We start from the raw sequence: 72,089 nt of genomic DNA, 5'->3' as shown, positions 1-72,089 counted from the left end.
ATGGGCCAAGTACTGATAATTCTGAAAACTCATGTTCTGATATTTCTGGAAACTCAAATTCTGAAGGATCCAACTCAGAGAGCATAATTTCAGGGGGAGCATCAGAAAATGTTGATGGAGATAACATGGATCATGGGGGAGCATCCAGTTCTAGAGATAACCTTCCATCTGCAAGGAAGTGGACTAAAGCACATACACCTGACTTAATTATTGAAAATCCCGATGCAGGTGTCAGAACTAGAACAGCTACATCAAATGAATGTCTCTATCATTCTTTTCTATCTCAGACTGAACCAAAGAAAGTGGAAGAAGCTCTTCAAGATGCTGATTGGGTACAAGCAATGCAGGAAGAGTTAAATGAATTTGAAAGAAATAAAGTCTTGACCCTAGTGCCAAGACCAAAGAATAGGTTTGTTGTTGGTACATAGTTGGTGTTCAGAAATAAAACTGATAGTGATGGCATAATTACAAGGAATAAAGCAAGGCTGGTCGCAAAAGGATACTCTCAACAGGAGGGAATTGATTATGATGAAACATTTGAACCAGTTGCTAGATTGGAAACCATAAGGATATTTTTGGCTTATGCTGCTCACAAGAAGTTTAAAGTCTTTCAAATGGATGTGAAAAGTGCTTTTCTTAATGGAGAATTGGAAGAGGAAATATATGTTGAACAACCTCCAGGCTTTGTAGATTCTAAATTTCCAAATCATGTCTACGGGATTGATAAAACACTTTATGGCCTTATGCAAGCTCCAAGAGCATGGTATGAGACATTAGCTCAGCTTCTTCTGGAAAGTGGATTTAACAGAGGGACTATTGACAAAACACTGTTCTACATCAACCATGGAAATGACTTACTTTTGGTGTAAATATATGTTGATGATATCATTTTTGGTTCTACAAATGGCAGACTTTGTAAGAAGTTTGCCAAGCTGATGTAGTCAAGATATCAAATGAGTATGATAGGAGAACTTAACTATTTTCTGGGCCTTTAAGTCAAGCAGAATGAAGAAGGAACTTTTATTTATCAATCTAAGTACACCAGAAATTTGTTGAAGAAATTTGGAATGCAAGATTGTTCAAGTACATCCACTCATATGGCCACTGCAACAAAGTTGGATAAGGATACTGGTAAATCAGTAGATATTACTGATTACAGAGGTATGATTGGTTCACTACTCTATCTAACTGCAAGTAGACCTGATATCATGTATGCTACCTCTCTTTGTGCAAGATTACAAGCAGATCCAAGAGAACCTCACTTAACAACTGTGAAAAGAATTTTCAAGTACCTTAAGGGTACAGCTGATCTGGGATTTTGGTATCCTAGAGAATCAGACTTTAAGCTAATAGGTTACTCAGATGCAAATTTTGCAGGATGCAAAATTGACAGGAAAAGCACAAGTGGAAGCTGCAATTTCTTGGAGGCAGATTGGTTTCTTGGTTTAGCAAGAAACAGAAGTCAATTTCCACATCAATTGCAGAAGCAGAATACATTACTGCAGGAAGTTGTTGTGCACAGATTCTTTGGATGAAGAATCAGTGTCTGGATTATGGGTTAGAATTTTCTAAAATCCCTATTTACTGTGATAATCAAAGTGCTATTGCTATGACAGGTAATCCAGTTCAACACTCAATGACAAAGCACATCAACATTAGGTACCACTTCATAAGGGAACATGTGGATGAAGGTACAGTGGAATTGCATTTTATTCCAACAGATCAACAATTAGCAGATATCTTCATAAAACCACTGTGTGGAGCTACTTTTACAAGATTGGTAAATGAACTTGGAATGGTTTCAGGTTCTTTCTCTAAATCTGCCTAGTTTATGTTCTGATACATCAGACTTTATGATCAGTATTTACAGATAATACTATCTTTGTGTATTTTGTGCTTAAATTGAAATTTGCTTAAGTGCTTATTGTTGTCTGATGTGAATTTCTAAACTCTGATAGTGATATGAATGTTTCTGTGACTATTCAATCCAATGAGGAAAACTGTGCTAGATGCTGACCTAGTAGTCTTTAATATACTAAAGATCCCATGTTTGAAGTAATTGTTTATGTGGAAATCTTTTAACACCAGCAAATTCTGATATTGAGCTTAGTTAAGTCTACTTTGTGTATCTTATTACTAAGTCAAAATCTAGAATATTGCTTCTTATCTGTTAAGTTCTGATGTTAGTAAATCTGATGGATGTATTAAGTGCTGATAAGCCTCACTTATCAAAAGAAAAAGAAAAGAAATAAAAATCAGCTACTCCTTTGAGATCTAGAGTAAAAATGTGGAAGGGAAGACTCAAGTGTATTGCTAGTATTAAGTAATATGCATTAGAAAAGCAAAATAAAATTTTCTTGGTGACTTTTCACATTCTCTAATTACTGGAGAAATACTCTGATAAAAGCATAAATTCTGATAAGCAGTTGCGACTCACTTACATTGAGAAGCCACTGTAAAAAGGAATTTCAAAAGATGCATAAAATGAGCACAAACAGTTGAGGTGGACTCATGCATGAACTCATTCTAAAGTAGACTTCAAAATAATGACAGATTTTGAGCAAAATTCTTAGTTATGCCTTATTTCTAAGATGTACTGAAGTGAATCAGATTTTACTCTTTATCTGATATTTAGCTTAATGCACACACATACACTCCATATGAATGATGAAAATTACTGTGGTGATAAATGTTGTTTTAGATGAGCAGTTTATGTGTCAGATTGCATAAATTCTGAGGACAAGTTCTGATGGAAGTTCTGATGATTAAGTTCTGATGAAACCATATCAGTATTTGTGTGAAGAATTACAGGAATAAACATTCACTTTTTGAGTTAAGGAGCCATATTCTGATGACTTTTAAATCCTGATAATAATCAAGTTCTGATGCTGACGTGACAGTATTTATTTACTTGGTTTATTTTTGGTCATTACTTGAACAATAATATTTTTACGGAATATTGGTTTATGTGAGATAAAACAGTCATAATCATTATGGGTTAGTGGTTAGTGTGTATGTCTTGAAAAACTGCATGCGCATAGTAATTGTTATTATATCATGTGCCCATTAACTCTGGCTTTAGATCTTTTACTGACTGTTATTATTACTCATCAGTCTAGGGAGTCGAGGGGTCATTATTTTTACTTATAATTTTTAACCAGTCCTCGCGTCCCTTGGTATTCTATTGGCTATTTAAACCGATCATTCCTTTCAGCCAATACATCTTTCATTTTCTCAAAAAATCACTCTCTTTTTATTCTCATCAACAAATATGGTTCGTTTCAACTTGTTCCTGAAGTATGAAACCTTTAACATAGAGTTGAGTTGTGATGAATGGCAACATGAGTGGCATGTCACAGCCATTCCTGACGAGCTTTGGAACTCAGTTCCATAAGAGGTTCACACAGAACTCTTGTTCTTATCAATGGAGTATCATCTCCATCTTGATAGGTTGGAAGAGGAAATGAGAGAAGCTCTCCGTCAGCAAGAACGAATCATTGGTCTTGCAGTGCTCTTCGTCAGTAGCAGAAGAAGTAGTCGTTAGGTCTTCTTAGACTAGGACTAAGGTTGTTGATGTTAAGAATCGTAGAATAGGACTATCTTGTAATTTTTGCATGTAATTGCTAAATTTCATCAAATGTAATCATCTGATATATCAATGAAATTTTCTTTAATTGCAAGATTTGTTCTTTGTTTCTTAAATTATGTGACTGTGCATGTTGAATTGCAATTTATTAATCTTTACTTCATCGATTTTTAATTTTACCTTCTGATGAATGTTTTGATTAACTTCTGTTGATTTGAGGAAACAACTGAGGAACAGGTTCCAACATCAGAACCTGTTGTTGTAGAAGCTGAGAAGGTTTCTTCTCAGAAAGATACTATAACTGGGAGTTCTAGGCCCCTCAAAAGGCTTAGAAAGTTAAATTCTGATGATAAAGCTCCTACAGTGTCTCCACCTTTAAAAAAATTAAAGAAACAGAGAGCTCACAGGGACATAGTTGAGTCAGATTCAGAAGATGTGGAAACAGCTAAGGAAGGAGATCAGGAATCTCTGATCTCAACAGAACCAATTGTTATATAATCACTTCCTTCTGCACAACCAGCAACTGCTCAAGACAGGATACCTACACCTCCTATGTCACCTATAGTTGATCCAATACATACTGAAGAACCAGGTACAAGTGCTGAAATTGATATTCATAATTTGATTGTGCCTGAGGTTTTGTACTTGGAAGCTCTACCAATTCAACTCACTCCACCAACAACATCAATTTTGGATGTTGATCAGAACCTGGATGCAAATCAGAATTTAAAGGATGATGTTGAAGCCTCTATAGCCTCACAAGCTGCTATTTTATCAGAGGATGTTGATCCTGCAGGATCTACAAGTTCTGATGCTGCCAATGAAGAAACTACTGGTGAAGCTGCTACTAATTTAGATGCTGATGCAGCTGGTCCATCAGGACATGCACCTCAACAAACAGTTAATAAAGCTGATTTAGTCAAGAAGTTTGTTATAGGGGAAACACCAGTACCTTGGAGTGAAACTCCTAGAAGAAAGGAGTGGACTAAAGAATGCAACTCAGTTAGTTTTGTTCCTTCTGAAAAGATTCTTGCTGAGCATCTGGCAAAAGCTGATGAAATGCTATTAAATGATGATTTCAAGGCACAGCTGAGAGTTACTGCATTGAGTACTAGGCACCTTTAAGGTCACACTCAACAACTCATGCCAAGGTGAACAAATTTCAAAAAACCTTGATCCAGCAAGATATGAATGTGAAACTTGAAAATAACATATTTTTCAAGCCAGCCTTTAACAAAATTGCCTACATTGAGAAAACTCAGGAGAAGCAACAAACTCAAATTGATGAAATTCTGAAAAATCAAGCTTTTCATCAAAGTCAACTCAATGAGATCCAATCCTCATTGGAATTGCTTGTCTCTCTTCTTTTACCTGCTGATGCCAAAAAGGAGGAGAAAGTGATCAAGTCTAAATGCAAATATATTCAGACACTGAAGGGAAAGGATGATGGAACTGATGACCAGGGAAACTCTAACAAGGGTAGAGGTTAAGGTCAAGGCAAAGGATTTTCATCAAGTAAAGCTAGAATTACAAGTCAAGGAACAAGTTCTGATACTGGGAGAAGAATAAGTTCTAATACTGGTAAAAGGATAAGTTCTGGTGAACATTTGGAACTTGATGAAGAAATTTCAAAGCAGTAATTTCTTAAAGAAAACCCAGGAATGGACTTTGAGAGTCTGAAGTAAGAAGAAGATAGACTCAAAGCAGAAGGTGTAAAGACAAAATCTAAAGCTTCTGTTATTGAAAAGAAATTTCCAAAGCCTAAGGGTAGTATGATAAAGGAAAGAACAAATTCTGAGGCGACCAAAGACAAATCACAAGTGGAAATTGATCCAAGGTCCAAGGGCAAAGAAAAAGTTGATGAACCTCTAAAGGTTTATATGCCAGTCATGGATGAAGAAATAATTGATGAAGAAGATACTAGTCTTGCTATGTTACAAAAGAAGATTTCTCAAACAACCTCTGACATGGCTCATATTGTTCAGAGTCAAGACTTAGTAAGTTCTGATATGACAGTGAAGCAAGCAACCTCTGACATAGCTCAAGTTAGCTTGATATCAGAAGATAAGGAAAAGGAAACCTCTGACATTGCTCATATTTGGAATTATTTATGTGATTTTCAAATATTATTATTATTATTATTTGGAATTATTTATGTGATTTTATGTAAATTTTGGTGAATTATCTGATAATTAGAATTGATGTTTGGGTATTTATACGTGATATTATTTGAGTATTTGAATTTTTATATGTCCAGAATAAATTATAGATAATTATGATATTTTCCTGGTAATTTTTGGATTGTTATATAATTTTATAATAATTTATGTATTTATTAATTATTTTTTGTTTAATTACAAAACTGTTTTATAAAGCCGGGAATCTTCCAACTTCAACCGTTTTTACAACCCGAAACTCTTCCGAAAACTCCTTCCTAACCTAATTTGGAAATTTCGGACATTTTTCGTCCTTTGACTTTTTCGATCCGGTTTGACCCGTGCGCGGCCCGGCGCAAGATTTTCGATACGATAGTTATTTCGATAAATCAACAAAACTCGTATTCTCGAGAGACGGGATATTTTTACATTATTTTCGTATATGGTATTTTATGAAAAGCTCGGTTTTGATGATTATCCAATTCTGGTATTAAATTATATCGTTTTTATAATTACTTAGCGGCTAAGTAATCTATTTTTGGATCATTTTGTAGTTACTTAGCGGCTAAACAACTAATTTAACGATCCAGAATGATCTAATATTGCATAAATATAAATAGCCTATTTCTTATTTCATTTATTTCGTTTATTCATTTGCAACCAGTTAAAATACCGTAAATACAGAGGAAACCCTAGAAATCGATATATTCCTAAGAATCAAATACACGAACGAAGGCGTTATCGAACTCCGATTCGGGCGTGCAGCATATCAAAACGAAACTCTTGAAATCCTCTTCCTGAATCAATCATCAGTTTTTGCCCAGAAATCAAGGTTATTTTCTTATTTAATTATTTTAATTCGAATTATTTAGTGAATAAAATATGAATTTTTACAGACGTGATTATCTGAGTGTTTTGATGATTCCATGTTGTAAAGCATATTTTTCTGGTCAATTTCATATATTATACTTCAAAATTAGAGTTCAGTATCATATAGGAATTAAGGTTTGATTTTCAGAAAATTATTTGCATATATTTTCTTGGTGTTCTTGAAGAATTCTGAAAATCAAAGTCAATTTTGAAGGTGTTATTGAACACCAAATCACAAGTATTTGTAGCCGTTTTGAAGCCCTCAATCTTCTCTATCTATATATGTCATCAAATCGTTTCAACAGTTGGTAAATTTTAAAATCGATTTTTAGGGTTTTTATTCGAGAATTAGGGCTTTTTGATTGGGTGATTATTTGCTTGTTTGTATTATTCGGATAAATTATATGTTTAATTAGCTTCATTTTGGCACTTGAATCATGATTTTTGGTTTAGAAATGACTGAGTTCGAGTTTTGCTGGAAAACTCGAGAAAACCCGTCGGCTTTAATGGCTTTTTGGCCGGAGTTGATAACTGGTGGGTTGTAGTTCGGCGATAATAGCATTTCTGGGATCCTGGGATAATTTAGAACATGTTAGGATTTAAAACCAACTCGTTTGGTTCATGTTTGGCTGAGATCGGAGCTTCGCCGGTTATCCGGCCGATCACTGGAAACTGGGGAACACCGTTGGTGTTCTTTGTTCAACTAGACCCGTTGCCTGACCCGGCAACCCGTTTTTCTCACCCAGGTTTCAACCCGGTTTTAATTCTATAAAACCCAGTTGCAAATTCTAAAATTTGTTTCTGCATTCTTTTAATTAAAATTATTTTAAAATTATTTTTTTTTATTTTTAAAAATTTATTTTAAATTCTAAAAATCATTATTTTAATTCTAAAAAAATTATTTTTAATTCAAAAATAAATCCAAATTATTTAATTAATTAATTTTAGTTGATAATTAATTATTTAATTAGTCAATTAATTTAAATATTAATTGATTAATTAATTTAATTAGTTATTAATTAATTTTAATTGATTATTTAATTAGATTTAATTATTTATTTTTGATTTAAACATTCCAAAAAATAGTTTCGAGCTTTAAAATATTATTTTAAATTATTTTCCAGGCTCGATAATTTTTATAAAATTATTTCGGGTGTTCGAGCCCTATTATTTAAATTATACAATGATTCGGAGACCCGTTTTAATTCTGATAAATGTTCAAAAATTCATATTAAATCAACCGTTCATCCGTTTAATAAGAAACGAACGCCTCTAGACTCAGAAAAATTCGTCAAAAGGTTTCTTGTTTTACGAATTATTCTGAGTCGATTTTGATCGATATATCATATTTTTGACCCGATTTACGTTCTAAGCACACCGAGTCGACCCTTTTGACGAACCGAGTCTTATGTGGTATGAATTATGTGATACATGAGTTATGTGCTTATGTGAAATGTGAATTATGTGTGTACATGAGTCAAGAGTCTTGTGTTTGACTGTTTTATTTATGTGTGGGCTATCGTATGGGTAGACGATAGGATTTTGACGTGCAGTTCGACGAGTAATTATCGATTAGACGATTAAAGCTATATCTTTTAATTATAGATGCAGATCGTTCGAGCGATCAGGACCAAATGAAGTGGATAAAGGCTAGAGTTGAATAATATGAAATATTAAGGTTGCAGCACTGCATGAGCAGCAGGCCAAAGGATTAGTAGAATAAAGACGGTGATGCTTTGAGACAAAATGTCAGAATTGATGTGTCTTTGCGAGTGTGACTAACTGCTAAAATCCAAAGGCAAGTATCCCTATCATCACTTATTGTTCAAGTGATATTTATTTTGAATCTTATCATGCAAGTATTGCTTTTCCTATTCTCAATTTAGAATCGATAAATGTTTTACATATCGCTGAATTAAATAATTCTGTTTATGCAAGTATTCTTCCGTTATTCTATGTTCAGAGTAGCTAAGTGATTTTACTTATCCAGTCATCGGATTTATAAATGTTTTGGATTTTGAGGAAAGTGATTTGGTTGTGAATATTCCTACCCAATAATTGGGGGAATAAAATTATTTCGGGTGTCGATTATTATGACCCCATTTCAATAAAAGGTTTTAAGATTGGATCATAATTGCGTAAGTGACCGAGACGGACGGTCCAGCGGAGGGCTATTTCTAAGTGCCATATGGAATATTATGACACAATTTTTTCCATAGGCAGGTATATTGCCTTTTATTTGAGAACTCGTGTTTTTTGGGTCACGTTTCTACGAATCATGACCTTGTGCTATCACACAGGCTGATCAGCATGTGATAGTACGTCCGTCGGAGAATGATCCTCATCTAAATTATCATATCATTTTTTATATTCATAGAATAAATGATTTATCAACTGTTTCTGTTTTGGAATAATGGTGAAATGCAGTTTTGATTCAGATTCTGATTTACGCTGATACTTACGTTGTTGTTAAATATCAAAGGTGGTATTAGTATAGATGATTGATGTTGACTTCAGTATGGGTGTTTTGAGCATCAAAGTTCGTATTGATATCTAATTTGATATGACAGCAAAATAAGTATTAATTTCAAGAGTTTGGTTTTGAGTAAAGTTTATGATTCAATCCATAATCATTATTTCATGATATTGTTGTTTATGATATTTCCGTAAACACAGTTTTACGAGTTTTATTCTCGTCAAGATTCAAAGTATTGCTGAAGCATTTCGCTCAAAAATATCAAAATGGTTTTGAATACAATTAAGGAATTAATTCTGGGGTTCCTCAACTAAAATTTTATGATTCGGCAATTATGATTTTAAATGTTCTGCGCTATTGTAGATGTCGGTTTTATATCAAAATGACGCTATATTCGCTGTAATGATCTTGCTGAGCATTTCTTTCGCTCATACTTGCCTGTTTTCAAATTTAACCTCCAGTGAGGATTAGCTTGCGCTGTTTAGCCGCGTAATTCAAGGAATCAAAGAAGAAGCTCTTGTAAGGTGGTTGGTCCAGGGTTTGTGGGCTAGTGTAAATTTTATTGTGTAAAGTTGTTTATATTATACTATATTATAGTTGTGTATTTTATTTGGGCCTAGTATACTTCATTTCGAAGTTATACTAGTGGGTTTAGTTTTGAGTTGGAATTTATTGAAAAGAAATTTAAAAGAAAGTGAAAAATTTATTGATGGGATTTGGAATTCTTGTTTCTAGAACTGTAACCTTAAAAGATCTTGGATTAGTTTGGGGTCATAAATGATAAATATCTTCCGCTGGCATTTGTTTATTGATTAAACAGGTTAATTTGGATTGAGGTTTCACAGTGACGACCAAATCCTCTGACCCCGGATTTGGGGGCGTTATATTTCTCAAACAACCTCTGACATGGCTCATGTTGTTCAGAGTCAAGACTTAGTAAGTTCTGATATGACAGTGAAGCAAGCAACCTCTGACATAGCTCAAGTTGTCTTGATATCAGAAGATAAGGAAAAGGAAACCTCTGACATTGCTCATGTTAAACCTTCAAAGATACTCCTACTAGGATTCACCAAAGCTAAACAGACTCAATCTTTGAAGACTGCAACAAGTGGTTATGAAGCAAGAGTTGTTACAGGAAAGGAAGCAAGAGATAAATCTGAATTGGGTAGTTCTGATGAAAGAAGAGTACATAACACTACCAATGATCCAACTGTTGGATTTTAAACGCAGCGGGGTCATGGCAAAACACTTTTACACATACAAAATCCAAATAAAAGCATATAAATCGTGAATAAAAATTCAAGGGATCGAATCTAACCTTTTAAAATAATTCGGAGACAACAATCAGAGATCCTTAGCAGTTGCTCCTCAAGTGTGAAGCACTCCACCGGTATCCACCAAGAAAACGATGTTAAGGAGGAGGAAGGAGGTTGAGAGAATTGGGTTTTCCAAACTTTTTGGGTTTTCGGGTTAAAATAAAATTAGGGTCTATAATAGTGTATTTATAGGCAAAATTTTCAGCTGAAATTTTCCCATAAATAATATTATTATTATCCCATTTATTATTCTTATTAATAATTAAAACACCTTTTAATTATTAATCCTTTTTCTAAACACTTTAGAAATAATTCTCTCTCTTGATTTAATTTCCAAAAATTAAATCCTTTAATTAATTATATTAAGAACTTTTATTAATTAATTTATAATCAATTAAATCTCATTTAATCAATTATTAAATTTGCCAATTAATTATTTATTTCATAAATAAATAATTATCAGCCATTATTAATTAATTCCTCCACCATTAAATCATTCTCTTTTTATGGTGTGACCCTGTAGGTTCAATATTAAGCCGGTAGTAGAAATAAATAATAATAAAACTATTTTATCATTATTTATATAAATTCTCTAATTTATTAAATATGATTAATTAATTAATCACATTTATTCTACATCGTGAGAGATACTTCTCAGCATATCGCGACTATCCGGATAATATGAATTCACTGCTTAGAATACCAAGAACCTATTCAGTGAATAGTTACCGTATAATAAACTCCTTCTACCCTACAATGTCCCGATTAAATACAAGGCATGGATCTCGTGTCAAGCCTATCTAATTCAATCACTTCCTTACCATTTACTATGCTTAGTTCTATGCAAATTAGAAACTCCTTTCTAATTTCATTCACTCTGGCCAGAGATTCCTGAACTAGCATAAGTGGATCAGCCTTGAACATTCGCTTCCTTCACTGGAAGGGGTAGATTCTTTATTGATCATACACTATCTTCGTGTACAAATTCCTATACCCTGGAGACTAAGAACTAAACCAAAGCATAGTTCAGTGTACACAAGATGACCATGATGACCTCAAGTCTAAGGATACTTGTACAACTATCACTATGTGAACAACTGCTGCCATGTGAGTGAACTCCATCAGTTGTTCAGCTATGCGAGTCATGTTCAGTGAACTTATTCTATAATAAGCACCTACATACTAGCTATAGTGTCACTACACAAATGTCTATGAGAACAGACATCCTTCATAATGAAGCAAGCATAGTACGTACCGATCTTTGCGGATTATTAATTACCAGTTAGTAATCCTATGACCAGGAACTATTTAAGTTTAGAGTTATCATCTTTTTAGGTCTCACTATTATGATCTCATCATAATCCATAAAAAGCTTTACTCTAAACTATGGTATATCTTATTTAAACACTTAAATAGATAGAGCCCGTAATAAAAACAAAACAAGTCTTTTATTAAAATCAATGAAATCAAAAACAGATTATATAAAAAGTTATTCCTAAATCCTAATACATGATTGAACTTAGGACATATTCCTTTCAATCTTCCACTTGTACTAAAGCCAATCACTCTGGTATCTAATACCCATCTTATCTTTATGACGATCAAAGTGACTTTCAGAAAGTAGCTTTGTGAGTGGGTCTGCTATGTTGTTATGTGTGTCAACTCTATTTCAATACAATACAAGAAATGTTACCGCGCTCCCACTAACCCTTTTGTAGATGCATGGTTCATCTTCGTTTTTGATAAAATCAAACTCTTTGATTGTCTAATCAAAACGTATGTTCCATCTACGAGAAGCTTGCTTTTAAACCACATATGGTTCGCAGTAGTTTACACACTAGGTTTTCATTTCTCTTGGAAAGAAAACCATCTGGCTATTTGCCAGATCTCATAGTCGTAGTAAGCAGCAATCACAAGCAAAATCCGAACTGATTATAACAGGGCTACTGGTAAAAGGTTTCATCAAAGTCAATCCATTGCCTTTGTTTGAATCCTTTTCCCAAAAGCCTGGCCTTATAGGTCACCACCTGGCCATCTGCTATAATCTATCTTTTGTATACCGTATACATAGATTCCATTCCGGATTTCATGGCACTATGCCATTTCTCTGAGTCAACACTACTCATAGCCTCATTATAGGTTACAGGGTCGTCATCATCAATGATCGACAACTCATTGTCATTCTCAATGACAAGGCCATAATACCTCTCAGGTTGGCGAGACACTCTCCCTGATCTATGAATGGGCTGTTCCACAAAAGGTTGTTCAGTCACAACAGGTGTTTCCACTCGATCTGTAGTAGTTTGTGCTTCTTGAACTTCATCAAGTTCAATTTTGCTCCCACTGTTTCCTTCAAGGATAAACTCCTTTTCCAAGAAGGTAGCATGTCTGGAGACAAACACCCGATGATCGGTGTAAAAGTAATACCCTAAAGTCTCTTTAGGATATCCCACAAAACTACATTTTACGGATCGATATTCCAGATTATCTGGGTCAACTTACTTGACATAAGCTGGACATCCCCAAATCTTAACGTGTTTAAGACTCGGTTTCCTTTCTTTCCATATCTCATACGAAGTTTGAGGAACAGATTTTGGAAAGCACCTTATTCAGTTAATATGCTGAGGTTTCCAATGCATAACCCCATAGGAATACTGGAAGATTTGCATAGCTCATCATGGACCGAACTATGTCTAACAAAGTTCGATTTCTCCTTTCAGATACCAATTTGGAGGAGTCCACTGGGAGACTATACCATTTACTTTGAGATAATCCAGAAACTCTCCATTCAAGTATTCACCATCTCGATCTAATCGAAGAATTATAATACTATGTTTGGTTGTTTCTCCACTTCATACTTATACTCTTTGAACTTTTCAAAGGCTTCAGACTTGTGTTTCATCAAACACATATCCGAATCTAGATCTATCATCTATGAAAGTAATGAAGTATGAAAATCCACCCATGGCTTGCGTAGACATTGGTCCACATACATCTGTGTGTACCATTCCTAGCAAATTTGCAGTCCTCTCTCCATGTCTACTAAATGGAGACTACATTGCCACTACAAAGTGAGATTTTCATCATCCCTTTTCTTTTATTAGTTTGTTCAATCTGAAATAAATTATGTCACATACATACAGACCATTATTTAAAGTACCACGTCCATAAAGAATATTATCTCTAAGAATAGAACATTCATTATTCTCAATAATAAATGAAAATCCAGCCAAGTCTAACATGGGAATAATATTCCTCACAATCGAGGGAACAAAATAATAATTATTTAAAACAATAGTCTTGCCCGTAGGCATATGTAAATGAAATGATTCTACATCTTCAGCAGCAACTCTTGCTCCATTTCCCATCAGTAGAATCACCTCCTCTTCCTCAAGAGTCCTACTTCTCCTTGGTCCCTGCAACAAATTGCAGATTTGAGAACCACAGGCGGTATCTAATACCCAAGTAGAAATTTGATTTAATGACATATTCACTTCTATCATGAACATACCTGAATCAGAAGCGGTAGTCTCACTACCCTTCTTCTTCTTCAATTCTGCAAGGTAAACCTTGCAGTTACTCTTCCAGTGCCCCACCTTGTTACAGTGAAAGCAAACAACTTTGCTCTTGGGGTCTTCAGCTTTTGGTGGAACCGGCGTTTTCTCACCTACTTTCTTCTTCTTGGAAGAGTTCCTCTTCCTTTTCTTAGGATTGGAACCTTCACCAATTAGAAGAACAGAACTCTTCTTAGGGGGAGTCTTCAACATATTGTAGAGTTCAGGCAGGCTGACATCCAACTTATTCATGTGAAAGTTCACAACAAACTGCGAGAACGAACTCGGAAACGATTGCAAGACCAAGTCTTGGCTCAGCTCCCCATCCATGGCAAAACCAAGTTGTCCAAGACGTTCAATCAAATTGATCATCTTAAGTACATGGTCATTCACAGATGATCCCTCAGACATCCTACACCCGAACAGCTCCTTCGATATCTCATATTGAGCTGTCCTCCCCGCCACATCATACAACTCTTGTAGATGCATGAGGATAGTGTGAGCATCCATATGCTCATGTTGCTTCTGTAGCTCAATGTTCATGGAAGCTAGCATGATTTATTGAGCAACATTTGCATCATCTATCCACTTACGATACACAACATGTTCATCATTATGTGCATCATTAGCAGGTTCAGTAGGCTTAGGTGAGTCAATCACGTATTCCAGCTTCTCAATCCTGAGAACAATTCTCAAGTTTCGAAGCCAGTCAGCATAATTAGGACCAGTCAATTTGTGAGCATCTAGTATGCTCCTGAGTGATAGTGCAGAAGACATAACGTACAAAGTAAATCTGTAAATGATAAACACATAACAACACTTAGCAAATATTCGATTTTATTTCAAAACACTATATGAATCGGGTATTTATTCATAAGTGGCTCCCACTAGTTTTCCTAATTTATTCAACCCCCTACATGAAAAATTAAGCATTCATAATGCTAGTGGGAATAGGGATCCTACATTCCATTACACACCCCGGCTGTGGCACGAAACGCCATGTAATGTGCAATAGGCAGACAACTCTTGTCAATTACATCTTATGTTATTCCCTAATCAAACTTTAGCCTCTTGAATAATTGAGTCACGGCTGTGGCACGACAAACTCAATATTCTAAGTCAAGTCTAACCCAACATTCCGTACAATTGAATCAGTCCCCAAAGGCCCACGGCTGTGGCACGTAACGACCTTTAGATTCTTATTCAATGTACACATCTCTATGTAATAGACAAGTATTTCTTATTTCGAAATCAAAGCCCTCGGCTCTGGCACGAAACGACAATGATTCAAAAATAAGAACTACTTTCTATCATGTTGGAAGGCTATGACCGACACAAGCCCATTGTATCATTGGCCAATTACTACTTGATATTATTTAATTTTAGAGGGATTATATTACGTTACAATCATAATCATATTATAAAGAGATTCTTCCTTTTAAATTAAATATTTCAAATCAATAATCAATAATCAGATGATTCCCAGATCGGGTGGAGCATTGTCAAGAGGCGTCTCTTAATAACCCTTTCTTACAGATAGAAATCTGTTGTTGACAGAATCATCCTTTCTCTCATATCGAAAATTCATATTCAATTATGTGTTTCATAAACACAAGAATCTCATGATTGTATTCATAATATTATTCTTAAGGTTATGAAACAATTTCACTATACTAGGTTTTCTAACAAACGCCTTATGTTCATTTAAGTTCACCTAAATCTATCATCGCATGATAAACTAAGCATATATCACATATATCAACATGAATAAACATCAAGGTAGGCATGTTATATCATCTAGCACATTAGTCTAAGCATTATACATCCCTATGTATCACATGAAGCATTTAAAAGCAATTAAAACAGTCAAAAACATCTTTAAAACACTTCATGGAAATATAAAAAGTTCAAAACTTTTATATAAACTAAAATTGATCACTCCATTAGATCCGTCTCGGAAAAACGAATCCAACGGTATATTGCACACCTAAAACGGAGTTACGAAACTCCCAGAAAATCAATTTTAAAATCAACAGACGGGCTGTAACGCATTACAGGAACGCGTTACAAGCCCTGTAACGCATTCCGGTGATGCGTTACAGCCCTTTTAAGCCATTAAAAGGTGTAACGCATTCTGTGAATGCGCCACAGGGGTGTAACGCATTCCGTGAATGCGCCACAGGTGTGTAACGCATTCCCGAAATGCGTGACACCCTTTTTTTTATTTTTATTTTTGTAGCCGCCGCCGTTGCTGTCCTCCTCGAACTCCGTGCCAGACAGCTGTAGACAGCCGTACCTGCTTCTCTTTACTCCCGTGCCTCACAGACATTAGTACAGATACATACAAACATATATATATATATATATATATACTTTATATACATATATTTATACTTATTTAATTACGAATTTAATTACAATAACTTCAAAAATTCATAATAAAAAATCTATACATCATAAAATTATGAAAAAAATACCCAGACGATCTACAACACTTGTAGAACCCAGATCAACATTCAAAATTATTATGAGAAACAATTTTTCATCAGACAAAATTAATCCATAATATAACTTGTAAAAATCATAATTAATTCATACAAGCATATAAAATTCTGAAATTTTTACCCCAGATCTATATGCATACAACCTATGCTCTGATACCATTGTTGGATTTTAAACACAGCGGGGTCATGGCAAAACACTTTTACACATACAAAATCCAAATAAAAGCATATAAATCGTGAATAAAAATTCGAGGGATCGAATCTAACCTTGTAAAATAATTCGGAGACAACGATCAGAGATCCTTAGCAGTTGCTCCTCAAGTGTGAAGCACCCCACCGGTATCCACCAAGAAAACGATGTTAAGGAGGAGGAAGGAGGTGGAGAGAATTGGGTTTTCCAAACTTTTTGGGTTTTCGGGTTAAAATAAAATTAGGGTCTATAATAGTGTATTTATAGGCAAAATTTTCAGCTGAAATTTTTTCATAAATAATATTATTATTATCCCATTTATTATTCTTATTAATAATTAAAACACCTTTTAATTATTAATCCTTTTTCTAAACACTTTAGAAATAATTCTCTCTCTTGATTTAATTTCCAAAAATTTAATCCTTTAATTAATAATATTAAGAACTTTTCTTAATTAATGTATAATCAATTAAATCTCATTTAATCAATTATTAAATTTTCCAATTAATTATTTATTTCATAAATAAATAATTATCAGCCATTATTAATTAATTCCTCCAGTATTAAATCATTCTCTTTTTATGGTGTGACCCTGTAGGTTCAATATTAAGCCGGTAGTAGAAATAAATAATAATAAAACTATTTTATCATTATTTATATAAATTCTCTAATTTATTAAATATGATTAATTAATTAATCACATTTATTCTACATCGTGAGGGATACTTCTCAGCATATCGCGACTATCCGGATAATATGAATTCACTGCTTAGAATACCAAGAACCTATTCAGTGAATAGTTACCGTACAATAAACTCCTTCTACCCTACAATGTCCCGATTAAATACAAGGCATGGATCTCGTGTCAAGCCTATCTAATTCAATCACTTGCTTACCATTTACTATGCTTAGTTCTATGCAAATTAGAAACTCCTTTCTAATTTCATTCACTCTAGCCAGAGATTCCTGAACTAGCATAAGTGGATCAGCCTTGAACATTCGCTTCCTTCACTGGAAGGGGTAGATCCTTTATTGATCATACACTATCTTCGTGTACAAATTCCTATACCCAGAAGAGCCCTAATAATTGTCCCTGGAGACTAAGAACTAAACCAAAGCATAGTTCAGTGTCAACAAGATGACTATGATGACCTTAAGTCTAAGGATACTTGTACAACTATCACTATGTGAACAACTGCTGACACGTGAGTGAACTCCATCAGTTGTTCAGCTGTGCGAGTCATGTTCAGTGAACTTATTCTATAATAAGCACCTACATACTAGCTATAGTGTCACCACACAAATGTCTATGAGAACAGACATCCTTCATAATGAAGCAAGCATAGTATGTACCGATCTTTGCGGATTATTAATTACCAGTTAGTAATCCTATGACCAGGAACTATTTAAGTTTAGAGTTATCATCTTTTTAGGTCTCACTATTATGATCTCATCATAATCCATAAAAAGCTTTACTCTAAACTATGGTATATCTTATTTAAACACTTAAATAGTTAGAGCCCGTAATAAAAACAAAACAAGTCTTTTATTAAAATCAATGAAATCAAAAACAGATTATATAAAAAGTTATTCCTAAATCCTAATACATGATTGGACTTAGGACATATTCCTTTCACCAACTTCCTTAAGTGAACCAGGTGTTGGAGCAACTCCTGAAAGATTGAATCGACTTGAATCTGTACAAATGGTTTACCATACCTTTTTGAAAGAACATATCTTGTTATATTTTATGACAGATGGAAAGGTATACCATATCAGGCAGAATGCTATACCACTGAAGTATTTTGAGGAACTGGAACATGTTCTATTCCTACTTCAAGTGAAAGACAGATTAACAGATAGTGCTGCAGGTTATTTAAAATCATAAATTCAAAGACAGAAGAAGCTTTATTCTGTAAAGTCTGTCAGCACATACTGCCCCAAGTACAGAGATCACAAAGGTGATATTGTCGAAATGAAGCCTAACTCTGCTAAGATTATAACTACTTTTCTGGGTTATAAGGCTGTGGAATTCAATTTAGAGTCTGACAAGGCATATCTGATCAGACTAGATCAGGAGATAAGAAAAGCTAAGATAAATGATCTCAGAGCAGCTATTTTTCAAACTGGTGAAGATACAGCTGAATTGATAAATGCTAAAAGGAGGATGATCAATGAACTTGAATATGCTGAGAGATGTCTTTTGAAAAACTATCTCTGAACAAATCCTGACATCAAAGAGATCAGAAATTGAAGCCAAGTCAAAGATCTACAACTGCTTAAATTCTGAAGTGTATACAGACTGAAGTTGTTATCAGACCTTAAGATGGTAAAGCTAAAAGGACTGTAAGTTGTAGTAATCTATTCAAATTCTAATGCATTTGTACTTAATGTTTTTGACATCATCAAATATCTGTTGAACTTGTATATTGTGCTAATTTACAAGTTGGGGGAGATTGTTAGATATATTTGATAATGTCATGTGTAATATAATTTGTGTTTAGTTTTCAGATCTTAACAAACAGGACAAATCAGTACTTAACTGGAAATCAGCACTTATACTGAAGACAGAACTTAAGATATCAGAACTTAAGTTATCAGAACTTAAGTTAACAGAAGATATTTATCAGGAGATAATATCAGGACTTAAGATGACTTTCAGATAAGGCAGGCGGTTGATTGAAAGGAAAGAAGATCGAGACTAAGACAGAAAGAAATATGCATGAAGAAAGAATTCTATGAAGAATAGAATACTTGGAAGAAAATATAACTAGTTGATATAATTTAGGAAGCGGAATTATATTCCATATCAATTAGAACATTATCTTGTAACTGTGTAGTATATAAACACAGGCATAGGGTTTACACTAAAAGTGTTATCATTATCGAAGTTATTATTCATTGTAACCCTAGCAGCTCTCGTGATAATTTGTTCATCACTGAGAGAGGACAGTTCCATATTATAACAGAGTTTATTGTGTTGAATAAAATCTATTTTCTGTTACTTGAGTTCTTATATTCGATTTGATTGTAGTAAACACTGTATTCAACCCCCTTCTATAGTGTGTGTGACCTAACATATGCTGCACGCCCGAATCGGAGTTCGATAACGCCTTCATTCGTACGATTGATTCTCAGGAACGTATCGGTTTTCTCTGTATTTACGGTATTTTAACTGGTTGAAAATGAATAAACGAAATAAATGAAATAAGAAATGGGCTATTTATATTTACGGAATATTGGTTCGTTCTGGATCATTTTGGATCGTTAAATTAGTTGTTTAGCCGCTAAGTAACTACAAAATATTCCAAAAATAGATTACTTAGCCGCTAAGTAACTATAAAAACGATACAATTTAATACCTGAATTGGATAATCATCAAAACCGAGCTTTTTATAAAACACCATATACAAAAATAATGTAAAAATATCTCGTCTCTCGAGAATACGGGTTTTGTTGATTTATCGAAATGGTTATCGTATCGAAAATATTGTGCCGGGCCACGCACGGGTCAAACCGTAATCCGGATCGAAAAAGTCAAAACACGGAAAATGTCCGGAATAACCAGATTAGGTTGGGAAGGAGTTTTCGGAAGAGTTTCGGGTTGTAAAAACGCAAAAATGGCTGAGGTTGGACGATTCCCGGCTTTATAAATTTTTTTTGGTAATTACTCAGAAAATAATTAATAATTTATAAATCATTATAAAATTATATAACAGTCCAAAAATTACCAGAAAAATATCACAATTATCTATATTTTATTCTGGACATATAAAAATTATAATATTCAAAGAATATCATATATAAACATCCAAAACATCAACTCCAATTACCAGATAATCCACCAAAATTCACATAAAATCACATAAACCATTCTAAATAATAATAAAATAATATATGAAAATATGGGATATTATAACATTACTGTCTATTTACTCTTTAGAACTTCTTGCGGTGTAAATTATAATATATTCCCTATGATTTCCTGAACATTGTGAACTCTTTTTCTGATATAAGCATTATTTTTTCATATCACGGTATTGGTTTGTTCATACTCTCATTGTTATGTTAGTAATGCTTTTATATGGATTTTGCTAGAAAGGTACTTGTCAAGTTATTCACACTTTGTTTTGCTCATGAAAGTACTTGTCGTGTTTGTTTATAGAAAATGTTGTTCTCTTTCTTGTTCTTTAATAATATCGACCTTATTTTACAGAAAAATGTATCCTTAAAAGTAAGGATCTGGCGTGGTACTTTTTTTGCCCCAAATAGAAAAAATATTCTGGTGGGGTAAGATCAAACCGAGCAACTGAAAATGGATACTGGAAAATTATTGGCACCGACAAACTTGTTACCATCAATCAGAGGACTATAGGAACCATAAAATCACTGATTTTTAATAAGGGCTAGCCACCAAAAGGGGAACGAACTAATTGGGTAATGCATGAATACAATCTCGGAGATAAAAATTTAGTCGGTGTACTTCAGGTATTATAATTTAATGCTCAGTTTGTTAATAATATTAGACAGCATCCACTATGTCATATATATAAACTTTAGATATGGTCCTTCCTTAATTCTGACGATTCTATAATATGGTTTGGTGGCTTGAATAATATGCTAGGCTACTCAGACGATGGAAAAGATCTTTATGTAAGAATGCCGTTGTATGAATTGATAAACCCGCTGCTGCATTTCGTGTTATGATAATTGACGGAAGACTCTATGTTGATTCCTACTATTGATGCGTTCAAAGCAGGTCCCTTCTCAATGTTTGGGGTTTTGTGCAGCTCTTGAGGAGGTATCCTGGGCAGGTTTCGGAAGTGGATTTGATGTTTGATTTTTCATTTTATATTAGGCCAGGTTTGAAAGGTCTAAAAGATAGTGCTGATAGTTTTAATTTTTGTTAATAGCAATAAAATGATTTAGTTGATGGTTGTTTATTATTGGATATTTGGGATGTAATTTTGAATGATGTTGGATGTTATATTGAATAAAAGAAGAAATTAAATAAATATTTGGTTTAGTTTTTTTAAATTAAAATATTTAAATATTACATATTCATTTTATTACACATGTGGGCCCCACCATGTAAGTTCCACTGGTGGGGCCCCAATGTGGGGCTCATTTTTGTAGTGGGGCCCACATGGTGTGGCCCATTTTTTGTCAGTTAGTATACCTATTGCAACACCAAATCTGTGGCCCATTTTTTATCAGTTAGTATACCTATTGCAACACCAAATCTGTATTGCTATATTCTAAAAATCATGTTACAATTGATATCTATAGCAACATATTTTGTTGTGTTACCATAGATTGACACTGATGTAAGGTTAGATACCTATAGTGAGGGCCTTAGACCCAACACCGAAAAAGTGTTGTAATAGACCTATTTTTGCCTATAGCAACATTTTTAGGGGTCTATAGCAACACATTTTTTGTGTTCGTTAAAGTCATCTATGGCGTAGTGCTCCAGATTTGGCATGTCTCTCACTAACTCCTTTTTCACCAGGGTATTGATAGCTTTGTAATTCAGGTGAGAGAGCTTCTTGTGCCACAACCAACATATTCCATCCTTATTTGCTGAGTATAAATCTGTAATAAATAAGCTTCCCTTTCTTGCTCCTTTTAAAGAAACTTCACCAGTCTTTTTGCTGATAATTGAGCATTCTCATTTGTCAAATAAAACCTTGAATCCTCTATCTGTGAATTGACTGACACTCAGGAGATTCACCTCAAGACCAGCGACCAGTGCTATATATTCAATTACAACATTTCCAGAAACTAAATTATCATATCTTATTGTGAATCCTTTGTTGTTGTCTTCAAACGTCACCCATAAGCCATTCCTCTCCTCAAACTGTGATAACAGGGTTTTATCACCAATCATATTTCTGGAGCATCCACTTTCTATGATCCATATGACCTTCTTTACCTTGCCCTGCACACAATGAGGATTAAGTGTGTTTAGCTACCCAAGCAGTGTTGGGTACTTTCTTTATTTTAACAAAAGTTGTGAAAGTAGAATTTGATAATTCGGAAAGAACAGTGTTCAGTGACTGATTTACATTTTCCTTCTTAGTTGTAGATCCAATTTTAACTTCTTTAATATCTACTCTTAGTTTATAACAATTGGACATCACTTTCGTATTACAAAAAATGCAATCAAATTTGTCACAGAAGGAATAGGGATCTTCATCCTTTGCTTCATTGTATTTTTCATGCTCTCACTTTTGGCTCACTAACATCCTTTTTACAGAGGTGAGTTAGATGACTTGTAGAGCCACACTTTTGACATTGTTTCCTGGGAGCATCTGTGTAACACCCCCAGATCTGGGGTCGGGGATCCGGGTCGTCACAGTCTTTCTTTCCACAATATCAATTAACTTAATTAATAATAAATAACCTCATGCTGTGACCCCACACTAACACACACCACAACACGTTATAGTCTCAGAGATGAAATTGAAATAAGTACAAGTCCTTGAATCCACAATTAAAAGTTATTACAACCCAAAATGATTACTTGATAAGTTTACAATTAATTGCCATTATCTGCCACAAGTTATAATTATACATAATTGATTCCCAAAAAGAATGCCTGATCTACAAATAGATCTACCTCTACAGCTATAGCAGCTACGATATCAACGGGAAGACGTCGGACGCTTCCCACGCTCTTGCGCTGGGTCTGCTTGAGTCTGGCCATCTTTCATAACTGCGGTTGTGTGATGAAGAAATGAAGCAAGAGTGAGCATTACAGCTCGCAAGATAATATATAGTGTAAACAATAATGCAAGTATCTAAATGGATGACTTACTGGAAACCTTTATCAAGTGTAAGGTAATTACTTACTGGATATAAGCTTAAAGGAAGATGAATTTACCAATTACTTCACTATACTAATACCATTTTAGAAATCTACTTGAACTACCACTATTCAAAGTATAATAAGTTTTCGAAGGTTCATTATATAAATGAGACTACAATATAAGACTTGACTAGATTCAATCTTTGAAATATTGTTTAAAGGAAATAAAGTTACGAGATACTTCATTTGATGGAAATATCATTATAACTGTTTGACCCTGTCAATGCTTCGGCAATCATCCATCCGTAGCCTTTCGATTGAAATGCTCCGGGTAGTGTTGCAGAAATATCCTAACCGGATGATGAACTCATTACGGGAGTTTTCCGCGCCAGGAAGACCACTTACGATGATCAGTCGCAGTAGTGCAACCCCGCCATTTTCTACATGTAGAGGAGAACAGTCGAATTTACTTGTCAACCGAACCATGGACTCTTAAGAAATGGACCGTCTTAGCGGAACTTCCAGGCCATTTGGGCCAATATAATAAGGCTGGGCCGGCGCCACTTGACCACTTACGCCACTCCTAGTTCAGATGAAATCCATGACTCTGAAATGTAAAGCTCGTCCCCCCTTTCCCCAAGTAGAAACTTGTTAATACGGATCCACCAAGAAGTCGTATCTAGTTGGAAAGGAAAACTCACCGATATTTCCCAGGCGGTGCCTGTTAATGGATTAACTTATTCCAAGAATTTTACTTCCCGAGTGTTGGGTAAGTAATCAAAAACTCTTTTATCAAAACATCAACCTTGTTGCGAATATAAAAATACATCACGGAGCCGGATACCTCAGATTTTTTTGAGCGAGTATTTAAATCGCCTTCGAAAGGAAGATCTTAAATTTGAAAATGAGTTTTGGGATTCGCTTTAACCTTCCAAAAATAGATTTGATAAAGTTTGAAAATAATCTCTGTAAAATATTTAAAGTAAGAATGATTTGATAGTATCAATTATTTTCCGAATACTTAGCAATTATCGAAACATTATTCTTTAATAAAATAAAGAATATTATTTAATAAAATAAATGGAATCATAAGCCCTCAAATGAATATTCAAAATAATATTCATTAAATAAAATAAGCGGAGTCATAAGTCCTCGAATGAATATTCAAAATATTATTCATTAAATAAAATAAGCGGAGTCATAAGTCCTCGAATGAATATTTAAAATAATATTCATTAAATAAAATAAAGTTAACGAATAAACCTTATTCGATTAATAGTTTTGAAAACTATATCTATATATAAATAAATAAATATATATATATATATATATATATATATTATACTCGGGAACATTGACTCCCGGTTTAGAAAATGTTCACCTTTGGGTCCCCTATACTAAGGGTATACGCATCTACTGCTTATCTCTAGCATAGGTATTATACAACTTATAAGCATTTGAATCAACAATTAGATATCAAGATTTCGAAACAGGCATACATATAAATATCATATCACATGCTCCAATATATCGCAAGACTTTGCTAATAATAACCATGCACTTATCACAAGATAATGCAAAGACATATATATATCACAACAACAATATAACGGGTAAAAAACTTGCCTGAGCGACTGGGGGTGGTAAAAGGCCTGGGGCGAGTCTGGTAATCTATAAACAATATATAAGTTGAAATTAAACCAAATTCGCTTAAGAATCTAGACTTTAACCAATTAGACTCTAACGTTCACTTTTGCGCTTAACGATTCACTTAAGTCGCTCGAGTACCCTCGGCTCCACCATTTTTAATAAATTAACCATTAATAATTTTAAGGCGATTCTTTTGCGAGTACTCTACCAACTGCCTAATCCACTTTACATAATTGTTTCATACTCCAATTAGTCATTTAAGGGCCTTAACCAAGGTTTCAAAGTAAGGCGAGGGGTAATGGTTCGTTCGTGAAATGTCGTTACTTAAAACGGTCGTTTCTCCTAAACCGTACATCGGATTCAAGCGAACCACATATCAAAATGAAGCTCCTAACATGAAATATCTAAAAATGGCAATGGTCAGAATCTAACAGTGAGTTCACGGGTCCTGAAGTTAAGAACAAAAACAGTCTAAGGTAAATCGGGCATTACGACGGCTATGTTTACGTGATTACCAAATTTTAAACTACTCCAATCAATCCACAAATCAACCCACAATCAACATTACAACCAAACTCCATCCATACTTCACTACAACAGTCCCAAAATCTCAAGATTTTCCAATTTATACTACCCCCAAACATGAACTAAAAGCTATACTTAAGTTCATTAACCAATAATCCAAGATTTACAACTCAAACTCATTACAAATCCAACCAAACTCTAAATATATAAGAATCATACTTTCCATGGACTATACCAATCATAAAAAGATCTAATATTCAATAATAAGGCTAGGGTAAGAGATTATACCTTTCTTGGTGAGAAGAAGTAACTGAGGAGCTTGAAACAACCTTTGAAATCCTTACCAAAGCTATATCTAAACAAAAACACAAGATCAAAAGTTTCAAGTTCTTGAAAACACTATTCACTCTCTTCTTCAATGATTTATTGAAAGAGATTGTGAAGTAAATGGAAGCTTAAGTTTCATAGGATAGCCATATCTAAGTATAAGGAACCTTGGATAATTACCTCACAATTTAACAAGGCTTGGATCTTGGTTTTGGATTTTCTCCTCTTCGAAAAGATGAAGAGCCGAGAGCTTGATGTTCTTGAAATTGAAAGTCAACTCCAAGTTTGTGTTATGATATTTGTTTTTTTTTTATGGCTTGGTTAATTTTTAGAATTTACCATGGTAACTTTTGCATGGCCAAGAATCAACCAACAACACACTTCTTTTTGTCATGCTTATGTCATATTTCTTATGTCATCCAATTACCACATGTCTTCTCCTTGTGGTGTGATGACATCATCATCCACTAACCCCTTTGATTAACCCCTAATTACTTGGCTAATGACCGCTTATCTGTTATATGGTTCGCTTAACTTTCGTTCTCGTTTATCGTTTGAGAGATCATACCCGGGATCTTATTACTTGTGTTCCCCTAAACTTTTCTCAATATTTTATATTCCTTTTATGATCCTCTCTTATAATCCTTGAATTTAAATCCTTTTAATAATCATGTTACTTATACTCAATTCTTTCTGTATCTGGTGGGTTTTCGGAAAAAATCAAAGTGTTCGAATTTGGATTCTGACGATCTTTACATACACTTATATACCATATAGAGTACTAATAAGATCTCAGAATATCAATAAAAGAACCCCTACATAGTGTGGCATGAAAAGTTTTCTTATTCAGCATAATTAGCAAAAGTTACTATTCATCCGGGTTTCAAAAATTTCCAAAATTTGGGGTTTTTACAATCTGCAACAAATGCAAAGTTGTTGCTCTTGTTCACTCAAATTTTTCCCATTCATGTTCTTCTTTTTCTTTCCTGCATTCTCAGTTTTGATTTCTTTGATTATTGTCTTAGAAACTTGGTTGACCATGGGATTCTTCTTAATTTCAGCAGTAGGAGTGGTTTCTCCATTTTTCTTTTTAGTTTCTTCATCTGCAAGTTTTTACTTTATGACCAACTCTTTTTCACTGAAATTGACTTCACATGATTTAAACAAAGGTGCATCAACTTTTCTCAGCATAATTGGGACATCTTGATTTGCAATTGCGTTGCCTTTGTCACCTTCATTTTTCTTGTTGTTGTTCAAGGCATCATAGTCCAAACCAATAGCTATGTTAGCACATGGTTTGTTCTTTTCATGGTATTGTTCAACCAACTGAGATGCATTCCTAAATGACTTCAATTTCACCTCATTCTTCTCTAGATTTTCCCTCAACACGGCTTCAATTTCACTTGCACACTTCAGCTTATTCTTCAAATATTCATTTTCTTGCTTGACAATTTCAAACTCAATAAGCTGCAGTTCCAAATCTTGCTTCTCAATCTAAAGCTTCTCATTTATCTTTGACAGCCTACTCACTTCCTCCGTAGTTGCCACCATGCTTGTGTGGATATGAAACATCTCTACACTCATCTTTTCAACAATTTTTTTATATTAGCTTGTATTTAAATCAATGATAGTTAGAGTTGGTACCTCTGATTTTGATGAGGATGATTCTCCTTGCTCAAGAGCCATAACTGCATAGTTTACAAACTCCTCATTCTCATCTTCTTCATCAGTGTCATCCCAACTCTTGCCTTCACCTATGTAATCCTTTCCTTGCTGTTTCTTCAAGAGAGCTTTATACTTTTCCTCCAATTCTAAATAGGCTTTATCCTTCTTCACTTTCTTTGGCTTCCTACACTCAGTAGTAAAGTGACCCAACTCATCACAGTTAAAGTAACTTATCTTTGATCTGTCAACAGAACCGGTTTTGTAGCCACCTTTGCTAGTTGAGTTATGCTGAGTTTTTGGTTTCCAATTGTTGTTATTTGAGGACTGTCCCTTACTCTTAAAAAACCCTAAATTTTTTACTCTTATGTTAGAGAAATTTCTATCCAAGTAATCCATAGATTGGTCCATCTCATCTAGCTCATCAAGGGTGTAAAATTCATCTTCCTCTAGATCCAAAATAACTTGTTTCTGAGATCCTTTGATTTGATCTTACATCCTCCGTACCCTCACACAGAATCTCAATCGTTTCCCAGATCTGTTTGGCACTGGCGCCAAAAAATTGTTAGGGCTAAAACACGCGCTAATATTCACGCAAGTATACGTGATCGCAAGTAATATAGAATAATTTCTAGTTCGTTCCCACAGGGATAGTTTTAGGTTAATTTCAATCAATGTATTTATGCAACACTAGTATGGTTATTATCCAATGCTAAGATGAGTAACAATGTGTGGTTGTTTATACTAAGATTAAATAAGAGATTATACTAAAGAACATAAACTAAGAGATTAAAGAGAATTAAATAATATATGACACAAACATGGGATTCTAACTTCATTAAATACTTCATTCAATAGCCTTCTCATTCTTAACCTTAGCATGTAATGGTGATGACACTAATCAGATAACACGAAACTGATAAACGCCAACTTTCGTTGTACGAATACCATACTACCAAACATCCACAAAAGGGATAGAAGCTAAATAGACACCAATTATATTGAGACCCTATATGTCTATAGAATTTGACAACATAACGGTTTAATGCACAAGTTATCTCTCGTGATTACATAGGGCAAGTAAGATGGTTAAAATTACCTACGAATTATGCATAACGAATACATGAACCTATGCTAGCATGGCAAGTTCTAAACCCATAAATTCACTTTCACTTCATTAAATATTAAAACACTATCTCATAAGTTCGCGACGCTCATAAGATGAATAAGCACAACCAAAACTAGGTTATCATACACTACAAGAAAAATGTCCATAGACATCGTTTTTTGACCGATGTCTATGCTATTTGGCAACCGATGTTGCTGTCGGTGATGTCTATTCTAGACATCGGCCATAACCCGGTGTCTTTACTTGCTTCGACATCGTTTCTGGCAAAAAAACTGATGTCCATGCATTGTTTTTTACAAAAAAATGTTAGAAATAAATAATTTAATAAATAAATTACACCTATTACAACAAATTAAACATATAATGAGCTATGTTTTTTTCCACATAGACATCGAATATTTTCATTTAGGTGATGTAAAATTAGATATTAAACATCGATTTATTTAGTAAAAGGTGATGTCTATATTGGCACTTAGACATCGGTTTTATCCCAAACAAAGTGATGTATATGTTCATTTTAGACTTGAACATGTAAGTCTTTGACATCAGTTTTTTAGGAAAAAACGATGTATATCAACTTTTTTGACATCAGTTTTTCTTCACTAAAAGTGATGTACAATTGCCTGTGTGACATCAGTATTTATATATTAAAAGCGATGTATAATTTTTTTTGACATCAGTTATTTATTCATTAAAAGTGATGTACAATTATTTTTTTGACATCAGTATTTATTCATTGAAAGTATTTAAACAATGAACTAACTAAACACTTATATTGAGCAACATAAATATCAAGTATCTAGTTTTATTACAGAATCGTTCAAAACCAAATAATTGTTATATGCTTGTTAAGCCATCCTTGCTAACATAAATATCGAGAATATAGTGTCTTAGTTAAGCCATCCCTGCTAACAGCTGCACTAAGAGGATCAAGACTTCGTTTTATAACTTCTTCAGGAGTGATCATTACTCGTTTACACAATGCATCTTCTAGTCCTGCAGCTTCGCACCTAACAGTGACAAATAGAATCTGAAAGAATAAATCAAACATTAGATGTTGAAAATGAGACTGATTCGTGAAGAGCAAAAAAATGGATGCACATTAAGTAATTGTTACTGAGTAAGAAACTCACATTATTGCTCTTCTTAACAGTGACACGGCTGACCCTAGGGATGGGCTTCATCCCAAGCTTAAGAATGACCTTCAGATTCTTCTCCTCAATCCCACTCTGCTTTGATCTACCACGTACGCCTCCTTGCCCTCCCAAGAATTAAATTTTCAATAACTTAGAAAGTAATGTGCTTGTGGATTATAGTTAACTGAAAAGCCAACTAGAGGCATATATTTACAACCGTCACTATAAACTTTAGAAAGTAATGTGCTTGTGGATTACGAAATTAAAAAATTAAAAAAAATTAAAAACCAAAACAAACCTCGGAAATATTCTGATGCTGCAAGACATTAATATTGTAAAAAAAGAAACATGCAAACTGAAAAACCTAACCTGGGCAAGTCAACCTTCTGGGGCTCAAACGTCATAGTATTTTAGTGTCAAATCACAGTGAGTGCTTCCATGTTTTAATTTTGTAGACATGTGTAGTTGCTCAAACCTACCACAAAAAATCTATGTTTGACTAATATTAACAATCTTGGCAGCAGCACAACCAACCAATATATCAATTAAATATCGTGTTCTATTTTCGCAGAAATGCATAATAAACATCAACAATCACACTCACACCAGCTCCGTACTAACACCGGAACAAAAATAAAAGGAAACCATCCTCAATTACAAAACAAATACACCCTAGACGTTTATCCAAATAATGGCACTTAGCAGTAATGTATAATAGTTAACGCAACTTGTTCTATCATGGATATATTTTTACTGCTCCTGGCTGTAAATTTAGGAGACCGGATAAATGAAAAGCAATGTTGCAATAGGGAGGAGGCTCTTGAATTATTGAGCACTGGACACAATTTCTAAACCTTTTGACTTTTGAGTATGTTGCATAGGAAACTCTACCTATATTTTATGAATTAATTATGGTTATTAAAATGAAAATACATGAACTTTACCTCAACAGAATATGCTATTCCGATAAAAAAAGAGAAAAGTCCAATGAACAATGGTGCAGAATGAAACAAAATTTTAAACTATACAAAGTAAGAGATCATTAACAACAGTTGGTAACTTTGTATTCTAGAATAGGATTCAGGACTCATTTGGTGAGTAAACTAATACTAATAGTAGACTTCTATGCAACAGGCAAATCATGAGCCACCTTCAGGAAAATTAAATCTCAAAATTCTTTTTAGTGTCATTACATTAATTAGTCATCTTAAACTTATTTAATATCAGCCTTCATGAAAATGAAGGACAGTATCACTTCTAGAAGAATTTAAAACATGCATATACCTTCCTGGCTTCAATACACCGCTAATGTTATTCAGGATCGTGATCTTATACCTCTTTGGCTTATACATTCTCAATGCAGTTAACAGTCTCTGCATCAAGTTACAAGAAAGAATTATTACTAAAAAATATAGCACATTCCAAATACTACCTTACAGCGGGCATTTAGAGATAAAAAGAATAAAATTACAGACCTCTACTAAATCACGAGTATAATTTATTAATGTAGGTAAATCTCTGCTCCCAACTTGTACTTTTGTCGAGATTGTCAAGTCCTGAAAGCATATATCAGAAAAACCAAATATTTCCATCCCCAGATATCAGAAAAAAGTAATACAGAGTTTAGGCACACGTAAATCAAGTTTATGCATTATTATCACTCAAGAAAGAGTCCATAACAAGACTATGATGGAATTAATTAGATGAAACTTACACTAAATAAATCAAAACAGTCACTTAATTTCCAATTGAATAAATCATGAAATCAGCTTTCCTTTTTAACTTTATGCAGTGATTTGAATCCGTGAATGCTGATAAGTCCGTTGTGCTTCCTTTGGGTCTGAACCTTGAAGGAGTATTACTTTTATCCCTACATTAAAAAATAACAAAAGGCAAAATAATCTTGCTAACACAAGTTGATAAAAGTGTTGTGTCAAGCAAGTTGTATGCATTTTTTTACTGATGGATGTAGGATTATATATTGGTTATCCTTCTGTCTATTCTCTAGCCTTTCTCTTGATTTCCAGCTTTAAAGTTCCTTCCTGTTGCAAATTAAGTTGGCATATTTCATTTATTCTTAACTTTTAAGGGAACCTGTCCTGCAGGTACAACAATTAGAATCTAAAATTCCCAGGTACAGAAGGTTTAGTGAAGATGTCTAAAACCAGGATGGTGAAATTGGACTACAAGATTGTGTATCATCTCTGGTTTCATACTAAAAATAGATTTATACTAACACTTATTTGGCCCATTTAAAAATCACTAACGCAACAAAAAAACCATAATTATTTACTTGTATAGAATTAGAAGAAACAAGAACAGGATAGGATAAAATAATTCAGTGACTGTAAATATTTTTGGACTTGTAGCCCACACCAAAATAGCCTGAATAAATAGTAATGCTTAAACATTGTTCATATAGAACAAGAGAAAACATACTCGACAATTAAAAAGGAAGCTGGCTTTAAATAAGATTATACATGAAGATCTAAAATCCCAACAACTTATTACATCTATAAATCACCTTCTCCAAAAAGCAAAATAACCTTTTTCCATGTAAGTGTCCTCACAATTGAAACAAGAAAATCATCACATAGGTCATAGCCTTTATCTTCGAAAGCTTAATTGCGGCGTGAAGTGAAGCCATATAACAATAAATTTAGGGTTTCGAATAAGGAACTTCAAATGAAATTTAATTTAATAAAAACATTTAGGGTTTCAATTAAAAAAAACCCCAATTTTACAAATTAGGGTTTCGAATTCAAAAACCATCAATTTATAAAACTGGTCTTCAAGTAGAGAAGATCAGTTCGATTCGAGTACATAGATAACTTACCAGAGTACAGAGCTTAACAAAGAGATCGTGAGTGGAGAGATTGTGACCAGTTGAGAGAGATGTGAGAGGAGGTGAGATGGTGAGCGGAGTTTACAGAGATTGTGAGTGGAGAGAGAGATGTTTGAGAGAGAGAGGGGTTCGAGAGAGAGTGAGCACAGAGAGAGATTTTGTTTTTAGTTTTTAATTTTAGTTTTTAGCTTTTTGTTTTTAGATTTTAATTATCTGAAGTGAGGAATGGGGGGAACAAAAAATTGGTTAAGGGGGGAAATTTTGGGAGGGGGAAATTTTGGAAGTAGGGGATTTTGACTAAGGTGGGAAAATGAAGGTGAGCGCGGATTTTTATTTTTTTTTTGTAAAGTTTAGACATTGGTTAAATTATAACCGATGTCTTTAAATAACAAAGACATCAGAAAAATACGGGGTGATGTCATTAAAACTTTTAACATCAGTGGCACCGTCAACCGATGTCTAATGTGTGATGTCTATTGACATTTTTGTTGTAGTGATATAATCACCACACACTAAGGCATCAAAATGAATTAACTAAAAAAATCCATAAATAAATCCATTAGAACCCCACGATAACGATTAGCCCATGATCAGACTCATCATCAACGTGGGTTTCGATGAAAGCTCGTGAAAAGACCAGCTCAAATCAACAAGAAAAGAAAAAGTTAGCATTTTTTCCAGAGAGACGGCGCACCCGCGCTGTGATAGCGTGCGGCCGCGCCAGGAGTCCAGAGATGCAGCACGCCCGCGCCAGGTCAAATTTAGAAAATCCTTTTTCTCGTGGAATTTTAATCCAGAAGACTTCTACTTTGCGTGGGCTGCTATATAAACATACTTATGCTCATTTTTATAAAGAGACGTACCAGAGCTTAAGGAGAAGGCATAAGAAGACCGTAGAGCACAAAATCAACCAAGGCGAAGAAGATCTAGTTTAATCTTGTGATTCTTTATTTTAAGTTGTAACTTTGGATGCTAGTTTTCTCATTCATGAACCTTTACTCTTGTTTCATACTTGGTTTTTTTAAGTATAAAGACTACGTTTATTATACCATGCTAATTCACCTGGTTACCTGGTAAATGCCTGAAATGCAAAAACACTACAAAAACACGTTAAAAACACTAACAACTTGAGTGCAAAACATCAATCCAAAGCATTATGGAGCGTAATAAATTGTCATAAATTCCACTTAACATACCCCCAAACTTGAATCAGTGCATGTCCTCAAGCATAAACAGACTCAAAGAATAAGAAATAAAAATGCATGAATGCAAACTATATGAATGCAACGATCCCTATAGAATAACTAACCCAATCAACAAGCAACATGTTAGATATAATTGATAATGTCATGTCTAATATGATTTATGTTTAGTTTTCAGATCTTACTTAAACAGGACAAATCAGTACTTAACTGAAATCAGTACTTATATTGAAGTCAGAACTTAAGTGATCAGTACTTAAGGTTCAGGAGATATTTATCAGGAGATAATATCAGGACTTAAAGGAAACTTTCAGATAAGGAAGGCGGCGGATTGAAAGGAAAGAAGATAAAGACAAACTTAAGAAGAGATATGCATGAAGAAGGAATTCTGTGAAGAATGGAATACTTGGAAGAAAAGATAACTGATTGATATATTTTAGGAAGCAGAATTATATTTCATATCAATTAGCGATTATCTTGTAACTGTGTGATATATAAAGACAGACATAGGGTTTACACTATAAGTGTTATCATTATCGAGAATATTATTCATTGTAACCCTAGCAGCTCTCGTGATATTTGTTCATCACTGAGAGAGGACAGTTCCATATTGTAACAGAGTTTATTGTATTGAATAAAGTATGTTTTCTGTTATTTGTGTTATTTGAATTCGATTTGCTTGTGCTATACACTGTATTCAACCCCCTTCTACAGTGTGTGTGACCTAACAAGTGGTATCAGATGTTACGACCGGCATTTTATGTAATATTATTTGTGGATTGGTATAATATTAAAGTCAAATGAAAATATATTCAATGATTGTACGCTAGTGTGAGTGAAAGTTTCTGCATTATAAATTTGCTTTGTGTAGTATATGATTTTTCAAAGCAAGAGTTTATTTAATTTCTTTATTTTTGATTTATAAGGAATATTCTAAGCTTTGGAAAAATTTTCTTTTAAAAGGTATTTTGTTCACAAATTTTGAAAATGATTTTATAAAGTCTCTAAAAATCCAAGTTATTTTATGATATAAATTTTATAATTTTTGAACTTGTATTTTATTTTATAAAAATAAATCATTATAAATTTTAGTTGTCATATTTATCAAATTACATAAGAGACCATGCATGCAAATCACCCTTCTATTCTCTCAAAGGGCAAACAAGACTTTTCCAACCCCACTAACTCATTTGATTATTACCAAATTACTACCTTAGCCTTGCATGCAAAATGGCCTAACTTTAACCAAGGGATATTTTTGTAAGTTCTCACTTCCACTCATCATTTGTAAACCAAATAGCATAAAACAAAGAAATCAAAGTGGGAGAAGTCATTCTCATTCCACACTCCAACACCCCACAAATTTTCTCTCCTCCCCCTCCCACATTGCTCTCGGCCGAAGGCCAATTCCCCACCCCCCTTCCATTTTTCAATTCATTCTTCATCTTCCCAAGTGTAAATCTTTTACCTACATTCATCTTATATACTTTCCAAGTATTTTGTGACTTGGAAGTTGAAGTTCCATGGATGCATGTGTAGTTCTTATGTGATCTCCAAAGAGAAACTCTTGATTCTTGTGAATTCAAGAGCTCTCTATGAGATATATTATGTATATGTGCTAACTAAGTGTTTTATGGAGATATCATGCTTTAAAATCCTTTGCATGCTACTGAAATTTCATTATATATTTATGTTTAGCCATGCATATTAGTTTTAAGACATTAAAATGATGATCAACCATGTTTTGCATGCTACTCTTTTCGAAATCATGTAGTTATGTTTAAAAATCTATAAATTCGAAATATTTGTGCTTAAAATAGATTGTTTTCATGATAAATTTCTTATTAATACTTAAAAGAAGTTATATTTCATGATTATTAAGGATGAATATTAGGTGCAAGTCGATTTTGCAAGTATTTACAACTTTATGCCTAGCCGAAATCTTGTTATGTGCTTTCCATGAGTTGCATGTTATATATTTAGTTGCATGTTGTTGTTTTTGGGCATGGATGATCTCACCCAAGTTTATTTTGAGAATAAGGGAGTTAGTTCAGTAGATTACCATGTATAAGTCTTGGTTTAAGTATTAAGTTGTTGTTAGTTGAGTTTGTCAAGTCAAAACCTTGGAAAATGAGAGTTATAGTTTCTGCAGAAAAATCAGTATAGCACCCTGAGGTTTAGAGTGAGTTTTGACCATGTCATTGGTGTGCTCTTTGAGGCCCAAGCTACCAGAAGTTAGTATTGGGAGTATATAAAAGGTTTTAGGAGTTGGTTGGAGGTTTGCATGTCATTTGGTTAGGAGCACAAGTAGAATCACAAAATCTGTCCAGCAGGGGACAGTTTTGTTGCAACTTAGAAATAGGGAGATTTGACCATGTCATGGGTAGGCCCAATTGGGCCTTAGTTAGAGGGTATGTCAGAGAAGTTTTTCCAACCATAGTTCATAGGATATGAGCTAGAACCATGTGTCACAAGTTAATACAAGTCAGGGCATTTTCTGCCCAGAAAAACAGGGGAACCTTGGACTTTTAACTTAGGCCCAAGAAGGCCCAAGCCAGGCCCTTGAGCGACATCAAGTTTTTGAGATGCCCTTAGGTCAGGAGAGTCTTGTGTAAAAGTTTTGAAGGAAAACTTGTAGTTTAAGAGTGTCTAATGTACTCAAGAAACCATAGTTGTCATTCTGAAATTTGCACCAGTTGTGAGCACTATCACTTATCACATAGTTTTAGAACACTTAGAAGTGAGTATTAGGTCGACAACCATAGTTGTAAGATAGTATAAGGTCAGTAGAGCAAAAGGCACAAGTGAGGGTCAATAGGTTTTGGATAATTTAGGAAAGGCACATCGAGTTAGGAAGCCAAAATTAGAAGACCTTGTCTAGTTTAGCGACCAAGTGACTTAAGTTGTGAGTCGAGATCATCCAAGCCTAGTGTTGCATTATGGTATATATGGTGTTATTTGGTGTTAATATATGATATGTGAATATGTGGCTATGTGTGTGCAATTATAATTTAAAGGAGAATATAAATTAAGTGCATATAGGCCTAAGTGCCATCCGTGTTTAATTTCGAGTTGTAAATAGGTTAAGTTGGTGAGAATATATTATAATGAGGATTATTATTATTTATGTAGGATCTCGAGATGAGGGAAAACTTGCCATAAAAGTCGAGTGAAGCTCCAGTTGCTCTTACCAGTCAGACCGGACCAGCCTATCTCAAGGCAAGTGATTCAACTTGACCTTCGTATTTACTATAAATAGTTCTTATATATTGATGCAATTATCCTGAGTCATTTTGATATATTTAAATCAAGCGTATCTTTTGTTTATCTTTGAGTTACATAGAGATGCCATGAACCCTCGAGTACGTATTGCAAGTAGTTCAAAAGTCTTTCATGATAGTTTAATGCCATGATAAAATGAAGAGTTGATATATTACTTGATTGATCCTCTTGATTAACATGTTGATGTTTCCTATGTATTGATATCTCATCCTGATACTTGAATCCCTATAGAACCTTACTTTGAACCCTGCAAGTCAGAAACTTAACAACATGAACCCTCATTGATTGATACCCTCTTTCTTATCCTAAAGCTTGACAATTCTGATATGTCCTGAGTTAAAGATCATTCTTCAAACCTTCACACCCTTAGTATTCATGAAGCTTACCTTCTTGATGATCCAGCACTTGAACCTTGATGAGAAACCATTGCTTTGAGCCCAAATTGGCATTACCCTTCATATTATCCATTAGCCTCACTAAATCCTCTTGTCCAATTATTGATATATGAAAACCATTCAATTACTTGAATAGAGAATAGTTTTGTGAATCATGGCTCTGATATTCAGTACCTTGTTTCCCGTGTTTCGAGTTGATCTATAATCCCTTGATAAAAATGTTTACAGTCAAAAGAGATTTTGTCATAAATCGGGATCAGTTTTTAAAATGATTAAAATGTGGATTTCTCAGTCCCAAAGGGGGATAAATGTTTTCTTTGAATGGTGGATCTGGACTGAGACGCGAGTCCTTTCCATACTTATATTAGGCTTAAAAGTTGCCTAGGGATTCCCATTAATGTTTTAGAATCCAGCGAGGTTCGGGATTACTTCGCGACTGATCACCGGCTGTAATCCGTAGCGTCCTAAAATGATTTTGATTAAGACATGATTTTAAAATTGTTTTGATGCAATCAAAATGATGCCATCTCACATAGTTTTTATCTCTCGTTACCTTTGGTTATGACTTTCCATTGTCATTCTTAAAAGTATATCTCAATTTATGTTTTGTGTCGTACTGTTAGCACTTGTTGAGCATTTGGCTCACTTCTTGCTTTACCCTGATATTACAGCTAGCAGCTATGGTTAGATTCAAGCAGACTGCCCGTAAGACTTGTGATGCTGATGCTTATGTTCGAGCTCAGGTAGAATAAGTAATAATAGTTGTGTGAGGACTCGGTATTTGTAATCAGATGTAATAGTTGGTAGTGTTGGGCTGTTCCAAACCCTAAACTGTAAGATCTTGGATTTGGTTGTGTATTCTTCATTAAAATGATGTAATAGCTATATTTATTTTGCTATTTAAGTTGGGGGTGTGACATCAGAGCCTATCTGTTAACACACAAACAGTTTAAGATCCAAAAACAATCATGTCTGAAGCAGAAACTCCAACCAAGCCCACCAAAACTGAAGAACCACCAAAGACTCAAATCCATAGTCGATATGAGGCTATTAGAGTTCCCATACTGAAGCTATCTGAATATCCTATATGGAAGGTGAGGATGACTATGTTTCTGGAAGCTACTGATCCAGAATATCCTGACAGAATCCATGAAGGACCTCATAAGCAAACAAAACTCGCTGTTGTAGTTGCAGGTGAAGCAGCAAAGTCTGTACCAAAGGAGAAGGGAGAAGAGTGATTACACTGCTGAAGATATTGCTTCAATTGCTAAGGATGCTAATGTACGACACTTGCTGTATAGTGCCATTGATAATGTAATATCAAACAGGGTAATTAACTGCAAGACTGCAAAGGAGATATGGGATGCCTTGGAGACAAGGTGCTAGGGAACTGATTCGATTAAGAAGAACAGGAAGACAATACTCACTCAAGAGTATGAACACTTTGACTCAAAGCCTAATGAGTCATTGACTGATTTATATGACAGATTTGTCAAACTCTTGAATGATTTGTCACTAGTTGATAAGGAGTATGATATTAAAGATTCAAACCTTAAATTCATGTTAGCTCTTCCTGAAAGTTGGGATTTGAAGGCAACAATTATAAGAGACAACTATAATCTTGAAGAAACAACTCTTGATGAAATTTATGGGATGCTCAAGACTCATGAACTTGAGATGGAACAAATAAGCAAAAGGAAAGGAGGAAAGTCAAGGACAGTTGCTCTTAAGGCTGAAGAAGAATTTCCCAAGGCAGCTACCTCAAGGAAAGGCAAAGGAAAAGCGCTCATTACAAAGTCTGATACTGAGTCATCAAGTTCTGATAGTGATGATGACTCAGAAACTGAAAGCTTACCTGAGATAGATGTTTATGAAGAGATGATGAAGCTGTGTGCTCTTATGGTGAAAGGAATCACAAGGATTGCATACAGAAAGTTCAGGAAGGGAAAGAGGTTTTCCAGGAAAGGTGCAAGTTCTGATAAAAAGAATTTCAGAAAATCTGAAGGCAAAGGAGGGAAGTTTGACAAAGGAGATTACACAAATGTCAAATGCTACAACTGTGGTGAGAAAGGCCACATATCTCCTGATTGCAAGAAAGTGAAGAGTGACAAAGGCAAGGCTCTTGTCACAAAGAAGAAAAACTGGACAAATACTTCAGATTCTGAAAGTGAGGAGAACTATGCCTTGATGGCAAATGATCATAGCAGTCCTGAAACTGCTGAGTTAAAGGTACCTCAAACTACTTATGTCTTTCATACTGATGATATTAATGAGTTGAGAAGATATCTTAGAACCATGTTCATTAGTTATAGAGATCAAACTTTAACATGTGAAAGATTAACTTCAGAAAATTTTGCTTGTAAAAAGAGGAATGATTATTTAGAAAAAGAGTTAGTCATGTTCCATCAAACTCAGAAAGATAGAGATGATGCTTTCTATGTTAGGGATGAAGTACTTAAAATGAATGAATCTCTAAAAACTGAGCTAGAAAAGGAAAGAGAGATTATCAGGATTTGGACTAACTCAGGAAGAACAACTCAGAATTTGTTAAGTAGTGGAAACTGGAAAGTGGACTTAGGTTATGGAGATGATAAGAATGATAAAGGAACTGTAGATATTAAGCCTATAGTTGTTAAACAAAAGCCAAAGTTAAAACATGTTAAGTTTGTAGCTGTAAAGTCTGAAACTGAGAAATCAGAAGTTAAATAGGAATTAACTTCTGACAAACTAAAACAGGAAAAGACAACTGAAATAAACGTAGGTTTAATGACAAAGAAGCAGCTTAAGCATAAGCTGAAAGATGTAAAGAATATAAACAAGGTAAAGTCTCCTAGGAAAAATAGGAATGGAAAGGAAGGTATAAATAAAAGCAATGCTTATAAGCCTGTTCCTAATGCTCCTAGAAAAACATGTCATAACTGTGGAAGTTCTAACCATCTGGCTTCTTTTTGCAGGAAGAATAAGAACATAAACTCTTTACCTTCAAAGAAAGGAGTTAAGAGTCAGTCTGTTAGATATAGGCCACAAAATCCTTATTTTCATTGTGGTAGTTTATGGCATTCCATTTATTCTTGTAAGGAATATCATAGTTTGTACTATGATTATTATCAAATAAAACCTTCTTTAAAGAAAGTTAGCATTGTTCCTTCTAGTGTAAGTTCTGATACAAAGTCTGATAGTATAAATACTGATAAGAAAAATGTTAACATAAACTCTGATGTTAAATCCGCTGCATATGTTAACAAACTTAATAAGGCCACGGGATTTAAGCAAGTCTGGGTCCTTAAAACTAATCATTAGTGGTCTTTGTGATTGTAGGGCAACAGGAAAAACATTCTAGTTCTGGAAAGTGGATGTTCAGGACATATGACTGGAAAATAAGGCCCTGCTATCAGACTTTGTGGAGAAGGCTGGCCCAAGTGTTTCTTATGGAGATGGCAACATTGGAAAAATATTGGGATATGGCAATATCAATCTTGGGAATGTCATCATTAAAGAAGTAGCTCTGGTCTCAGGACTTAAACACAATCTGCTGAGTGTTAGTCAAATCTGTGACAGAGGTTATCATGTGGATTTCTTTGAAGAACACTGTGAAATTGTAAGCAAATCTACATGCAAAGTTGTTCTGAAAGGATACAGGCATGGTAACATTTATGAAGCCAAGCTTTCAACAAGTACTGATGGTTCTGCAATCTGTCTGATGAGTAGAGCATCAATTGAAGAGAGCTGGAATTGGCACAAGAAACTCTCTCATTTAAATTTTAACAATATAAATGAACTGGTCAAGAAAGATCTTGTGAGAGGACTGCCAAAATCAGTATTTGCTCCTGATGGCCTTTGTGATTCATGTCAGAAGGCTAAACAAAGAAAATCTTCATTCAAGAGCAAGACTGAATCATCAATTCTTGAGCCTTATCACCTACTTCATGTAGATCTATTTGGTCCAGTGAATGTCATATCTATTGTAAAGAAGAAATATGCTATGGTCATAGTGGATGAGTTCACCAGATACACATGGGTGTATTTCTTGCACACAAAAAGTGAAACCTCATCTATCTTGATTGATCATGTCAAGCAACTGGATAAATTGGTCAAAGATTCTGTAAAGATAATAAGAAGTGATAATGGCACTGAGTTCAAGAATTTGACAATGGAAGAGTTCTGCAAAGACCATGGAATCAAGCAGAAATTTTCTGCTCCTGGAACTCCACAGTAAAATAGAGTTGTTGAAAGAAAGAATAGAACTCTTATTAAAGCTGCACGAACTATGCTTGATGAAGCAAAGCTACCAACCTATTTTTGGGTTGAATCTGTGCAGACTGCTTGTTTTACTCAAAATGCAACACTCATTAACAAGCATGGAAAGACACCATATGAGATGGTGAAGAAAAAGAAGCCAAATATGAAGTATTTTCTTGTATTTGGATGCAAGTGTTTTGTTCTTAAGACTCACCCTGAACAGCTATCCAAATTTGATTTAAAAGCTGATGAAGGAATTTTTGTTGGATATCCACTTTCCACAAAAGCCTTCAGAGTCTACAATTGAAGAACAAGGGTTGTCATGGAATCTATCAATGTCTCCTTTGATGATAAGAAGATTACTGGACTTGAAGATTTTAATGATCATGATCAGCTGAGATTCAAAAATGAAGACTTAAATTCTAATACTGAAAATCCTGACAGTCTAAATCCTGATACTGCAATCTCTGATGGATTAAACTCTGATATTATTGAAACTGTGGTGACTACGTCAAAGGAAGATGCACCTGTACAGGGGGAGCATATTGAAGATATAACCACATCTCAAGAAGCATCAGAACATACAACTGGCTCTTCAAGTTCTTATTCATCAAGTTCTGATAAGCCAAGTTTTGATAGTTCTGAAAACTTAAATTCTGAAGGATCCAACTCAGAGAGCATAGTTTCAGGGGGAGAATCGGAATATATTGATGAAGATGGCATGGATCATGGGGGAGTATCCAGTTCTAGAGAAAACCTTCCATCTGCAAGGAAGTGGACTAAATCACATACACCTGACTTAATTATTGGAAATCCTGATCCAGGTGTCAGAACTAGAACAGCTACTTCAAGTGAATGTCTCTATAATTCTTTTCTTTTTCAGACTGAACAAAAGAAAGTAGAAGAAGCTCTTCAAGATGCTGATTAGGTGCAAGCAATGCAGGAAGAGTTAAATGAACTTGAAAGAAATAAAGTCTGGACCCTAGTGCCAAGACCAAAGAACAGATCTGTTGTTGGTATAAAGTGGATGTTCAGAAACAAAACTGATAGTGATGGCATAATTATAAGGAATAAAGCAAGGTTGGTTGCAAAAGGATATTCTCAACAGGAGGGAATTGATTATGATGAAACATTTGCACCAGTTGCTAGATTGGAAGCCATAAGGATATTTTTGGCTTATGCTGCTCACAAAAAGTTTACAGTCTTTCAAATAGATGTGAAAAGTGCTTTTCTCAATGGAGAATTGGAAGAGGAAGTATATGTTGAACAACCTTCAGGCTTTGTAGATCCCAAATATCCAAATCATGTCTACAGGCTTGATAAAGCACTTTATGGCCTTAAGCAAGCTCCAAGAGCATGGTATGAGACTTTAGCTCAGTTTCTTCTGGAAAGTGGTTTTGACAGAGGAACTATAGACAAAACACTGTTCTACCTCAACCATGGAAATGACTTACTTTTGGTTCAGATATATGTTGATGATATCATCTTTGGTTCTACAAATGACAGACTTTGCAAGAAGTTTGCCAAACTGATGCAGTCAAGATATCAAATGAGTATGATGGGGGAACTTAGCTATTTTCTGGGCCTTCAAGTCAAGCAGAATGAAGAAGGCACTTTTATTTGTCAAACCAAGTACACCAGAAATTTGCTGAAGAAATTTGGAAAGCAAGATTGTTCAAGTGCTTCCACTCCCATGGCCACTGCAACAAAATTGGATAAGGATACTGGTAAATCAGTAGATATTACTGATTACAGAGGTATGATTGGTTCTCTAATCTATCTAACTGCTAGTAGACCTGATATCATGTATGCTACCTGTCTTTGTGCAAGATTTCAAGCAGATCCAAGAGAACCTCACTTAACAGCTGTGAAAAGAATTTTCAAGTATCTTAAGGGAACAGCTGATCTGGGATTATGGTATCCTAGAGAATCAGACTTTAAACTAATAGGTTACTCAGATGCAGATTTTGCAGGTTACAAAATAGACAGGAAAAGCACAAGTAGAAGCTGCCAATTTCTTGGAGGCAGATTTGTTTCTTGGTTTAGCAAGAAACAAAAGTCAATTTCCACATCAACTGTAGAAGCAGAGTACATTGCTGCAGGAAGCTGTTGTGCACAGATTCTTTGGATGAAGAATCAGTTACTGGATTATGAGTTAACTTATTTTAAAATCCCTATTTACTGTGATAATCAAAGTGCTATTGCTATGATAGGTAATCCAGTTCAACACTCAGTGACAAAGCACATTAGTATAAGGTACCACTTCATAAGGGAACATGTGGATGAAGGTACAGTGGAATTGCACTTTGTTCCAACAGATCAACAACTAGCAGATATCTTCACCAAACCACTGTGTGAAGCTACTTTTACAAGATTGGTAAATGAACTTGGAATGGTTTCAGGTTCTTTCTCTAAATCTGCTTAACTTTTGTTCTGATGTATCAGACTTTATGATCAGTATTTACAGATATTACTATCTTTGTGTATTCTGTGCCTAATTGAAAATTGCTTAAGTACTGATTGTTGTCTGATGTGAATTTCTAAAATCTGATAGTGATATGACTATTTCTGTGAGTATTCAATCCAATGAGGATAAATATGCTAGATGCTGACCTAGTAGTCTTTAATATACTAACAAATCCCATGTTTGAAGTAATTATATATGTGGAAATCTATTGATACAAGCAAATTCTGATATTGAGCTTAGTTAAGTTTACTTTGTCTATCTTATTACTAAGTCAAAAATTAGAATAATGCTTCTTATCTGTTAAATTCTGATGTTAGTAAATCTGGTGAATGTACTAAGCGCTGATAAGCCTCACTTATCAAAAGAAAAAGAAATAAAAATCAGGTACTCCTTTGAGATCTAGAGTAAAAACTGTGGAAGGAAAGACCCAAGTGCATTGCTGGTATTAAGTAATATGCATCAGAAAAGCAAAATAAATATTTTTCTTGGTGACTTTTCACACTCTATGATTACTGGAGAAATACTCTGATAATAGCATAAATTCTGATAAACAGTCGTGACTCACTTACACTGAGAAGCCACTGTGAAATGGAATTTCAAAAGATGCATAAAATGAGCACAAAATAGTTGAGGTGGACTCATGCATGAACTCATTCTAAAGTAAACTTCAGAATTATGACAGATTTTGAGCAAAGTTTTTTAGTTATGCCTTATTTTTAAGATGTACTGAAGTGAATCAGACTTTAATCTTTATCTGATATTTAGCTTACTACACACACATACACTCCATATGAATGATGAAAATTACTTTGGTGATAAATGATGTTTTAGATGAACAGTTTATGTGTCAGATTGCATAAATTCTGAGGACAAGTTATGATGGAAGTTCTGATGATTACATTCTGAAGAAATGAAATCAGAATTTGTGTAAAGAATTGCAGAAATAGGCATTCATTTTTCGAGTTAAGAAATCATGTTCTAATGACTGTTAAGTTCTGATATAAGTCTAAGTTCTGATATTAAATTCTGATTCTTTACTTGACTTATTTGTGGTTAAAATCTGAAACAGTCTTATTTAAAATCAGAATATGTTTGGGTGAGATATTAACAGTCAATACAATTAGGGTTAGTAGTACACGTCTATGCACAGTAATTTTTACTTGTTTCTTGTGCGCGTTAAACCCTGTTTTACACTTCCAATGGCTATTTTTCTTCTCATCAGTCTAGGGAGACGAGGTAGAATTAATTTTACCTATCACTATTAATTTTCCTTGCGTCTCTTGACATTCTATTGGCTATATAAACCAACACCTCATTTCCAGCAATCTCATCTCTCATTTTCTCTCAAACCCTCCAACTCATTTCTTTTTCTCTCATCACAACCATGGTTCATTACGACTTAGCTCTGAACTATGATACCTTCACTCTCACCATGAGGTGTATAGAATGGCAGCAGGAATGGCATATCACTGCCATTCCTGATGAGATTTGGGACTCGGTTCCCCAAGAGGTCCTTATAGACCTCTTGTTCTTTTACATGGACTACCATCGCCATCTTGAGTGACTGGAAGAGGAATGGTTGGAAGCTCTCCGCCAGCAGGAGCGTATTATTCGTCTTGCTGTTCTTTTTGTTGAGAGTAGGAAGAAGAAATAATTTCTCCTACCTGTTTCTCTTCACCGTCAGCTTTGCCAGGCTTCTTAACTTAGGACAAAAGCTGTTGATGTTAGGATTTGTAGCTTAGGACAGTCTTGTAATTTTGTGATGTAATTTAAATTTCATGAAATGTAATTGCTCAATATATTAATGAAATTTTTATATTTATGCAAGATTTTGTCTCTGAGTCGTTTAATATTCTGATGCATTTTTAAATCCTGATTTACCCATATTCTGATGACCTTTTTAGATCTGATACAAATTAAGTTCTGATTCTGACATGGCAATATTTGTTTACTTGGTTTCTTTATGGTCATTCTCTCATTGGTCATATTTTTACAGAATATTGGTCTCGCAGTGAAAATAATTTACTAAGTGGGAACAGTTTTAAATTTTAAAAAAAAAACTGAACTACCTTAATTAATGGGATTACTTGGTAAGTGGAACTGTTTTCCTTGAAAAACTGCATGTAATAAGTAATGAATACTGAATTCCCGTGCCCATTAATAATCTTTTACTGCTGCATGTCTGGCAGGTGTCCCAACGGTTACTTTTTCTACCTTGTATAAGTAAAAGAGAGAAAAGATTGTAAAATCTTTTATTAACTTTCACATTTTAGCTCTCTCTCTTTACTTCTATTCTCTCTCATCTCCTGACGCTTTTTCATACAGACATTTTATCAAACACCTTACAGGCAACCTAATTTCTCAACTTTTCTCATGGCACCTAAGGATTTGATTATAGTTGGAGCCAAGTTTGTACCCAACAACTATGCTGCAATCTTGAATAATGCCGAAGCTCCATCTGATTTGCACTTTGTACAAGATCTTCTAGCACACAACGAGATTGGGTATGCATTGACCCAACCTCAAGTCATTTCAAGCCAACAAGTTCTGACGTTCTGGCGGACTGGGCATTTTGATAATGGTGGTGCTACTGGTACTCCAGGCATTATTTTTGAAGTAAATGATGTTGAGCATGTGGTAACACCTGGAGCAGTTCGTAAAGCTCTCCACTTACCAGAAGGCTGCACTTTTTCAACAGCGGAGGAACCTGTTCTACAACAGCTCATGGCCAATTTGGGGTATGAGAAGAGTTTGGCCAAGCATGGACAGTTGAAAAGGGCACATATCAGGAAGGAATGGAGTTTTTTCTTCGACTGCATCACTAAGGCATTCGCCAATAAGTGTTCCAACTTTGATATATTTCCAATTATGAGTCAACACATCGGGTATGCTATTATTCACCAAACTCATTTTGATTTTGCAAGTGGTGTGCTAGGTTTTATAGGGGATAGGATGACATAAGATAGGAATGTAGTGTACTTTGCTAGATTCTGTCAGCTTATATATAACTTCTGTTGTGCTGATGAACCCCAACCTACCACTGACTTAATTCCACCCTTTAAGCTTGCAAAACGGGCTTTTAATGACTTGGTAAATGCTGACCTTAAGAAAAAGGTGGTTAGACCCTTACAGATACCTCAGTCTGTAAAACAGATCCTGGTAAATGCTGATCCTCAAACCTACAGATCTATTTACCCTGTTGTTCAACCCACTAGCACAACCCAGACACCATAACAACCATCAGAACATACCACATATACACCTCAACCTACTCAACCCTCTATCAGAACATATTTCAAACCTTCACAGATATCTTAACCTTCATCATCAGCACATACTATGAGGCCTTCATCTTCAAAGTCCAATAGGACAAAGACTGTACCTCAGACACAACAGAAGAGAAGGAGGATTGTTCTGAGAGATGAGTCAGACAGTGAAGAACAGATTCCTGTGTCAGAACCTGTTGTCAAAGAAACTGAGAAGGTCTCTTCTCATAAGGATATTGGTATTGGGGATTCTAAGCTTCTCAAAAGGCTTAGAATGATGTATTCTGATGAAACTCTCAAGGAATCTCAACCTTCAAGAGATACAAGAAATAGAGAGCACAAAGGTACAGGGTTGAGTCAGTTTCAGAGGATGAGGAAGCAGCAGCTAATGAAGGAGATCAGGAATCTCTGATCTCAAAAGAGCCAGAATTTGCTGAAGCTACTGCATCTACACCTCCATTGTCACCAACTCAGGAAACTGCTCAAGATAAAGTATCTACACCACCTGTGACTCCTGTAAATGAACCAGTATCTACTACAGACCCAGGAACAAGTGCTGAGATTGATATTCACAACCTAATTGTGCCTGCGGTTCTCTACTTAGAAGCTCCACCAGCTCCAATCAATCCATCAACAACACCAATTCCTGATGCTAATGAAACTCCAGAATTGTCTACAACACCCTCTCTGCATCTAGACATTGAAGATCAGACTATAGGTGAGCATCAGAATATGGCTATTGATCAGAACTTGGAAATAGTTCAGCACTTAGAGGATGATGTTGAAGCCTCCATAGCCTCTCATACTGTTCTTTTATCAGAGGATGTTGACTCTATAAGTTCTGATGCTGCAAATGCTGATGATACTGGTGATGCTGCTACAAATGCAGATGCTGATGAAGCTGGTCCTTCTGGACATGCACCTCTACAAGTTCCTTCAAAAGCTGAACTAGTTAAAAAGTTTGTTAGAGGAGATGCACCAATACCTTGGAGTGAAACTCCTAGAGGACAGGAGTGGACTAAGGAATGGAACTCAATCGGTTTATTCCTTCAGAAAAGATTCTTGCTGATCACTTGGCAAAAGCTGATGAGATGTTATTTAATGATGATTTCAAAACACAACTGAGAGTTACTGCTTTGAGTACTAGACATCTTCAAGGTCAACACTCAACAACTCATGGAGAGGTGCATAAAATTCAAGAAGCTTTACTCAAGCAAGAAACAACTATGAAACTTGAAAAGAAAAGCTTTTTCAAACTTGCCTTTGACAGAGTTGCCTATATTGAGAAAACCCAAGAAAAGCAACAATCTCAGATTGATGAAATTTTGAAAAATCAAGCTTCTCAACAATCTCAACTCAATGAAATCCAATCCTTAGTGGAATTACTTCTCTCTCTTCTTTTACCTGCTGATGCCAAAAAGGGGGAGAAAGTAATTAAGTTCAAATGCAAACCTATCAAGACACTGAAGGGAAAGGATGATGGAAAAGATGACCCGGGAAACTCTGAAATGGGTGGAGGGCATGGTCAAGGTAGAGGTCTCTCATCAAGAAGATCTGAAACTACAAGTCATAGAACAAGTTCTGATACTGGGAGAAGAATAACTTCTTATACTGGTAAAAGGATAAGTTCTGATGAACTTTTGGATCTTGATGAAGAAATTTCAAGACAGTTATTTCTGAAAGAAAATCCAGGAATGGACTTTGAAAGTCTAATGGAAGAAGAAGCTAGACTTAAGTCGGAAAAAGTCAACTCCAAATCTGAAGCTTCTGTCGGTAAAAAGAAACTTCCTACGGCTAAAGGCATTGTGATAAAAAAAAAGGACAAATCATGTGGCAACCAAGGCCAAATCACAATTGCAGATAGATCCAAGGTCCCAGGGCAAAGAAAAAGTTGGTGAACCTATAAAGGTTTATGTGCCTCCTATGGATGAAGAAATTTCTGTTGAAGATGCTGATCTTACTCTGACTTCAAGGAAGATTTCTAAGACAACCTCTGACATGGCTCAAGTTGTTCAGAGTCAAGATATAGTTAGTGTTGATATAACAATGAAGCAAGCAACCTCTGACATAGCTTAAGTTGACTTGATATCAGAAGATAAGTTAAAGGAAACCTCTGACATTGGTCATGTTAAATCCTCAAAGTTACTCCTACCAGGATTCACTAAAGCCAAACAGACTAAACCTTTGAAGACTGCAACAAGTGGTTTTGAAGCAAGAGTGGTTACTGGAAAGGAAGCAAGAGATAAATCTGGATTGGGTAGTGCTGATGAAAGAAGAGTGCAGAACACAACCAATGATCAAACTTCCTTAAGTGAACCAGGTGTTGGAGCAACTCCTGAAAGATTGAATCAACTAGAATCTGTACAGATGGTCTATCATACCTTCTTGAAAGAACACATCTTGATATATTTCATGATAGATGGTAGGGTTTACCATATAAGGGAAAATGATATACCACTGAAGTATTTTGAAGAACTAGAACATGTTTTATTCTTACTTCAAGTGAATGACAGAATAACAGAAAGTGCTGCAAACTATTTGAAGACTAAAATTCAGAGACAGAAAAGGCTTTATTCTGTAAAGTCTGATAGCACATACTGTCCAAAGTACAGAGATCACAAGGGTGATATTGTTGATATGAAGCCTAATACTGCACAGATCAGAACATATCTTGGTATTAAGGGACTTGAATTCAATCTAGAGTCTGACAAAGCCTATGTCATAAGACTAGATCAGGAGTTGAGAAAAGCAAAAATTAATGATCTCAGATATGCTATCTTCCAAACTGGTGAAGATACTGCAGAAATCAAAGATGCTAAGAGGAGGATGATTGATGAACTCAGATATGCTGAGAGATGTTTGTTAAAGAACTATCTCAGAACAACTCCTGACATCAAAGAGATCAGAAAGTAAAGCCAAGTCAAGATCTATAACTGCTCAAATTCTGATATGTATACAGGATGAAGTTGTTATCAGAAGTTAAAGTTGGTAAAGCTTTAAGGACTGTAAGTTATAGTTATCTAGTCAATTTCTCATGCATTTGTACTTAATGTTTTTGACATCATCAAATATCTGTTAAACTTGTATATTATGCTAATTTACAAGTTGGGGGAGATTGTTAGATATATTTGATAATGTCATGTCTAATATGATTTATGTTTAGTTTTCAGATCTTACTTAAACAAGACAAATCAGCAGTTAACTGAAATCAGCACTTATACTGAAGTCAGATTTTAAGTGATCAATACTTAAGGTTCAGGAGATAAAATCAGGACATAAAGGAAACTTTCAGATAAGGAAGGTGGCTGATTGAAAGGAAAGAAGATAGAGACAAACGTAAGAAGAGATATGCATGAAGAAGGAATTCTATGAAGAATGGAATACTTGGAAGAAAAGATAACTGATTGATATATTTTAGGAAGCAGAATTATATTCCATATCAATTAGCGATTATCTTGTAACTGTGTGATATATAAACACAAATATAGGGTTTACACTATAAGTGTTATCATTATCGAGAATATTATTCATTGTAACCCTAGCAGCTCTCGTGATATTTGTTCATCACTGAGAGAGGACAGTTCCACATTGTAACAGAGTTTATTGCATTGAATAAAGTCTGTTTTCTGTTATTTGTGTTATTTGAATTCGATTTGATTGTGTTATACACTGTATTCAACCCCCTTCTACAGTGTGTGTGACCTAACACAACATCTCAGCAAATGCAGTTATTCGCACAAAAATCAATCAAACCCCAAAAATCAACTTACAAGCCAGAAATGTGCGTGTGTTCAAATGCTAATAGATATACTATCGTAACTAGATCAATAATCATGTCTCACTACTCATCAACACAATCGCAAGGTTATAAGTAGAATAAAATCTAGACTCAAAATAACTTATAACACTTCAATTCTTATCTCGGAGGTTTACATGGATTCACACTTTTATTCACAACACAAAAATAATACAAATATGCTTATTTGATCGTGTAATGAGTGACGTCCACAAAAGACTTATACAATAATACCCATATAGCGAGCGTTAGGTTAGTGGATCCCAGACTATCAAAAGCCTTAGGTCACTAGGCACAAAGTCCCCTAAGAACTTAATAACTCGAGTATTAAAGAGCCCACTCGTGATCAATTATGCATAAACACATATTTCTTCTTCTTCTTTTTTTTCACAAATTCCTGAACAAGTGTGTTTCGCTCCATATCGCTCAACCCTAGACTACTCATATAAAATGAGCTGGCTACTAGCCATTTGACACTTAGCCACAACAACTAGCAATGAAATCCAATTTTCTCCAATTTTTTAAAATATCCATGTTATTTTATCATTAAGAGAATATCCTAAATTTTAAATATAAACACGCGATTAAACCTCGACAAACAAATAAACAATGACCATGATCTAGCACTCAAGCAACCTATAAGACTTAGTGAAATACAATTGTCTCTAGCATGCAAATCAACTCGATAAGACTTAACATCACTAAATACGACATGACTACACTAGCATCAATGTCACAAATCAATCGGTAAAATTATCTAAGGGATCATTTTATTATGCAAATGCATGAAACTAAATGAACAAACTATCATAAAAACTATAAAAAATTATTAAAAAAAACTATTACATGGCAAACATGCAAATATATGAACTAAACTAGCATGAATATGCAAACTACACGCGACTCACACAAAACACATAAATCCTTAACTACTACCCCTAAACTTAAAATATTCATTGTCCTCGGTGAAGGTAATAGCAAGGAATCAGGCATACCTAATCAGAACCAGCATCATCACCCTCAAGGGGTGAAGTGTCAAGAGTGTTTGGAGGTGGATACACCGAGTCCTCACCGAATACTGGCCACTGAATATCAACTCCTGTGGCTCTGAAAGCAGTCCCCAACGCCTGTGTGAGGTCATATACAAACCTGCTATAGATGTCATGCATCGCATCCATCCTCCTAGCTAGACGCCTATACTGCGTCATATTCAAACCAACAATGCCCTGTGCTTCCTCCTGTTGCTGCTACTGCGAGCCCGAAAGACCAGCCTCATCTCCCAACTGAGCTCTCCATGCTGCTCGACGAACCTGTAAAGTCCCACCAGCATAAGTCTGATCTGTTGGCCTTCCACCTGGCAGATGGTCATAAGAATAACCAAGCCCCTTAGGATCGGGCTTCCCACCATACCACTCTATCATGTTCAACAGCGTCGAACTATCAATCGGAGCACTAGGGAGATGCAGATGCTCATGTGCGGGCCAACGAACACCAACCTCCATGCACAACTTCGTCACAATGGACGTATAGGGTATCGAACCCGTAGTACTCCCTTGCAAGAAACTCAGAATACCCTGATGGATCACCATCCCAAGATCCATATAATCCCCTTGTAGAATACCTCATAACAAACGAGCACGCTCCACGGTAATCTCATGCACATAAAAAGATGGCATGATATTAGTACAAGTAAAAGAATTCCATACACGTGCAAACCTGTTCATGCACAAAGCAGGAAATGTGGTATACTCGTTCGTGCCCTTCTTGAACTTCCAATACGTCTCAGGCGCACAGGGTAACAACAATCAAATCCAAGTTAAACTCCTCCGGAGTCTTCTCCTTCCAGTTCTCCTGCTCCTCCTTCTTCTCTGGCTGCTCAATCACCCTTCGATTCGCCTCAACACTGTAGTCCATCGTCATCCCCCTCACAACAGTGAACCCATTCTTATCCGCCTTAGCATTAGCATAAAACTCACGCACCACACTCATGGGCACAGCAACGGGTGTCTCGCAGAAAACCACCAAGCCCATCTCCAAGATCATTTCCAACAACTTAACATCTTTCCCCGATGGCAGAAAACCACGCTACGTGGCTATAGGCTTCGAAAGCAGCCTCCCATACTCCGCCTCAGCCCCGAGAGTCAAAAGTCTAGGCCTCATACCACCCTCACTCGAAGAATCGGTGGTATTGCTGCTTACTTGAGTTCGCTATCTTTTTGGTGCCATTGAGATTGAGAGAGTTTGAGAGAATTAAAAGTTTGTAAGAGAGATTGTGTCTTTGAGAGTTTTGAGAAGTGATGAAGAAGTTTGTGTATAAGTGTATGTATATATAGGAGATTGGGAGAGAATTAGTTATGGAAAAGGAGTGGGAATTGATTATGGAAATAATGGGAATAATGGGTTTGATTTGGAGAGGGAAATTTGGGATGTGGAAGAGTAAAAATCGGGTGGGAATTGATTTTGTATTAAAAACCCGATTTTTTCTTCAAAAGCCGACTTAGATTTTTTTCTGAATCAGGGGCTCGGCGCGACCGAGTGCTAGATCAGCGCGGGCGCGCTCAGTTTCTGTCATTTTAGCGGGGCCGCGCGCTAAATCAGCGCGGGCGTGTCCAGTTTCTGAAATTTCAGCGCGACCACGCGCTAGATCAGCGCAGGCGCGCCGTGCTACTGAAGTTGGCCCTGGATTTTTTGTTTTTTTGATTTTTTTATGTTTTTCTTTTTTCTTTCTACTTCCTCTATCTACCAATATACAACATACTTGGGTTGCCTCCCAAGAAGCGCTTGGTTTACGTCGTTAGTTTGATATAGTATCTCGAGATCAAGTAGACAATAAAACGACACTAACCACCTCACGGTTTTCCGTATCCCCATAGTAGTGCTTCAACCTCTGACCATTTACCTTAAATGCATGGCCTGGATCATTCTCAAAAATCTCCACAGCTCCATGCGGAAACACAGTTTTGATTGTGAAGGGCCCTGACCATCTCGACTTCAATTTTCCAGGGAAAAGACGGAGATGAGAGTTAAACAATAGAACTTGTTGTCTCGGCACAAATGACTTGAGCACTAGACCCCTATCGTGCCACCTCTTGACCTTCTCCTTGTACATTTTGTTGTTTTTATACGCTTGAAGCCGAAATTCGTCGAGTTCATTCAATTAAAGCATTCTCTTCTTACCAGCTGCATCCAAATCAATGTTCAACTTCTTCAAAGCCCAATACGCTTTATGCTCGAGCTCCACAGGCAAATGTCACCCCTTACCATAAACTAACTAAAATGGCGACATTCTCAATGGAGTCTTGTATGCTGTTTTATACGCCTAAACAGCTTCATCAAGCTTCAAAGATCAATTATTCCTTGATGGACACACAACTTTCTCTAAAATACGCTTGATCTCCCTGTTAGATACCTCTGCTTGACCATTAGTCTTAGGATGGTAGGTTGTTGTAATGCGATGACTCACATTATACCTTTGCATCATGACAGTGAATTTATGATTGCAAAAATACGATCCCTCATCACTGATTATGACTCTTAGAGTCCCAAATCTTGTGATTGTCTGCTTATGAAGAAAATTAAGCACCACCTTCGTATCATTTATCGGCAAAGCCTTGACTTTCACCCATTTCAACACATAATCGACCGCCAACAAGATATACTGATTATTGCAAGATGAAAAAAACGGCCACATGAAGTCGATTCCCCAAACATCGAGGACTTTCACCTCGAGAAGCATATTAAGAGGCATCTCATCCCTCTTGAACATATTACCCACACGCTGGCATCGATCACACTTCAAAATAAATTGATGCACATACTTAAACAGTGTAGGCCAGAAGAATCCCGCTTGAAGAACACGAGTTGTTGTCTTCTCTCCACTGTAGTGGCCTCTATAAACAGTTGAATGAAATTCTCGCAAGATCCCCCTTGTTTCGCTATACGGAATACATCTCCTGATGATTTAGTCAGCTCCTTGCCTAAACAGATATGGTTCATCCCACATGTACCACTTCACCTCATGATGAAACTTCTTCCTTTGAGCATACGACAAGTCGGGAGGCATGATATTACTCACAAGGTAGTTCACAATATCTTCAAACCACAGTTCTTCCTCTTGCACTCCAAACAGCTGCACATCGGGAAGAGACTCATTTATCAATGTCTTATCCAGTGAAGTTGCACTTGGATCTTCCAAATGAGAGAGATGATCATCGAATTGATTCTCAGTACCTTTTTTTCCTTGATCTCCAATACAAACTCCTGAAGCAAAAGAACCCATCTAATCAATCTAGGGTTTGAGTCCTTCTTCGAGACGAGATAACGAATTGCAGCGTGATCAGTGAAAACTGTCACCTCCGTCCCAAGCAGATAAGATTGAAACTTCTCAAAACTGTAGACAATAGCCACAAGTTCTTTCTCAGTAGTAGTATAATTCAGTTAAGCACTATTTAGGGTCTTACTAGCATAGTAGAATACATGAAATATGTTGTTCTTTCTCTGCCCAAGAACTGCTCTAACTGCATAGTCACTTGCATCGCACAACATCTTAAAAGGTTCATTCCAATCATGTGCAGTTATGATAGGTGTCATGATTAAACTCTTCTTCAAGAACTTAAAAGCAGCTAGGCACTCTTCATCAAACTTGAACGGGACATCCATCTCCAGAAGATTGCACAAAGGTTTAGAAATTTTTGAGAAGTCCTTGATGAACTGCCTATAGAAGCCCGCATGACCAAGAAAACTGCGAACCCCCTTAACATAAATAGGTGGAGGAAGATTTTCGATGACTCCTCTTTGGCTCTGTCCACCTCAAGACCATTATCAGAGACCTTGTGCCCAAGAATAATGCCTTGTCGCACCATAAAGTGACATTTCTCCCAGTTGAGAACCAAGTTGGTCTCAACACACCTTTTAAGAACGTCGCCAAGATTCTGCAAGCACTCATCAAATAAATCGCCAAACACAGAGAAGTCGTCCATAAACACCTCCACATTCTGACCAATCATGTTTGAGAAAATAGCCATCATACATCTCAGAAATATAGCAGGTGCCCCACATAAACCAAAAGAAACCCTTCTAAAGGTGAAAGTACCAAATGGACAAGTGAAAGTAGTCTTATCCGGATCTTTCGGAGCAATGCAAATTTGATTATAGCCATCCAGAAGACAGTAGTACTCATGCACAGCCAATCTATCAAGCATCTTATCAATAAACAACAGAGGCAAGTGATCTTTTCTTGTGGCCTTATTTAGCTTTCTGTAATCCATGCAGACTTTCCACCCCGTGACTGTTCGAGTAGGATTGAGCTCATTCTTCTCATTAGCAACAACGGTGATACCTCCTTTCTTTGGTACACACTGAACTGGACTCACCCAAGAACTGTTAGAAATGGGATAGATGATCCCTGCATCCAGCCATTTGAGAATTTCCTTCTTCACAACTTCCTTCATGATAGGATTGAGCCTTCTTTGTTGCTTAAAAGTAGGCTTGTTACCTTCCTCTAGCAGAATTTTATGCATACAATAAGAAGGGCTAATTCTCTTAATATCTGTTATCGTTCATCCAATTTCCCATTTGAACTCTCTCAGAACACTTAAGAGTTTTTCCTCATCACTACCTGAAAGGTCAGATGCAATAATAATAGGCAAAGTAGATGCATCACCTAAAAAAGCATAGCTTAAGTGTTCAGGTAATGGTTTAAGCTCAAGTATAGGAGCTTCCTCAATAGATGGCTTGATGCGCTTAGGAGATTTGTTCAGCTCCTCAATTCCAAGAAATTCAAAAGGCATATCCATCTTTCTCTTCTAGGGAGAAGCATTCAGATATTGTAACTGCTCATCACCTTCATCATCTTTGCTATCAGAATTTCCCAACAAGGCCTTTTCTAAGGCATCAGACCTTAGCAATTGATCAAGTTCTGAAGTAACCACAGAATCGACCAACTTCACATTTAAGCACTCCTTATTTTACGTAGGGAACTTCATGGCATTGAACATATTAAATGTAACATCATGATCCAGCACTCTCATGGTAAGCTCACCCTTCTGCACATCAATCAAGGTTTGGCCAGTTGCCAAGAAAGGTCTTCCCAAGATTATGGGAATCTTTTTATCCTCCTCGAAATCAAGAATTACAAAATCAGCAGGAAAGATGAGTTTATCCACCTTGACCAAAACATCCTCAACAATGCCTCGTGGATAAGTAATAGAACGATCGGCCAACTGCAAAGTCATATAAGTAGGCTTTGGATCAGGTAAGTCCAACTTCTTGAAGATTGACAAGGGCATCAGATTGATGCTAGCTCCCAAGTCACATAAGCATTTGTCAAATGACACTTTTCCAATGCTGCAGGGAATGGTGAAGCTTCCAGGATCTTTAAGCTTCGGAGGCAACTTCTGTTGCAACACAGCACTGCATTCCTCTGTGAGAGCAACGGTCTCTAAATCATCGAACTTCACCTTCCGAGAGAGTATACCTTTCATAAACTTCGCATAACTAGGCATATGTTCAAGAGCTTCAGCGAAAGGTATATTTATGTGAAGTTTCTTGAACACCTCCAGAAACTTCTCAAACTGCTTATCCAGCTTTTTCTTCTGCAGCCTTTTAGGAAAGGGAGGTGGAGGATAGATCTGTTTATCCCCTGTATTCTTCCTTGATTCCACTTCAGCTTCCTTTTGCACTTCTTCCTCAGCTACAGCTTCTTCGTCCGAAATTTGAGAGTGTTTGGGATTTGTAACCTTCCCAGACCTTAATGTAATTGCCTTTACCTGCTCCTTTGCTTCCCTCTTTCCTGGTACTTCAGTGTCACTAGGAAGTGTACCGGGTTGATGATTTAACAAGGCATTGGCAATTTGCCCAATTTGATTTTCCAAGGTCTTGATAGAAACTGCTCGACTCTTGCACATGAGTCTCAACTTCTCCAATTCAGATTTTTCATTCGACTGTTGCAGCTGGAGTTGTTGCCTTGGTGCATATTGTGGTTATTGAAAACCAGGAGGGTTGTACTGCTTTGTTGGATACTGTTGATAAGGCTGTTGAACTGCATTCTGCGTGTTGATCCAGCTAAAGTTAAGATGATTGTGGTAGTTAGGATGATAGGTGGCTGGTACAAGTTGCTGCGACCTCTGAAAGTTGCTCACGAACTGAGCTGATTCACTAGAAATGGCACACTGATCAGTCTCATGGGCACCAGCATAAAGCTCACAGACACTAATGATCAGATTAACTCTATAATTAAACAGAGAATCCACCTTCATCGTCAAAGCCTTAAGTTGAGCAGCTATAGCAGTAGCTGCATCCAACTCCAGAATTCCTGCTACCTTGCCCTGAGATAGTCGCTGAGTAGGATTCTGGTATTTATTAGCAACCATCAGTTTAATTAATTTATAAGCTTCAACGTAGCTTTTATCCCACAAGGCTCCTCCTGATGCTGCATCAAGCATGGGTCTAGAAGTAGCACCCAAACCACTATAGAAACAGTTAATAATCATCCAATCAGGCATCCCATGATGAGGACACTTCCTAAGGATCTCCTTATATCGATCCCAAGCCTCGCATAAAGATTCTCCAGATTGCTGAGTAAATTGAGTAAGTGCATTTCTGATTGCAGCAGTCTTCGCCATAGGAAAGAATTTGGTTAAGAACTTCTGAGCAAGATCCTCCCATTTGGTGATAGACCCTGGTGGTAGAGAATGTAACCAGCACTTAGCTTTATCCCGCAAAGAGAATGGGAAAAGCCTCAACTTAATAGCATCTTCAAAAACTCCAATAAACTTGAAAGTGTCACAGATCTCGATAAAATCTCTGATGTGCATGTTGGGGTCTTCTTTCGGAAAACCTCTAAACTGAACTGAGTTCTGTATCATCTGAATCGTGCTCGACTTGATCTCAAAGGTATTAGCCGAGATGGCTGGTCGAACAATGCTAGACTAAATATCATCGATCTTCGGTTGCGAGTAGTCCATCAAAGCCTTTGGATTTGCTTCTGGTTCTCCCATTGCAACAAGTGCTTCTTCTTCCTTCTCAACTAAGATTTCTTCTTCAACTTTCTCCGCGACTACAACTTCTTCCTCAGCTTGATCCAGCATCCTCATATGCGACCGAGAACGCGTATGCATACAAGCTCGCTAGAGTACCTGAAACACGACAAGGAATTAAGTAAGTAACAATGTCCGAGTCACTGAACTTTAACGACCAATGATGATAAACACATAAACTAAAAATTAACACCGATATCCCCGGGAGCGGCGCCAAAAACTTGTTAGGGCTAAAACACGCGCTAATATTCACGCAAGTATACGTGATCGCAAGTAATATAGAATAATTTCTAGTTCGTTCCTACAGGGATAGGTTTAGGTTAATTTCAATCAATGTATTTATGCAACACTAGCATGGTTATTATCCAGTGCTAAGACAAGTAACAATTTGTGGTTGTTTATACTAAGATTAACTAAGAGATTATACTAAAGAACATAAACTAAGAGATTAAAGAGAATTGAATAATATATGACACAAACATGGGATTCTAACTTCATTAAATACTTCATTCAATAGCCTTCTTGTTCTTAACCTTAGCATGTAATGGTGATGACACTAATCAGATAACATGAAACTGATAAACGCCAACTTTCATTGTACGAATACCATACTACCATACATCCACAAAAGAGATAGAAGCTGAATAGACACCAATTATATTGAGACCCTATATGTCTATAGAATTTGACAACATAACGGTTTAATGCACAAGTTATCTCTCGTGATTACATAGGGCAAGTAAGATGGTTAAAATTACCTAAGAATCATGCATAACGAATACATTAACCTATGCTAGCATGGCAAGTTCTAAACCCTTAAAATCACTCTCGCTTAATTAAAGATTAATTAACTATCTCATATGTTCGCGACGCTTATAAGACGAATAAGCACAACCAAAACTAGGTTATCATACAATCACCACACACTAAGGCATCAAAACGAATTAACTAAAGAAATCTATAAATAAATCCGTTAGAACCCTACGATAACGATTAGCCCATGATCGGACTCATCATCGATGTGGGCTCCGATGAAAGCATGGTATAATAAATGTAGTCTTTATACATAATAAAACCAAGTACAAAACAAGAGTAAAGGTTCAGGAATCAGAAAACTAGCATCCAAAGTCACAACTTAAAATAAAGAATCACAAGATTAAACTAGATCTTCTTCGCCTTGGTTGATTTTGTGCTCTACGGTCTTCTTATGCCTTCTCCTTAAGCTCTGATACGTCTCTTTATAAAAAAAATGCGCTAAGTATGTTTATATAGCAGCCCACGCAAAGTAGAAGTCTTCTGGATTAAAATTCCACGAGAAACAGGATTTTCTGAATTCGACCTGGCGCGACCGCGCGCTTGACCAGCGCGGGCGCGCTGCATCTCTGGACTCCTGGCACGGCCGCGCGCTATCACAGCGCGGGCGCGCCGCCTCTCTGGAAAAAATGCCGACTTCTTTTTTTCTTGTTGATTTGAGCTAGTCTTTTCACGAGATTTTATTTTAGACACCGTCCTAACATCAAATTAGCACTAAAACCATGCTAATTCACCTGGTTACCTGGTAAATGCCTGAAATGCAAAAACACTACAAAAACACGTTAAAAACACTAATAACTTGAGTGCAAAACATCAATCTAAAGCTTTACGGAGCGTAATAAAGTGTCATAAATGCCACTCAACATCAGGAAGAGCTAGAAATAACTTTAGGTTTACCTCCTCAGCTTCATAATACTTATCATGAAGTTGCAAGTCATTTATCAATTTGTTAAACCTTTCAAAAACTTCAGTAATTCCTTCTTTTAGATTTGACATGAAACCCTCATATTGAGACATCGGTATTCTCTTTTGATTTGATCTTACTTCCTCCATACCCTCACACAGAATCTCAATCGTTTCCCAGATCTATTTGGCTGTGTCTCAGTTGACAATATTGTTGTACATGACATTGTCAAGTGACTCTATCAGAATTAATTACAGGCCACTATCCAGAAAGACTTTTTCCTTTTCAGATTCAGTGTATTTTGAGGGGACTTTATGAGTATAATGAGCTGGGATGACCATGTCTCCATCACTAGATTCCCCAACCCTTTTCTTGGGAGTAAAAGGGCCATTCTTGAGAATCTTGATATACAGTGGGTTGGCCATCCTTATGAACAACATCATCTTCTTTTTCCAAAGTGTATAGTTGATTTAATCAAAGGCTGGTATCTTGATACTGCTTATATTTTGTGTACTCATACTTCCAAGATCATTATCTGTTTACTTTTAGATTTTGCTCTGATACCACTTGTTAGCTATTGAATACAACACATAGGGGGCGGGGTGAATGTTTTCTAGATTTTTAGCTTTTTTAAACAGTTTGGATATTAGGTGAACAAAGAAGTTTCTAACTTGCACTGATATTGTGTTAGAAGAAATAAAACAACAAGCACAACATTTCAAAACTCACTTAATTATATTAATTAAGTTTATCTTGCTACAAATTATGTGTTCTTAAAAATTTAAGAACTCAGTTTCTTACTTGAGAGAATACAAGAAAATGTGAATCTGTTTGTTACTTCTATGTTAGGAATATATGTGCATTAGTTTGATGATATGTTTAACAAAACACTTAAGTAGAAATTCAGTGTCTGTAGCCTCAACGGATAAGACCACTTTGGCTATCCGTTGATGGTGTATCTTTACTTAGAAATAAGTCTAGTGTTGTAGCATATTTCAGTCTCTGTATTTAAGATGTAATTCTTAGAAGTTGAGAGAAACTATGAGTCATGTTGACTACTAGAAGATATGCAGATAGGAAGGCCAATTGTAAATATTTCATGCCTTGTAATTTTGTATAAATGAAGTGGTATCAACGGATGACTTAAAGACCTTCAACGGATGAGAAGCTAAGCTTCAACGGATGTCTCTAAAGCTTCAACGGATAACATCCTTCAACGGATGAGTGCATCAACGGATGAAAGCTTCAACGGATGTTCTGTTGATTAACCGTTGATAAGTGGTAGTTGTACCTACAAACAGAGGCACGTGGGTGAACAGAGATAACTGAAATGTGGCAGCCTAATTTCAGGAACATCAGAAAAAGCAGCCGTTCTACTCTAGTATAAAGAGACATTAAGTCAACAAAGTACTGGAGTGAACTGGAGAAGAAACAAGTGGAGATCTTACTTTATTAGTTTATATATCCTTGTCTTCACTTGTAAACTTGGTAATATATAAACCAAGTAGTAGCTAGTAATTAGATAAGAATTTTTCCAGAGCTGTTTAGAAAAATCTTGAGAGAAAAATTATCTAGTTTGTACTAGGATGCAGCTGTGATCAAATTCTTAGATCACAGAATTTCTGAAATACCATCTCTGGTGGAACAACAAATCCACCAGAAAAGTTTTTAAAGGTTTATTGTGTTCTTTACATTTGTGTTTGAATATATATCTGTCTGTATCAGCTTAAAGCAATTCACACACTTGTTCATCTTGAACACACAGTCTTTATAAACTGCTCAAAACTTGAAAAAGTTTTGAGATTTACATTCAACCCCCCTTCTGTAAATCTCATTGTTAGTTCTCTAGAAATAACAATTGGTATCAGAGCAGGCTCTTGACAAACAAAGAGTTTAAAGATCTTGGAATCTAACAAAGATGAGTAAGAAGGATATTGGAGTAAAAATCCCAGTTCTTGACAGAGACAGTTATCACCACTGGAAGGTGAAAATGCACCTTCATCTACTCTCCCAAGATGAAGGTTATGTAAACTGTATTGAGAATGGTCCTCACATTCCCCACAAAGTAGCCACAGTTGCTACGGCCACAATTGCTGTTGGTCAATCCATTCCAAAACCTAGAGCAGAATGGACAATGGAAGACACAGAAGAAGTCCACAAGGATAAGAAGGCTATGAACATCTTGTTTAATGGTCTTGACAAGGATATGTTTGATAATGTGATAAATTGCTCAACTGCCAAAGAGGTTTGGGACACAGTTCAGCTGCTGTGTGAAGGTACAGAACAAGTAAAAGAGAACAAGATGCAGCTTCTCATTCAACAGTATGAGTATTTTCATTTTGAAGAAAATGAATCTTTAAATGACACATTTAACAGATTCCAAAAGCTGTTGAATGGATTGAAGCTGTATGGTAGAGTGTACCAGGTGAAGGATTCAAATCTTAAATTCTTAAGATCCTTGCCAAAGGAATGGAAACCCATGACTGTCTCCTTAAGAAACTCTCAAGACTATAAGGACTTCACTCTTGAAAGATTATATGGAATCTTGAAGACTTATGAACTAGAGTTGGAACAGGATGAGGTATTGGAGAAGGGGAGAAAGAAAGGAAGTTCAGTTACATTGGTAGCTGAAAATGAGAGGGAATGCAGACAAGAAACTGTGAGATCTACATCAAACTCCAAAGATGGTACAAGATATCAGGAATCAAGCAAAGGAAAAGAGCAAGTTGCTGAGAATGAAGACAACTCCAGTCAAGATGACTCTGATAGTGTTGATGAGCATCTTGCATTTCTGTCCAGGAGATTTGCAAAGATGAAGTTTAAGAAAAACACTAGAGCCACTAAACCTCATAAGAACATGGTGGACAAATCAAAGTTCAAGTGTTTCAATTGTGGTATAAGTGGACACTTTGCAAGTGAGTGCAGAAAGCCAACTTCTGAAAAGAAGAAATTTGACCAAGTAGATTACAAGAAGAAATATTTTGATCTGCTCAAGCAAAAGGAAAGGGCTTTCATTACTCAAGAAAAAGATTGGGCAGCTGATGGAGAGGAAGAGAATGAAGATGTGGAGTATGTCAACTTAGCTCTCATGGCTGATTCTGAGGAAAATGAAGTTAGTTCATCAAGCAATCAGGTAACAACTCAGGTAATCACTACTGATGTAACACAACTTACTAAAGAAGAGTGCAATGATGCTTTTAATGACATGTCTACTGAATTGTATCATTTGCGTGTGTCTCTTAAATCTCTTGCTAAAGAAAATAGTAGGATTAAAGAGAACAATCTGTTTTTAAGTAATAGAAATGCTATGTTAGAAGATAAGTTGATTGACCTAGAGAAAACCAAGCTGCATTGTATATCTGTTGAGAATGAACTAGCTGAATCTATTACGAAAGTAGAAATACTTTCTAATCAATTAAAGAGAGAGCAAGAGGTGATTAAAGCCTGGAAAACATCTAGGGATGTTAGTGCTCAAATTGCCAAGGTCCAAGGAATTGAATCATTCTGTGAAACTGCCTGGGATAAAAACAAAAAGAAACTGGAATTAATTGATGGGCTATCAACGGATGTGGAATCAACGGATGATGAAGGTTATCCGTTGAAGGAAGAAAATGAGCATTCGTTGAAGGTTCCTCAATTAAAACAGGCAGATGTTTCTAATAGTGAAAATCTAAAGAAACTCAACAAAAAGTTTGGTTCAACTTCCAAGAACTTTGTTAAAGAAGAAGCAAGCACATCCAAAGATGTCAGTAAGGTGAATATAGGGCACATGACCTTAGAACAGCTAAATAATAGGCTCAAGATGGTTGAGGATAAAAAGGAAACTAAAAGAAAATCTAACAGAAATGGGAAGGTAGGTGTTAACAAACATAACAATTACACACCTGATAGGTATGCTCCTAGAAAAAGCTGTGTGCATTGTAGTAGTGTTAATCATCTATCTGCTAATTGCAAATCTATTAAGAAAACCCCCATAATTGTACCCTCTTCCATGCCTAACATGTCTGCATCATCTCTACATGCTATGCCTACTATGTCTCAACAGAATCCTTATGCACATTTTGCAAACATGCCATATTTTAACAATCCTTATCTTGCTGCATTTAGTATGCCTCAAATGCCATACAATATGCCTATGTGGAATAACATGTATGCACAATCCATGCCTTATCATATTCCAAATGTGCTAAATGATTCTGTGACTAACCCTACACCTCAACCAACTACATCCAAGACCAAGGTTGACTCAAAGTTACCTAAGTCTAGAGATGCAGGAGGAATGAAGTCTAGGAGAAAGGCTAACAAGAATGGACCCAAGGAAACTTGGGTACCAAAATCAAATTGATTGATTTTATGGTGTGCAGGGAAATAGAAGAAATCTATGGTACTTGGACAGTGGCTGTTCAAGACACATGACAGGAGATTTCTCCCTGCTCACAGAGTTTAAGGAAAGAGCTGGCCCTAGCATAACCTTTGGAGATGACAGCAAAGGGTTTACTATGGGATATGGCTTGATTTCAACAAGGAATGTCATCATTGATGAAGTTGCATTAGTTGATGGTCTCAAACATAACTTACTGAGCATCAGTCAACTATGTGATAAAGGGAATACAGTTTCCTTCAATTCTGAAGCCTGTGTTGTCACTAGTAAGAAAGACAACAAAGTGGTTCTAACTGGAGTTAGAAAAGGAAATGTGTACTTAGCTGACTTCAACTCTGCAAATGCAGAATCTATTACTTGTCTCTTCAGTAAAGCAAGTTCAGTTGAGAGTTGACTATGGCACAAGAAGCTATCCCATTTGAATTTCAAGACAATGAATGATCTAGTCAAAAAGGACCTAGTAAGAGGAATTCCTCTTGTTGAATTCTCAAGGGATGGTTTGTGTGATGCTTGTCAGAAAGGCAAACAAAGGAAAGCATCATTCAAAAAGAAGCTTGAAACAACAATTGATGAACCATTACAGCTGCTACATATGGATTTGTTTGGACCAGTCAATGTATTGTCAATTGCAAGAAAAAGATATTGCTTAGTGATTGTAGATGATTTCTCAAAGTTTTCATGGCTCTATTTTCTTGGATCAAAGAATGAAGCAAGTGAAATCATTATCAATCACATCAGGCAAGTCAATAATCATCCTGACCTGAAGGTTAGGAATATCAGGAGTGACAATGGAACTGAGTTCAAGAATTTATCAATGAGGCTGTTCTGTGAAGAAAATGGAATCATGCATGAGTTCTCAGCTCCAAGAACACCTCAGCAAAATGGGGTAGTTGAAAGAAAGAACAGATCTTTAATTGAGGCTGCCAGAACAATGCTTGAAGAATCAAAGTTACCAACATATTTCTGGGCTGAAGCTGTTAATTGTGCCTGTTTCACTCAAAATATCTCTTTGATCAATCAAGCTAAAGGCATGACTCCTTATCAGTTGTTCAAGAGAAGAAAACCAACTCTAAACTTTCTTCATGTCTTTGGATGTAAATGCTTTATACTAAGGAATCAATCTGACCATAAAGGGAAGTTTGATGCAAAGGCTGATGAAGGGATATTTGTTGGTTATTCAGCTGGAAAATCTTATAGGGTCTACAATCTATGAACCAACATTGTTATGGAATCTGTGCATGTTGTGTTTGATGATAAAAAGATTGATGGACTAACAGATGAGGGACAATATGAGAGACTCAAATTTGACAACATTGAGATATATTGTGATGATAGTGAAGAGGAGACTGATGGAGATAACACTTCAAAAGGGATTCAAAACATGCCCTTGGATAATGCACAAAATACTGCATCCGTTGAAAGTCAGAATTCTGCATCCGTTGATAGAGGCAATGCAGTATCCGTTGAAAGACATGGTGTATCATCCGTTGAAGTACTAAATGAAGCATCCGTTGATCATAGTTTATCAACGGATAATCGATTTACATCATCAGTTGATAGAACTCCAAGTTCCCTGCAAAGGACCAACAACACAGGGGGAGTTTCAACTAGTCAACACTCTGTCTCACATCATGACAATACTGAGGCCACCTCATCTAGAGCACATCTTCCACTTCAAAGGAAATGGACCAAGAATCATCCCTTTGAACTGATCATTGGTGATACATCATCTAAAGTGCAAACAAGAAGAGCTACTCAAGATGAATGTCTGTATAGTAGTTTTCTATCTCAGGAGGAACCTAAGAAAGTGGAAGAAGCCTTATTGGATCCAGATTGGATATTAGCTATGCAGGAAGAGCTAAACCAATTTGAGAGAAACCAAGTTTGGAAGCTGGTACCCAAACCAAAGAACAAGAGTCCTATTGACACAAAATGGGTATTCAGAAACAAGATGGATGAAAATGGCATTATCATAAGGAATAAAGCCAGATTGGTTGCTAAAGGCTATTCTCAGCAAGAGGGAATAGATTTTGATGAGACATATGCTCCTGTTGCAAGACTTGAAGCCATCAGAATTTTTCTAGCCTATGCAGCTCATGCCAATTTCAAAGTCTATCAAATGGATGTCAAGAGTGCATTTCTAAATGGGAAATTAGAGGAAGAAGTCTATGTAAGTCAACCTCCAGGATTTGAAGATCCAAATTTTCCAGACTATGTATATTATCTGTTGAAAGCACTCTATGGACTGAAGCAAGCACCTAGAGCCTGGTATGAAACCTTATCAAAATTTCTTTTGGAGAATCACTTCACTAGAGATGCAGACTATGCAGGTTGCAAAATAGACAGGAAAAGTACAACAGGCTCCTGCCAATTCCTGGGAAACAAGCTTGTATCATGGTTTAGCAAAAAGCAAAATTCAGTCTCTACTTCAACAGCTGAGGCTGAATACATTGCTGCTGGAAGTTGCTGCTCTCAAGTGTTATGGATGAGAAATCAACTCCTTGACTATGGACTTCATGTTAATAGAATTCCTATCTTTTGTGACAACACAAGTGCCATAGCCATAACAGAGAATCCTGTACAGCACTCAAGAACCAAGCACATTGATATCAAGTACCACTTCATTAGGGAGCATGTCATGAATGGTACAGTGGAACTATATTTTGTTCCAAGTGAACAACAAATTGCAGACATATTTACCAAGCCACTTGATGAATCAACATTCACAAGATTAGTAAGTGAGCTAGGTATGCTTAATTACTCTTAAAATTCATGTCCTTATTGCAATTTGAATTGAAGCCTGAAATATATTAGTTGCTAGAACAAATTTGACTTTTAACAAAGTTTATACCATCAACGGATGTTTCCTATCCGTTGAAAGTCAAAATTGCTCTATCAACGGATATTCATTATCCGTTGAAAGACAAATACATTTCTGGAATTTTTATCCGTCAACGGATAAAACTGAAGTACCTTTCAACGGATGACAATTTGCCTTATCCGTTGAAATGTCACATCAGTCGATTCAGGTGTTTCACAGCCGTTGATTCTATTTTCTTAACCGTTGATACTCATACATACATCTGTATGTATTGGTTTTAAAGGTAGTTGTTAGAATACTTACAGTTTATTCTTAAACGGCTGAAATTCACTAACATATACTTATTGATTAATCTTTTACTAATTTTTTTTTTGAAAGCATATAAGCCCTTCTGATTTTTCATTTTTACTTTACGCTTTCTTAAAATTTCAAGCATTTACCATTTTCTCTCTGCAAAACCTTCAAGTTATTCTCTGCAATTTCTACTCACAACAATGGCACCAGTCGTGAAAATTATGTCTCAATCTGGGTTCATCTATGAGAAGAACAATTTTATAGCTTTGGTAGAAAAGAATGAAGCCCATTCAGACTATCACAAAATGATGGACTTCATCAAAAACTGTAAACTTAGCTATGCAATGCTGGAAGCCCCAACGATTTACTGTGAAGTAGTTGAGGAGATTTGGACAACTGCTGAGTTCAACTCCAAAGATATGACTATCTCCTTCACTCTCAAAGGTAAAAATCACTGTATTAACTGTGATGATTTACAAGCATGTTTTAAATTACCTGAGAACAATGCCATGACACCACACACTGATAATGATGTATCCAGCATGTTAGATTCCATAGGTTATTCTCTTAACTCTGCTAGTTTAGGGAGTATTAGAAGAAAAGGCCTTAGGAAAGAATGGAGTTTTCTTGGGGATGCCTTTATAAAGGTTTTCTCTGGGAAAATTAGTAATTTTGATGCCATAACTTCATCTCTTGTTAATATGCTCTATATGCTTGTTTCTGATAGGTATTTTAACCTTAGCAACTATGTGATGCTAGAATTGGGTACTAGATTAGGTAACAAAGCTAATAGACCTAATAACATCTATTATGCTAGATTCTTTATGTTATTGGCTAACCATGTTGCTGAAGGTTTGGTCATAATCAATGAGAATAATAAACTCAAGTGCTGGGCACAAGAGAAAAGAGTTCTTGCAGATTTATTGAGAATGGATCTCAACAGCAGTGTGCCATTGGTATATTTACCAATCATGAATGCACCTCAGGTAGGTGAGGTAATTGCTTCTACAACTCCTACATCTTCCAACCCCTCTATTTCTTTATCTTCTAGTGTGGCTATGAAATCTGTGACAATGCCCCAACAGATGTCTACCAAGGTCACCAAAACTAAACTTTCAAAATCAAAGACAAAGAAAACCACCTCTGTTGTTTCTCAAAAGACAACAGTTGTAACACCAACCATTAACCCTGAGGGGAGTGAACAGGGTGTGAGTGGTGAGGGGAGGGGTGAATATCAAAGAAACCCCCAGGATAAGGAAGGAGAGTTAAGTGCTTCCCAAGCTAGCCAAGCCACAGTTTCTCAAAAGGCTGTGGTGGTTGAAAAGGTATCTAGCACATCCCTAGTTGCATCCTCCCAAAAGGATGTTACTATTGAAAATAGTTCCCAACCAGGAACACAGAACAAACGAGGGAGGGACACTGAAGCCAAACACTCACCAACAAAAGCTTTTATTAGAAGAAAGAAGGCTAGAACCCAATCTTCTACACAGGGTGCACACACTGCACAGATACATCCATCTGTATCTATGCCTTCTCAAACTCAGTTTGATGTGGCTCCAATAAATGTGGAGTCACAGCCCCATTCTCTCACAATAATCACACATCAATCACCAAACACTTCATCACCATCTCTGGATGTGGATATGTTATTCCCATCAATTCCTGATTCTCCCTCTTTACAACTCAGGGAGGAGCCCCACTCAAATACAGGTGATCATCATCTCTTAGATGATTTGTTGGATCACCCGCAAATTCTTTCAGATATAATTGAAGGATCTGTGTCACCACATCTCAAATCAATCTACACAGATTCAACAGTTATATCACTTTCAATTTCAACTTCTTTTCCTTCTTCAACGGATATCACTCATCCGTTGACAAGTGGTTGCTCTTCAACGGATAAGCTTAACAGCAGTTATCCGTTGATAACATCAGTTTCACCTTCAACGGATATTCCACATCCGTTGATAGTCTCTCCACACATAACTGAATCAATTCCAAGTGTAGAAGACATGAATACTGTGCAATCACTCTTAGGATTGAGGGAAGGGAGAGAAAATTTGAGTGAGAGGCTGGGTTGCTCCCAGGCAAAAGGAGAGATTGAGAGCTCAAAAATGCATGCTATTTCTTCCAGCATGGCAAAAGTAAGTGAGAGGAGTACCACCTTAGTAGGTGAAGGTGAGGGAGTGAGTTGTGTGAGCCAGGGGGAGCCCCTGATGCAAGAAAATAGAGAAAAAGAGAGAAAGGCAGGTACAGTAGATATAAGGGTGGAACCAGCCATTGCTAGTGAGTCAATGATTGTGGATGATGCTGAAAAGGAAAGACAATTTCAGCAACATTACAAAGCTGTAATTGATAACATTTCCTTGGATGCTGACACTTTTACTCATCCTGTGTCAGCCTATCAAATGTTGGCTGCTCAGGGCAATGAGGAGGCAGAAAAGACACTACATCTAGTACACACAACAGAATCTCTTCAAAGGGATAAAACTGCTATTACCAAGATGCCTTCTACAGCTGGTGAGCCATCTGAGGAATTTGGAGTAAATTCTGATGATGATGACTCTGTTTCTTTTGATGGAAGCATGAACTTAGGGGGAGATGAAGGTCCTAGTTCAATTCCAAATCTACCTGAATGGGCTTTGACAAAGGAGTATAGATCAGGGGAATTCAATGTCTCCTTAGTCAAACAAATCAACACTATTCAACAGGCCATTCAGAACACTTCACATGCAAGTATCAAGGCTATCCTTCAAGCTTACCTGGACTCACTGCATCTCATGAAGTTGCAGCAAGTAAAGCAGAATCTGAGTATGGATGATCTCAGGAAGGATATTGCTGACTTGAAATCCTACAGCTCTGAAAAATTGGATTCAGTCATGCCCTATGGTACATTGCAGGACTTGGTTTTGAGATTGAAAAAGGAATCAGTTACTGAGAAAAGGCTGGCCAAGTTGGAAGACAGAGTTCAAGTTATTGAAGATTCTGTGGCCACCATTCTTCACAACCAACAATCTCAAACCAGTCTCCTAATGCAGCTGGCAAAAGCACAAGGCTTGACCCCTCTCCTTGATGATAACAAAAAGGGGGAGAGTAAAAGGGAAGGGGAAGGAGAGCCATCTACAAAAATCAAAATATCTAAAGTGCTAGTTCCTGCCATCACTACTTCTCCAATCATTCAAATCAAAGGAAAGCCTGATGGAATTGATTTGATTCAGCTAGCAGCAGCTGAAATTCAAGTGAAAGAGCAAAGGAGGAGAATTGATGAAAGGTTGCAACTGTTGTTTGGCTCTACACAAGATAAATCAACATCTGTGAAATATAGCACAAAGATTGAACCAATCAACATGGAGCTCAAGCCAGTAGGGAGACATAAGGATGGAGAAGCTTCTTCCAAAGAACTACAAGCTATAATTCTCAAGCCCAATAAAAGATCCAATAAGGACTCTACAAAGA

At 35.9% G+C, this 72,089-nt stretch overlaps 1 long non-coding RNA gene and 1 other non-coding gene across 2 annotated transcripts; one reads left to right on the top strand and one right to left on the bottom strand.

The window, feature by feature from the left end:
• Window positions 1–29,986: 29,986 nt before the first annotated feature.
• LOC141682690 (uncharacterized) lies at window positions 29,987–32,864 on the bottom strand. Its single transcript, XR_012559915.1, has 5 exons — window positions 32,729–32,864; window positions 31,607–31,762; window positions 31,368–31,448; window positions 31,177–31,265; window positions 29,987–30,381 (listed from the first exon to the last, which is right to left on the bottom strand). It is a non-coding gene; the product is annotated as an uncharacterized LOC141682690 (long non-coding RNA).
• Window positions 32,865–58,884: 26,020 nt separating this feature from the next.
• Window positions 58,885–58,991, top strand: LOC141688392 (small nucleolar RNA R71). Its single transcript, XR_012561836.1, has one exon. It is a non-coding gene; the product is annotated as a small nucleolar RNA R71 (small nucleolar RNA).
• Window positions 58,992–72,089: the final 13,098 nt, after the last annotated feature.

Source organism: Apium graveolens, chromosome 9, assembly GCF_009905375.1.
Source record: "Apium graveolens cultivar Ventura chromosome 9, ASM990537v1, whole genome shotgun sequence".
Lineage (NCBI taxonomy): Eukaryota > Viridiplantae > Streptophyta > Magnoliopsida > Apiales > Apiaceae > Apium > Apium graveolens.
Note: the sequence above shows the minus strand (reverse complement) of the source record. Positions and strands in the feature narration are given on the sequence as shown.